The 72,089-nt window shown below is 36.6% G+C and overlaps 1 protein-coding gene and 3 long non-coding RNA genes across 6 annotated transcripts in view; 2 read left to right on the forward strand and 2 right to left on the reverse strand.

Moving 5' to 3' along the window:
• Positions 1-12,371: 12,371 nt before the first annotated feature.
• Positions 12,372-12,959, reverse strand: LOC113317909. The gene is made up of 2 exons (XR_003344121.1): positions 12,911-12,959; positions 12,372-12,814 (listed from the first exon to the last, which is right to left on the reverse strand). It is a non-coding gene; the product is annotated as an uncharacterized LOC113317909 (long non-coding RNA).
• Positions 12,960-23,401: 10,442 nt separating this feature from the next.
• Positions 23,402-27,551, forward strand: LOC113317906. 2 transcript variants are annotated; one of them, XR_003344116.1, is made up of 3 exons: positions 23,402-23,758; positions 26,814-27,249; positions 27,369-27,551. It is a non-coding gene; the product is annotated as an uncharacterized LOC113317906 (long non-coding RNA). The 2 variants fall into 2 exon arrangements; XR_003344117.1 differs by having other exon boundaries at positions 27,374-27,551.
• Positions 27,552-41,686: 14,135 nt separating this feature from the next.
• On the forward strand, positions 41,687-46,052 carry LOC113317908. 2 transcript variants are annotated; one of them, XR_003344119.1, is made up of 3 exons: positions 41,687-42,043; positions 45,090-45,525; positions 45,645-46,052. It is a non-coding gene; the product is annotated as an uncharacterized LOC113317908 (long non-coding RNA). The 2 variants fall into 2 exon arrangements; XR_003344120.1 differs by having other exon boundaries at positions 45,650-46,052.
• Positions 46,053-69,362: 23,310 nt separating this feature from the next.
• LOC113317444 (myosin heavy chain, clone 203-like) overlaps positions 69,363-72,089 on the reverse strand; it is a 3,807-nt gene continuing 1,080 nt past the window's right edge. Inside the window, exons 2-3 of the mRNA XM_026565562.1 lie at positions 69,996-71,825; positions 69,363-69,894 (exon numbers count right to left, since the gene is read on the reverse strand). Coding sequence (XP_026421347.1) covers positions 69,877-69,894; positions 69,996-71,825 — 1,848 coding nt within the window. The 3' untranslated portion in view covers positions 69,363-69,876. The remainder of the gene's footprint in view (positions 69,895-69,995; positions 71,826-72,089) is intronic.

Consider the following 72,089-nt stretch of genomic DNA (forward strand, 5'->3'; position numbering starts at 1 on the left):
CTTATATCCCTTAAGATTTAAGTACTTCTTCTTCGTTTTTTCGATGTTTGATACGAGGTTCTAAGTGCTAACGATTCGTGAGTTTTCCGCTGCCAAGTTCTAGAAGGACAAGTTTGAATGTGCTATTCAAGCTTGTTAAGATTGTTGTATCTTGGAGGCAGATGTACCCGTAGGGCTATAGCATCATCTTTTTCAGAGTGTAGCCGGGCATTCTTGTCTTAAGGACAGTATGTTGAACATGCGCCTCAATCTACCATTACCGTTTTTCTTGTTTCCATGGTGTTTAGCAGGATATTCAAGACATTAACAGTTGACTAAGGAGAACACACGAAAATCAGATAAGTGCCTCTTTTATTGATTAGTTATTTGATTTTTTCAGTTTTAATTGTTATTACCCAACAATCTTAAGACAAGAAAAGAATCTTAGAGTAACAATTAAGAATATCAAAACTAAGAATGTTAACATTGTTTTTGTGGTCGTAATCTAAAGAGTAAACAATGTTGAACCCTGTAACAAAAGACTATCTAAATGGATGAGGGCAACGTAGAATTAAGAGATTGTTGAAGCTTTAATATCTATACGGAAGATTTAGTTTATGTGCGCTATAAATTGATTGTGAATTAGCCTATGGTTGAAGCTTAAATATTTGGTACACCATGTATATCAAACTTGTATGTAATCAGGTGGAACCTACAACCTTTTGTCACGTAACTGGTGCTCGATTCCTTGGTCAGTAAAAAGTTGTCTCTTGTAAGGTACTTTTACAAGGCATCAACAATTCAACTTGATCCTTGGAAGAAACAGACGACGACAGCAACACTCGTGCAATTCCAACCACTGCACCAACTCTCTTTTCTTAAAACCATGAGCTCATATGGGCGCGTTTTCTTCAGAAGATCTGAAAGAATTATGGGAACCCTTTCCACTGGTTTCTATTCTTCATGCGCCAGAATCCCGCATCACTAGATCCTTTCCATCTGCAACACCAGTCTAATAAACTGTCTATTCCCAGCTCCATCTTCGGTTCACAGCCATGCAACAGTGGAAGCAACATGTCTTATTTTCGTGAAGGACATGAAAAACCCGGATGCTAGAATCCAAAATATCAATGATAAACTGCATCTAAGTGACGAAGCTTCTGATTTTTTATCCAAAAGATGTAGAGGCAGAAGCTAATTGACACTTTCACAAGTTATTCTCTGGGAAATTGACCACCATTGAACTGGTTCATGTTCTTTTTCGTTTCAAGGAATCTCCTGAGGAAAAGGACCACTCTATCTATTCGTGTATGATAGACAATCTGTTTGAGGACTACAAGTTTCTTCCTAAATATCCTTACAAGCAGCTTTCAATTTTTGCTGTTCTCTCCGGATCACTAATAAAGCACCGGCTTTTAACCCCTCTTCTCCTTGGCGTGGCTCTTCGTGGTATTTTGGATGCATTGCGTAAGCCTGCAGATACAAAGATGTTTCAATTTGGGACAACAGCATTGGAGCAGTATGTGGATCGGTTGGTAGAATTGTCTAACTATAGCCGTCATATCATGCAAATTCCTCATCTACGTGCAACCAATCCAGAGCTTGTTGCTGCAGTGGATGACATCTTCTCCTTGCTCTCCTTGCTGATCTCGCACCATGATTCATGGCCCAAGTTATGCTTATTAATTTGTTGGTTGATTCCAGCTTAATTACTAAGTCATCTCCAAGATTGAATCCCTGACTTGTGCTTGTATAGTTGTGATAGCTGCGACTCTGGGAGCATTAATGGACAAATGTACCTGAAGGGAAGGAAACTGATTGCATCAAACATGATATATCTGAATCTATACGGTGGATGATGACCTGCAGTTCGAAGGATAAGAGGTGTTGCGAACAAAATGAAGTGGGTGGTCTTGGTGTTCACTACAAGGTAATTTTTAGTAGGATAAGTATGTAAGAACACATAGATGCTAACTGCACTAAATTATACCAGTGGTAAGATAACTTCAGAATTCAGGGAAGATTGATGTGACGATATGGCTGCTGCCATGGTTGCCGTACGTGGGTTGAGTTCAATAGAGTTAGTTATGCATTACAGGTTCTGGTTTGTATAGATACAAGGGAAGATAATGAGTGAAATATTTCTCTCAGCTTGGCAAGATTGTTAGGAGGGGAAACAATATTTCTTATCCAAGTCAAGGATGTGCATCGAAGAGCTGTGCTAGGAGGCACCATGAATGGAATGTACATGAGAACCGTGTAAGAGCTGAGACTAAGACATGAGAACCGTGTAAAAGCTGAGACTAAGACATGAGAACCGTGTAAAGGCTGAGACTAAGACGATATTACTTGGACGCTGGGAGCATCTACTACAGAATGTGATGTGAATTATTCTACTGACGTACTGAGGGAGTTTGTGTCCACACTGAGACTGTACTACGACAAGCTCTTGGAGAAAAGATCAGGCCTGTTCATACCATCGCCAAAGATGGACAGATGTTTCCTTGACATCCATATTGACGGAGAGGAGGCTTACCAGAATTTCTCAAGGGTCATCGAGAATGCCAGCGTAATTTCCTTGACATCCATATGAAGATCCAGTCCTCGGGGACGTCCAAGTTTACTCTGAGAAAGGGACGGTTGTTTTTTCAGCTGGTCTGCACGGTTGGGGTTTCACTTCAGCAAATTTCACAAAGGTGTATGTTTTTAAGTTCGGTATTGATGTCATTAAGATGGTGAAGAGGCTTTGGGGTGATAACTTCTTTGACCCGATAATTAAGAGACAGATTACCAAGAGAACTTCTTCACCTACGTGCAAGTGTGGGTTTGTCCAGTTCATTTATGAACCCATCAAACAGATTATTGCCACTTGTATGAATGATTAAAAGGACAAATAGTGGCCTGCTTTCTGAACTTGTTTGTTTTACCGGAACACTAGAAGCATCAGATGACGAATGTGCTACGGTGTATGGGAATGAATACACTAGTATGCGTAAACGGTCGAAATTGTACCAAATTCTTGAATAACTAATTTTTATCACTAACCTTGGTTGTGATTGTATATAAGTTAATCAGGTGAATGACTAGTTGCAAAGATGAGGCGATGGATGTGGAATTGTAACACTAGATTTTGCGAATCAAAGTGTGTTCTCCATCAATAAAATCATGGGAAGGTACAACGGTACTCGTCGGTATGAGAAATTTAATTTGCCAATTCTTTTGAATAAGCATGCAAAGGTATAGTGGAGCTCGTTTCATGGGAAGAGCATCACCTATTCATGCTTAATTCTTGTACTTGATGTCGGTTTGCAGTTGCTCAAACCAAGAGCTAAGTTTTAAATAATTCTTAAGAGAAGTATTTAAATGTGGGGGATAAGAAATGTGATCTTGCAATCCATCAAGGATGAGAGGTATATGATGAATGCATTAAACAACCTTGAAGAATATAAGAAAGACACGTGATTATGGACCACTTCAGATTTGACAGGAAACTAATATGCGGTTGACATGGTCTAAAGGATCAGTAGGTAACCATATATTTTTTTATTTTTTTTTATTTTCTGTCTAACGTGTTTAGTACGTGTTTCAAAATAGATGTGCATATCCGCGTAATCTGGGAAAACACAGGGATGCTCTGATTAGAAGACCAGAGATTGGAATGCATGAGGTACATAATTAATTTCAATTATGTGATATATGCTTTACAACCACCTATGAAATATGTGATATGTTTATGATTTGACTGAAAGACCAAGATGGCTGATATGATCTAAATGATCGAAAGGATCCAGAAGAAATTCTGAAGGAAATGGTTTTTGTCAAACTCGATGCGTTTAATGTGTGTTGTAAATGTGCAGTATATCAGATGTATACAAATACCCATGTATCTCAAGAGAATTACTGGATGATCTGATTAGATATTTGCGATACTTGAGGTACATCTTAAATTGTGTATGTAATACATATTGTACTGACCTTAAGAGATGTTGTTGTTTCAGGCTATGGATAAATCTTAGCCTATGTGTGTATCCTCTTAAGGAGTGTCTGTCTAAGGAAGTCCTTAAAACAGACAAGATGAACTTGTATATTGAAGAAATCAAAGTTCGTGTGCTTTAATTCAAGCATAAGAGGAAGACGAATGATTACTAAGATGCTTCTTAGAAGATATTCCTCTGTGACCGAAGCCTGTGGCCATCATTGCAGAAACTCAATTGACTATGTGAGTCTAAAGTAAATGAGAAATGACAAAGTCTAGACATACTCGAAGAAGGCTAATTCGGTAAGACAACTATACTCTTTAATGAAGTAATTTTAGTTGATTCGTGAAGTCAAAAAGAGGTCTCAGTAGACATGTAAAGTCAAAAGAGAACCTCACAGACTTAGGGAAGTCAACAGAAAAATTAGTGGTCCTTTGACGAAAGGATTTTCTAAAGAGATAGTTCGTAATTATACATCGAGGGGGAATGGGACTTAAGCTCATATAAAATAAACTTGCCATGAAGGATACTCAACCTTGCTGACTGGAGATCCCAAGATCAAGGTTTCGAATGAGACAACTAATTTATGGTAGGTAAAGGTAAACACTATCAGAGGATTATATTCTCTCTGTCCCTTCCCTATGGTGTAGATGTGATAGTGTGACTGCATGTGAAGGGTGACTTTAATAAGTCTTAATGAGTTCCATAGTTTCAATTTAAGATTGAAGTGGGGTGTAGCAGTGAACACTCTTAATGGAACTCACCTATCCGAATGAGGAAGTGGGTCGCTTTCTATGAGAATATGAGCTGATTCTCTAGAGCATTCTGAGAAACAAGACGTCGAGGGACAAAATGGACACAACGGCGGAGCTTGGCAGCAACCGTGGAGATATCATGTGTGGTTGTTATCGCGAGTTACACCAAATGTTAGACAGTTCAAGACCTAATGGACACTGGCTAATAAGTAGTTCAGGTAACCTCTCACTAAGCAAAGGTTCAAGACCTTATGGACACCTATGCCTATTCATGATATTTCTTGTTTTCCGTGTTTTATCGTATTTTTATTCATGTCGGGGATTGTTGGAAAAAATACAGTTTTATGTGAATAAAAATTACTAATAAAAAGGTTTTTCCAAAAATAAAAACACCTTCCAAATTTTATCGGGTTAGGGTTTTATATATATGAAGAATTTTTTTTATTGTATAGATATATAGAAAAACCTCTCTTATATCCCTTAAGATTTAAGTACTTCTTCTTCGTTTTTTCGATGTTTGATACGAGGTTCTAAGTGCTAACGATTCGTGAGTTTTCCGCTGCCAAGTTCTAGAAGGACAAGTTTGAATGTGCTATTCAAGCTTGTTAAGATTGTTGTATCTTGGAGGCAGATGTACCCGTAGGGCTGTAGCATCATCTTTTTCAGAGTGTAGCCGGGCATTCTTGTCTTAAGGACAGTATGTTGAACATGCACCTCAATCTACCATTACCGTTTTTCTTGTTTCCATGGTGTTTAGCAGGATATTCAAGACATTAACAGTTGACTAAGGAGAACAGACGAAAATCAGATAAGTGCCTCTTTTATTGATTAGTTATTTGATTTTTTCAGTTTTAATTGTTATTACCCAACACATCTACCAAACTCTATTTCGAGCATCGTTGTTCTGAATCCGTTTTTGGTTCTAAAGTTAAACGTTGTAACTGAAGTGATCAACATAAGGCTGTCCGAGTGATAATAGTATTACTGCCCCATTGAAGAATCACTGCTTGTGTCGATTAATTAATGGCTGACTGGCACGCATAAGTAAGTCTCACGCGAAAGCTATGTACAATTTATGCCAAACTCATTTTCTTCATTGAAGACACTGTAATTACATATTTCTTTCACGTTGATCTTATGCTTCTTTGATCTTGTCGACGCAGTACAGAACCAATCAATTTGTAATGGAAGGAATATTTGGTGACCCAATGACACTCGTGCGTGCCTTGGTGCGTCAGATGACGGAAACTTAAATTTGAGATCGTCAGCTTAAATTTTATGTGCAAGGTCCATGCATAGAAGCGCTAAGTACAAGTGAAGTCATTTTGGAGCAGTTACGATCAATCTTTGTTGTCTCCTCTTATCTTCTATATAGTGCCGAGTATATATGTAGTCCAATGTTTTTCCATAAGTCATTTTACATAAGTTTCTCGATGAACACAAAATATTTGGTGGTCTCATATTAACATTTGCTATGCGCATAGATTTACTCTTCTTTTCTAAGATTGCCCGTTGTCAGAGATTACTCGCACCTTCCTCTTTTCTAATTCTAAGTATTACTCTGTGTCCAAGCAGTTATTGCTTTTTTGTACCTCTGTGTATCCATGATCTAGAATGCTCCACTATGTTAAGGGTAGAAGTTGCTTGGAACTTGCCTTTACGTCGTTACTCAAGATGCAGGTATATGTGCTTTTTAGGCCAAAGAAAAGCTAAAACAGCTTAGATATACAAGGAGTTGAGAGATAGTTGAAATGTAACCCTTATGCTGCAAATCTTGAATCATACAGTATTGATTTGTACAGGTACTTACTTACGCAGCTCCATTTGGTTAGATCCCGAGCTGATAATCTGATAACAATATTCTCCAAAATTAGTTCCCCGGGAAGATATGGATGACAATAATCATCAATTTTAATCTTCTTCTTTTTGATACGCTCTTCATCGCAGATTATGAAACCTCTCAGATTCATCTTTTTGGCGTCAGTCTGCAGAGGAAAATAAAAATACAAAGATCAATTCAAAATACTATGCGTTTCACGAACATATTGGATCAAGTTCTCATTCTGGTTGACAACAATTTAAGTTGGATACAATTGAGTGAGAATAACAATTGAGTTTTGTTTCATAGAGTCGTATTTAATGTAGATACATAGTTACAGGTGTTTGTTTACAAAGAAAGCGAAATACAAAAGAGGAAGACGGGAGCTAAATACAACAATTTAATAGCTCATCATCGTCGTATATCTGGTTATTCATTGTAGGAATTACCTATAGGTACTATTATAGTGGTACTAGTTAGTGACAGGTCCACCGATTAAAGCTCAGTAACCGGAGGTCCATAGTTTTAGAGAAGAAAAAAATTGGACCCAAAATTTTATTCCCAGATCCTAGACACGTGTGAGACTATTGGTGTACATATTTATAATACCCAAATTAACCTGTAGTGCAATAATTATATAAACAAAGGATTTTATTTTTTCCAGATTTGTTTTTTCTTTTCTCTTTCCTCTCACTGCTGCTACTGGATTTTGATGAAATCCAATTCATTTTTTTCATCCTCTCTCGTTTGTGTATCATGAAAAGTTCTGGTGATGAATATTTTTATAAGGTCTTGATCGATTCACGAATCCAAGATCGATTCTGTTTATATGGAGCTTCTGGTAAGTTGATTTAATCATTAATTAGTTGATGTTTGATTATGTTTTCCGCTCTTCATGCTTAATTAGATATGATATTTTTTTTCATTTTGTTGGTATTTGATTTGTTTTTAGTTTGATTTTGTATATTAATCATCAGTACGTATATGATGTACTGGTGGTTTTTGATGAAAATAGTTCAGATCTAGTTATAAAATCATGTTTTATGTTCATTTCGTTACTAAATCTGATGTTTTTAGTTTTGTTTTTGTTGGCTTTTGGTTTAGTTTCAGTTTGCTTTTGTGTATTAACCATCAGTATGTGTATGACGTACTATTTTTCTGTGTTTACTATGCATCTATAGGTTTGGTTTCAGTTTTGGTTGTGTATTAACCATCAGTTCGTATATGACGTACTGTTTTTATGCATCTTGATCGTAATTATTCGATCTTTTTGGGTTAGATTATGATTATTTTTAGCTTATTTGAACTTTCAATTTGATTATCTTGTTATTTTCGTTTCTTTATTTTCTCAAAATCATGTTTGTTTGTTGTTTCACGGGTATTATACGGCAGTACATATGTTGCATACTAATTTGAACTTCTTTTGATTTTGTTTTATTCTTAGTTTTATCACTTGTTGTGGTTTGATCCATAAGTACATATCTTTCATACTAAAATAAGACTCTCGATTTTTTTTTTTATATATTTATTACATGCGGTTTGTTTTTTAGTTCATGAAATCAGCAGTACATATGTGTCATACTGATACGAACTGCTTTTGATTATGTTTTATTCTTAGTTATACCATTTGTTGTTGTTTCATCCATAGTACATATATGTGATACTGAAATAAGACTCTCTCGATTCTGTTATTTTTCTCCATGGAGCTGTTTTAGATAGTGAATTAGCAGTATATATATATTGAATACTGACAAACTTCTTTTTGAATCAGTTTTATACATATATTTTAGTCAGTTAATTCTTATGATTTTGGCCAGTCTTATGCGCAACAACAATAAAGTTAGGTCCTAATACACTCGACCAGTTCCCCTCATTTTATCTCAGTCTACAACCAAAATACGATGAGTTGCTGCCAAGAGTTCACCGTTGTCCAACAAAGTCGACCAACAACTAGTCACAGTTCTTGTGGTCGTGTTTGAGGAGGAAAGGCGTGATCCAGAAGCTCAGAACAACACGATAAAGTGAGAGATTAATACCGAGAAACCAGTTGGGAAAGAGTTGTTGTCTGTCATTGATTGGAATGAAGATCAAGGGAGATCAGGACTGGGATCTCGAAGCTGAGAAGGAAATAAAGATTGGGTATTCAATTTTGGAGAGTTTGGTTTGATTTTGAAGTCGTTTTGCTGCCAAGTGAAGGAAGTGAAGAGAAGACAAGCTGCTGCCGTTATGATGATAAGTGATGATGAATGTTTCTGAGTTTTGAATGAATTAGAAATGTGGATGCTTGTGTAATTTAATTATTGTCGCAGGGAAGGAGATTGAAAGAGCTTAGGATTCAACATCAAGCTCATAATTGTATATAAGCAAACTGCACACAGGCTGTTTTTAGAAAGGTCGGAAAGAGCATTTCTTCACAGTTTCAAGATCAGCTGCGACCAGCTTAGTATATCAGATGTAGGAGATGTTAAAATTGCAGACAAGGGATTGTGCAACCAGTATTCACAAATCAAAGTAAGTCTTTTGCAGTTATCATCCATGGTTACATTGGTTGTACAAGGGTTCGACCAGACTTTCGACAAGAGTTTGAGGCGAGTAATCAGTGAAGAGGGCAACAGTTCTGCCCAAGTATTGTGTAGCTGCTAGTCTTGGCTCGAGGCTGTGCACAAGGGATGTCTGGCAAAGGCAAAAGCTTGATTTAGAACTTGAGATAAACATGGAAACATTGGTCGAATATTCAAAGATTGGATTTGTAAAACTTGGACGAAGATATGTACTCGAATTTATAAGTATATAAGATATGTACTCAAATTTGTAAGCAGTGCAGCGGATATGTACTCAATATAATAAGGGTGTAGACACGCACACGTTTGGTAGTAGAGGGTATTATGGTCATTTCAATGTTTTCAATTAATTTTGGACCTCCAGATAAAAGAAAATTCCGGTTGGACCCTACTATAATTAACTATATGGGCCTAGGACCAACCAACAAATTTTCCTTATTCATTTCCGTGAATAATTGATATTCCTATCTTTTATTTTTCTTGTTTGATTTTGATGAAAAGTGAGTGTTGATTTTATCGCAGTGTTGCATCAAGCACGAACGCAACGTCGTCGTAGAATATAAATCAAATGCCCTAGGCGAGGCGGGTTATTTTGGTTCTAATTATGATAACTGGGCCTGTAAAATAAAGAGAGGCCCATGTACATGGCCCGCACAAAGATCTAGCCCGAACACTTTATGAAGTTAGTCACCATATTTATGATACAGTAAAATAATTAATCCCACATTGGTAAGGGCAATAAAGAGCAATAGGTTTATAAGCAATTGGTGCTAGAATCGATACTTGCCAATGGCGAAGAGTTGGTTGGAGGGTCTAAGGGAGAAGCTCAGTCCATCGACGAGTTTGGATTAGCCCGTAATCTCTGGAGAGAGACCATGGTATTCGCCATTGGTGTTTTTTTTTTTTGCTCGAATTCGATATTTTATTTTCCATGCGAAAACTTATTCAACTTTGTTCCAAAGAAATTTTCCCCAGGCTAGGTTTTCCTTACTGTTTGATTACTGTTATAATGATAAAGTCAGAACTAAATTCAACTTTGGAATGCCTTTCCCTACGGATATGCTAAAACTCTTACCATGTTAGTTTGCATGCATCGATGATAGTTACGAGCCACAAGTGTTAATTAATGGTTTTATTAGGGTTCACTTTGGATTTAATTTGCGAAAACTACACTCCTTACGCATTTTCTTACGCCAATTTTGGGTATGCCAGTCCCAGTAGAATTGTTGATTTCAATCCACGGGAAGATCTCGCAGTGATTGAAGAATATAGTCAGGTTTAATATTGCTTGTACCTTTAGACATCTTGATATATGGGTGAGCAAAAAAGCGGAGTGAAAGAATCTTGGAGATACCCATTAACCAATTATTCGGACTTCCAAACCATTAGCTAATCCACACTATGTTTGAATCTAGTAGTTTTAGCATATCCATGACGACATGACCTTGAAATCAAAGAATGTTTACTTTTCTCATAGAGATTTCAGCAATTGGTGAAAAAAAAAAAATCAATCGTGCACATGACTTGTTTTTCAGACTTCTTGCCGGAACAATTTGGGCTAGCTTCTATTTAGGACATCCTGGAAATAATAGTCCCACAACCGAGAACGCAACTTTGTAAACCGTTTATATAGTAAGTTAAAATTGGATCACAAATCGCCAATCAGCTATGAATTGTATGCCCATCCTAATAGCTCGACATGAGCTATCAGCCAACCCCCAAAAGTTTGGAAAATAAATTTCTTCTTCAGGTAGTTTGTGTGCGTGCGAAGAATAGTCCTACATGGGCTATCAGCTAAACAATTGATTGATGAATTAAATCATAGTTCGAGATGCGCGTGCATGGTGCCGGCCGGGGCCTCTACATTCATAGCTGATTGGTTTTTTTGCATTAAAGATCATGATAACCCTTGCATCTTGGCTTTTTTTTTTGGTTATGGCAATTATGGATGGAATTTCGGTACTAAATTCCATTATTGCCAAATTTAAGTCTAGAGGAGGTACTAGACATAGAAACTCCTTCCTATCAGCAAGAAGTTTCCTTATTTTATCAAGCCTTCGGCCTATAAATAAAAGCCCTAAGTTTTGTTTCAACTCTGACAAACAATATACCGTTCGGTTGAAGAGAGGCTGTTCTGTTATTATTGAGAAACACACAAGAGAAGGAATAATAAGCAAGGAAGTTAATGGGTATTGCTGCTAAATCAGATATGGAATTGGTGAGAAACAGGTCTCATCATCAGAGTAATTGGTTTGTGAAGAGAGTTGAGAAACTAAAAGTATCCGAGCCAAAGTGGAAAAAAACATTCATTCGGAACATTGGAAGTTTCTGCAACAACGGAATATGGTCAAACAGTAAACGGATGTATACAACGTATGACGCACAAAGTTATGCACTTAACTTTGATGACGGTAATGACAGAGGAAGTTTCCAAGTTCATCATCACTAGCGGGCAAGTTTGGAAGTTATGCTCTTAACTTTACATATTTTGTTATTTATTTTTAATATTTTGGTCTAAGAAAGCACTGCACTTGTTTTCGCAAGATGCATGTTATGTTTGTAAGCCGCTTTGAGGTTCGTCCCCTCATGCTATAAGATGCTTCTGAGTAGGGCTGCACAACGGGTAGGGTGGGTAGGATATGGCCTATACCCGCCACCCTACCCGTTTACTAACGGTTAAGAAAATCTTTATCCGCCACCCTACCCGCCAAATAATGGGTAGGGTAGGATACGGTTAAAAAACTGGCGGGTACGGTAGGGTTGGCGGGTAGAAGTAGCGTATGTGCACTCCTAGGTAGGGTGGGTAGGATATGGCCTATATCCGCCACCCTACCCGTTTACTGGCGGTTAAGAAAATCTTCCCCCGCCGCTCTACCCGCCAAATAGTGGATTGGGTAGGATACGGTTAAAAATCTGGCGGGTAGGATAGGGTTGGCGGGTATGGGTAGGGTATGTGCACCCCTACTTCTGAGCCACCAAATGTTTTGCTACTTGAGTTTGATATTTTGATACAGGTCTGAATTAGTGTTAAGAAAAGTTCAAAACGGATAAATAGATTCCTGTGTGATGGGCTGATAACTAAACCTGCGAAAATTCACGTTGAATAGCAGTATAATTTTTCCCACCTACAAAGTAAATAAGCCTGACCAACAATTCCTGCCCGTTAACTGCAGCACACAAGGCTTATTAGGCTTTTAAAAGATTACTTAGTACAACCAATTCAGACAAAACCACGTTTAATTTTATTCAAACACCAGCGAGTTACTCAAATGAATTGATATCTGATCAAATATTAAAAATCCAATTCTCCCATGGCACCAAAAATCCACTTGATACAATAGAAGCTCAAAAGAGAGCTATGACGCTTAGACTCCCAAAATCCACTTGGAATACATGTCTGAACCTCACAAAATCCAATTGATTTATATCACTGTTGATGTTAAGGAAATGCTTAGACATTTCAATCTTTTTTCACGAATTCATTCTCTTCAAGTTTATACACAAAGGATTACAATTCACAAAGGATATTAATTCACAAAGGATTAAAAATAATATGTTTGAAGCCAAACTGATCTGGATAACGTGCCTTTTCACATCTTTACGATGCAAACACTCAGCTGTGAGAGAAAGAGCTTGGTACAAGCCTTGCTCTGGATAACGGCCTTCCAGCAGTGGATCAGCCACCGTAATGAATTCCTTACCTCCCACCAGTTCACGTTTCTCCTGCACACTCACCAAACAAGAAATACAATCAACTGTTACTTTCTCAATCTGCATCCGTTGAAAAATGTTTGTAAAATAAACAACTAGACAGTTTACGGATTCTATGTGAAGAGGCCGGAACACCTAAGTGGCGTACATCCATAGATTCTGGAGACCTTTCTTTAAACTATCTGGTCTCCATCAAGGCTGTAAACTATCTGGTCTCCATAATTATTTTTCATGTTGGTCCAACCAATCCAGACGAAGACATTGGGCCATGAGAAGATTAGTTCTTTATTTTTGATTACAGTATGGCTTCGACAGAAAAGTAGTTGGAGGAAGATAGTCCCAAATTTTGTTGCATAATTTTACCATTAATATTTTTCACTGCCCCATTGAAGAATCACTGCTTGTGTCGATGTGGTGTATTAGGTGATTGAGAAATTACCGTGTCCGTGGTCAGAGTATAAACGAAGATTGTGACATGAAATTGAAAAGGAACATGGCTACCAGGCGCATGTGAATGAACACAAGTCTTCCAAAGCTGACAAAGGCGGGAATATCAAATACAACTCTAACCGTAGGCTTCATAAGAAAGGTATGTTTCGTAAAACTGAATCCGGCATTACTTTAATTAAGGGTGATTGTTATGTTTGTAAAATTTCTGGCCATACGGCAGCAAAGTGTAGACAACATAAAACCTTAATAAGTAGAAAGTTAATGCTAATTTAGTTGAAACAAAATGAACCATGATGTCGGAAGTTATTTTAATAATCAATGTGAGAGACTGGTGGGTGGACTCTGGAGCCACTAAGTATGTTTGTTGAAACAGAAACCTGTTCACCTCTTATCAGAGGATAAGGGATGTCGAGAAACTCTATATGAGTAACTCATCTGCAACAGAGGTTGCATAAAAGGGAAAGGTTGAGCATAAGTTCATATCTGTAACATTCTCACACTGAATGAAGTTTTTCATGTTCCGACCGAATGAAATAATATTGTATCTTGTTCTCTTGAAGATGGTAAAAGATTGAAGATCTTAATTAAATGTGGAAAACTTGTTATAACTAAGGGTATTGATTTTTTAGGCAACAGTTATAGGACTTAGGGTCTATATAAGTTTGAAGGAAAATCTGATAAAGTGAACATAGTTGATTCTTGTGCTTTCTTTTGTGTGTCTTTGAATGTTTTGCATGGTAGACTTGGAACCGTAAAATTATAAGTCAATGTATAAACTGCCTACCATAGGCTTCGTACCCAAATTTAGTTTGGATCTTGAACACAAAAGTGAAATGAATATGCTATAAAATCTTTTAGCACAAATGTTCATAGTAATTCTAATCCCTTAGAATTAATTCAGTTAGGCCTAGTTGACATGAGTTCAACCCAAAACCACTATGGTAAAAGATGGTTTATAACTTCCGTAGATGATTGTACGAGGTACTATCTTGTATAATTGCTTAGGGATAATGATGATGCCTTAGAAGCCTTAAGATGTATAAACTTGAATTTGATAACCAATTAGAAGCCTTGAACATATTAATTGTATCCTTAAGGAGATCATAATTACCATGTTGATTAGTTTAGTATTACCTGGGGTCTTGTGGGAGGAGGAAGTCCTCTTAACTAGTATATCCTGAATATAGTGCCCTTAAGGATCATATGAAACTCCATATGATTTATGGAAAGGTCGATGACCTTCTTATGAATATGTCAAAGTGTGAGGGTGTTTGATTAAGATTGTCGTTCCTCTTTCTAGAAGAACTAGATAGAAACCAAAAATGGTGATTGTGTCTTCATATAAGGTATGCTGAGTATACTTCTAGATTTTTGGTTGTGTGTTCTGATTTTTCATACTTTTGGTGTGATTTTTCTGACTTTGTTGTGAATACTATTACATAATCTAGGGATGTTGAGTTCTTTGAACATGTTTATTCTTAAACCTGTACCTCATTAGAGATGTGTTGTTGATCCCCTAGATTTATTTTCAAATAGTCAGAACTTATCTTAAAGGAAGACGAAATTAAGGTTGAGCCTAAGAGAAGTAAAACAATTAGACTTGAGACTTCTTATGAAGACGACTTCATAACATGCCTAGCGTAGTCTAAGCCCTGGACTTGTAAAGAAGCCTTTATATCTACTAAAACCCCATTTTGGTAAGAAGCTTCATTTAGTGTAATGGACTCAGTCCGTCGGAACCTGACTTGGAGGGTTTATAGTTTACCTCCAGAGAGTAAGAGTCTTTAAGAGGAAATATTAAGTATATGGAACTGTAGAAAAATATTAGGCTAAGTTGGTATCTAAAGGCTATAAACTAAAACAAGGTGTATATTTCCTTGATTCTTATTCACATGTGACGAGCTTTACTTACGTTGAGATGTTAATTGTTATTGATGTCATAAACAAATTAGAGATACATCAGATGGATGTTAAGACGTCTTTTCTAAAATCGTGAATGAGATAAAGAAATTTACATAGACCAACCTGAGGACTTTGTAGTGAAAGGTTATGATGACAAATTTTGTAAGTTGAACAAAATTTTGTATGGTTTATAAAATAAGCACGTAAACAGTGACATGAAAAATTTGATCATGTGATAATGTGTAGTGGATTTAAGTTAATGAATCTGACAAGTATATTTACAAGTAACTTGTTAAGGATGCCTGTGTGATTGTATGCTTGTATGTTGATGATATGCTTATACTTGATACAAACATAGATGTGATTAATTCCACTAAAAACATGCGCTGAATGAGAACGTTGACTTGAAAGACTTAGGCCTGTTGATGTAATCTTAGGGATGAGGATTAGAAAATAATCTAACATATGTAGTCTTAGTCATTCTCATTATGTTGAATTTGTGCTTAAGAGATACAATCAGTGTGATTGTAAGCCTGCTTGTACTCCGTACGATTATTCTTGTAGACTCAAGAAAAAGGATGTGGAGTATATTAACTTGAATACTCAAGAGTTATAGGATGTCTGATGAATTTAATGAACTGTAAGAGTCCAGACATTGCCTATATTGTGAGTAAGTTAAGTAGATATAATTATAGTCCAGAGCAATAGCATTCAGATGCACTGAGTAGAGTATTATGGTACCTAAAATACTCTATTACCTTTTATTTGATTTATCAAAGGTATCTTGCTGTCCTTGAGGACTTTGTGATGTAAACTGGATAGTTGACTCAGAGGAGTCTAAGTCTACGAGTGGATATGTTTCACTCTAGCATCAGGGTTTGTTTTTGGAAGATTTACAAACAAACATATATTGCTCAATTCATTATGGAATCTGAGAGTATTGAGTTAGATAAAGCAAGAGGGGGGTGAGTGCCTAAGATATTTTTTAGAAGACATTCCTCTCTGGCATAGTCCTGTGCCAGCTATATCTATACATTGTGTTAGCCAAGATATAATAGCTAAAGCTGAAAATAACTAATCTCAATCGGCGTTATTTCCATTGATTGGATAAAGTCCAAGGAGAATATCGCGCAATCTTTGACGAAAGGTTTATCCCAGAGATAGTTAGAAATGCATCGAGGGGGAAGGGGCTTAAGCTCAAAAATTAAACTTGCCATGAAGGATACTCAACCTTGCTGACTGGAGATCCCAAGATCAAGGTTTCGAATGAGACAACTAATTTGTGGTGGGTAAAGGTAAACACTATCAGAGAATTTTATTCTCTGTCCCTTCCCTATGGTGTAGACGTGATAGTGTGACTGCATGTGAAGGATGACTTTTAAGAAGTCTTAATGAGTTCTATAGTTTCAATTAAGATTGAAGTGGGGTGTATCAGTAACACTCTTTATGGAAACTCACCTATCTGAATGAGGAAGCGGGCCGCTTCCTATGAGAATATGAGCTTTGATTCTCTAGAGCATTCTGAGAAACAGGATATGTCCAGGGCCAAATTGGACAAAACGGCACGAGCTTGGCAGCAATCTTGGAGATATCACCCGTGGTTGTTATCACGAATTATAAAATGCTAGCAGTTCAAGACATAGTTCACTGTCTCTAGCAAGTAATTCCGGTAATATCTCACTAAGCAAAGGTTCAAGACCTCATGGACACCTCTGCCTAAAATGGTATTTCCTGCGCTTTTTATGTGATTTTCGTTTTGATGGTTTTGGTATTACTGGATCTTAGGACCTAAAGGTCACTAAGGGTTCACTAGTTCATGCTTTTTCACTTTGGTGAAAGATACCTATAGTCTCACCATGTGAGAACTAAAGATGAAAGCTCTTAATACTATTATGATTTATGCAATCCATAGTATGACCCTGGGGTCAACACACTTTTGTGTGAGGGAGAGGACGTAGAAATGACTAGTATGATTTCAACACTTGCACGATCAGTCTGTTTGGATCGTGAGGTTTGGGTGTTGATTTACCAAGATTTATCTGTGTTTTCATGTTTTATTGAGTTTTCATTCATGTGGGGGATTGTTGGAAAACGATTAATAAAAAAATAATTTTTTAAAGTTTTAATAAAAATTATAATTTATTATTTTATTTTGTGAATGAAACTTTTTAGTCCCACATCGTGGAGTTTCCAATTTTTAGTAGTTTTAAGAAACTATATAAACCTTTTAGTCCCACATCGGGGAGTTTTTCTTCTTAAGTTGTATTTGTCAATTATATAAAGAATTCACTACTTTTGTAAAATCTACGGGAAAGGGGTTTCTCTATATTTTAGAGGGACCCCTAAGGGAAAATATATTATAGCGTTTCTTAAGAGTTCGCGATTTTCCTTAACGGTTTTTTTTTTTCGGAGTTGCCAAGCTCAAGTTGAGCATCTACTACATATGCTAGTAGTAGGTGTAGTAGGGTGTTTTATCCTGGAGATATCCGTACTGTGAGGGCTATATCATCACTCTTGAGTATAGCCCGGCGCTAATGTCTTAAGGGCAACGTGTTGAACACGTGACTCACTCTGTTTTTCCAAAGTTTTGCCTTGTTGCTGTTGTGGAATATGAGAAGCTCGTTCGTTTCGTCAATCGATCATTTCCATTATAAAGGAGATAAGTATCAATAACTTTTGCTTATTTGATTTTTTCTTTATTTTAATTATTGCACCCAACAATTTTCATATAAGATCAGCTCAACTTTTCCTAAGAAATTAAGCCGAGAAAAAATGGATGCCATTCAACCTAGGTTTTTATGGTGCTGCTGCTGATGAACGGGTTCAACTTATAGTTTATTATTAAATTAAAATATATCCTACATTACTAAATTAAACTACCTGCGAGGTTAACATTTGTACATTACTCACTACCCCAAGTACTTCGAGAATAGATGATGAGTCAATGCAAGACTATAATAATAGCTAATGTGATGATAATTCCAGATTATCAGAAAGTTCTTAAAACTTTTGTTCCGGCAAAAGGATACTAACTAACCTGTCCACTGTAATGGCAACTGCAAGATGAAACTTAGCTTATATAAAGACAACTCTCTTTATTGATGTTTAGAAAATCTCTCAAAACTAAACACAAGCTCTAATCTTGCTCCTATGATCAACCACAACTTTGGTATTCATATATATATAGAACTATGAATTCCTTTTCCTAGTCCTATTACCTTATTACATGTCTTTCCTTTTCTTAGAACTAGATGACTTCTAATTGCCTTAGGATTACATCAATTGCCTTTTCTTATCCTAACCAACTTGTTAGAGATTATCGTAGGCTTAATGTTGAAGTTTAACCAACATTCTCCCCGTTAAGCTTCAACCTTACCCGTGACATATCTTGTACTCCAATCAGTTGTCTCATTTCTTCAAACTTGATCCGAGCTAATGCCTTTGTCAATATATCTGCTTTCTGCTCAGTTCCTGGTATGTGTTCAACGTTGATGATCTCCTTCTCGATACATTCTCGTATGAAATGATACCTTTTGTGACTGTGTTTCGTCTTCCCATGAAACATTGGATTTTTAGTGAGTGCAATTACAGACTTATTATCAATCTTGATGAGAACTTTTCCAGGTTCTCTTCCTTTGATTTCACCCAACAGTTCCTGAATCCATATTGATTGTTTAGCTGCTTCTGTTGCAGCCATAAACTCAGCTCCACAGGATGAGAGGGCTACAATGTCTTGCTTCTGTGAACACCATGTAATAGGTGCTTCACTTAGATAAAATATATGACCATTTGTACCTTTTCCATCATCTTGGTCAATATTATGACTGCTGTCACTATACCCAACAATTCCTTTTGATCCTCCTCGACCATATTTCAATCCACAGCTGATTGTTCCTCTTAGATACCTCAATATCTGCTTTATTACATCACCATGAGACTTGCGTGGACTCTTCATATAACGGCTTGCTACTCCCACAGAGAAATCCAGATCTGGTCTTGTGTGTAATAAGTATCTTAGGCATCCAACATTTCTTTTATAACTCGTTGAATCAATCTCTGCTTATTCTTGTGCCTTTGAAACTTTAAGTCCAAACTCCAATGGTATCTTAGTTGGATTACAAGTTTCAAGTCCTGCTTCTTTCAGAATTCTCCTTGCATAAGCTTCTTGTTTAATCTGAATCCCATCTACTCCTTGATGGACTTCTATGCCAAGGTAATAAGTGAGTTTTCCGAGGTCTGACATCTCAAACTTTGATGACATTTCTCTCTTGAACTCATTGATCACCTTAAGGGAGTTGCCAGTCAAAAATAGATCATCTACATAGACTGCAATCACAAGAAGCGTTCCCTTTTCTTCTCTTCTGTATACTGATGTTTCTTTAGAGCACTTAACAAATCTGATTTCTCTTAAGATTTGATCTAACTTTGTATTCCAATCTCGAGGAGCTTGTTTAGACCATATAGAGATTTTGATAACTTATAAACCTTATGCTCTTGTCCTTTTACTTAAAAACCTTCTGGTTGTTCAACATACACATCTTCTCGCAATTCACCATGTAAGAATGCTGTCTTAACGTCTAAGTGGTGAATTTCCCATGAGTTTGATGCTGCCTCTGCAATTAATAAGCGTATTGTTTCAATTCTAGCAACTGGTGCAAAAACTTCATCAAAATCTATGCCTAATTCTTGTACATATCCTTTATCTACAAGCCTTTCTTTGTATTAATTGATAGTACCATCAGCATTCCGTCTTATTTTGAAGATCCACTTAAGACCAATCACTTTTACCCCACCTGGCTTATCAACTAGAAACCAAGTCTTGTTTCTGTTGATTGAAATAATTTCTTCTCTACATGCTTGTGTCCATTTAGTCGAGACCTTTACTTCCTGAAAATTCCTTGGTTCATCATTTATCTGTGGTAGCCCTCGAACCATCTTGTTCTGAGACATAGTTTTTAAGGTTCTGAAACTTATGTGTCCTAACCTTGCGTGCCACTTCCATGTCTGATCTTCCAGTCTCATATTCATACACAATGGCCTTCCAATCATGAGACTTATCTTGTAGAGTCTATTCTGTGAGCGTGAGACTCTAACTAAAAGTCTTCCACTTGGGTCATGAACTGTTAGATAATCTTGTCGCATTCTAACATCACATTCAACTTTTGTAGCTTGTCCTAAACTTAGAATGTTGCTTTTAAGTTTGTGAAGTGATTTTGTTCAACTTCTGTTCTCCGGTCTTGCTCTGAAATCCTTTCCCTTCAATTTCTAAGAAGATCCATCCCCAAACTTCACTTGTCTTTGATTTTCTCATTGAGTTCAGAAAAGTAGTGTCTCTTACCAGTCATGTGATTGCTGGCTCCATCTAAATACCAGATTCCTTCTTCTCCATCCTTTGATTCGTAGTTCTTTGGTATTAGTTTCCCTTCGTTTAAGAATACAACTTCATGCATGAAAAGAGTTGTATCTGCTTCTCTTGTTTCATTCTTGTTTGCTTCTTCCGCTTCTTCATCTTTTGTATTCTTTCAGGCATATAGAGGAGAAGTGTCCTGGTTTATCACATCTTAACAAATGTTTTCTCTATCCTTCTTTTCTTTCCCTTGGTTTTGATCATTCTGACTTGTTATTCTATCTTGTGAGTTAAAACCTTTCTCCCCTTCTCCCCTCGGTCCTTTGTTTTCTCTACCACCTCTTCCCGACCTTCTTTCCTCTTGTCCAGAGTTTTGTTGGTATTTTTGTGTTTTCAAGAGTTTACTTTTCTCCATTGTTTTCTTCATCATTCTCTCTTCATATGCTTTCAATTTCCAATTATATCTTCATAGCTAGTCTTCTTTAAATCTAAGACTTGTTCCAGAGAGACTATGATATGAATATACTTGGATCTTGGTAAACTATTGAGAAACTTCTTTACCAGTTTATCTTCATCAATGGATTGTCCAAGTGACGTAACTTTTGAGGCTATCTCTGATAGATTTCCTGTAAGCTATCAATAGTATCAGTGTCTTTCATCTTCACTCCTTCAAATTCAGACATTAAGGTTTGCAGACGGGCTTCTTTAACTCGATCAGCTCCGAGATTACGTGCCTTTATTGCATCCCAAATTTTCTTTGAAGTTTCCTGTTCACCAACTTGTAGAACAAGAAATTCTGTATTGCTTGAAAGAGTAATCCAATGGCAACATTGTTTTTGTCTGGGTCCAATGTACCAGGATCAATTGTTTCCCAAACTTTGTAGATTTTCATCAGTACCTTCATTCTCATGGCCCATACTGTGTAGTTTGTGGCGTTGAGGATTGGAACTTGTATTGATGGTGGCGTGAACTGTTTTACACCCACAATGGTGGTTTCGTTTTCCATGGCTCAGAAACAAGCTCTGATACCAATTAATGGCAACAAGATGAAACTTATCTTATATAAAGACAACTCTCTTTATTGATGTTTAGAAATCTCTCAAAACTAAACACAAGCTCTAATCTTGCTCCTATGATCAACCACAACATTGGTGTTCATATATATAGAACTATGAATTCCTTTTCATAGTCCTATTACCTTATTACATGTCTTTCCTTTTCTTAGAACTAGATGACTTCTAATTCCCTAAGGATTACATCAGTTGCCTTTTCTTATCCTAACCAACTTGTTAGAGATTATCTTAGGCTTAACGTTGAAATTTAACCAACACACTGCACTTTAAGCAACCTTCGTATGTGTGCCCAAATTCTCCTTCACCTAAAAGTAAATCTGGTGCAAAATTCTTTGTGGCAGCTGCAAATTCTCGAAATTCAAATATGGTATGATCTTCTCCTGGATTACTACTGGAGCTTCCGCCAAATCTCAAAAGTCAAGATAATCTACACAGAGATTAACAAGAGAGAATTCAAGTTATGTCAACAAGAGCAACAATATGAAACTAGTTTCTGCTTACCCTGAATTTTTTTTGCCATATTCTGCCTTGTGAGAACAAAGAGAGAGCTCCCTAGTCCCTACCAGGAAAGGAAAGACAACATGCAGCCTCACGAAGCTGCAAACCTGAGCGGAAACAATTCAAAAAAGAAACCCTCCACCTTATGGCAGTTCACTACAAGGCCCCAGATGTAATGCAAGTTTTGGTAGTACATGTAGACTGCCAATATAAATAACAAATGGGATTTGATTTTTCTGATGGTCTTTTGAGTAATGCTTAGCCCCTTGGAAACTGCATGAATTCAAACTCCCCAGACAAAGAAAAGAGAATCAAATTCCATTTTAACGTAAACTACTTTTCAAAAAGTAAATTGCTGTTGAAACCTTGTGGAATCGCTATTGCATGCATAAAAAAAGAACAAACTATCCACTCATTGCAGCTGTAACAGTAGACTCATATAACTCCATTGTCAGGAAACTTCTAGGAGGAAAAACAAAAAAACAATTGGTAAGATTGAGTGAGGCACCCTGAGCCATCTTGAGTTGAGGTAGCATCCAAGTGTGGAGGCCATTGGGGGTAAGCCCCAGGGAACAACATGGATGCTCATCCAAGCGTGGATGCCAGTGGGGGTACGCCCCATGGACGACATGGATGCTCAAAGAATGACTCAGACCTAGGGCTAAGTTGTTTCCAAGTCTTACCAATTGGCGATAATATGTCCGATAATATTTCCTTATAAACTAGATTAACGAACCTATAATTTGGGATGTGGGACTATTACTTTGCTAATCGTGTCTTAAAAAAGGAAACTAAACAGGGTTATCGGACGTGCTAAACTTGGTAATACCGCTGCTCGACGGGCCGTAGCTAAATCCGCATTAGGGCTAAACTAATATTAGGGCCAGGCCCTATTAACAATGTACCTAGATTTTGCTAATCTTAGATTGTCTTTCATCCTCAGGCCCTACTTAACCGATCTGAGTTGCAAAATACATTAATCAAAGATTCTGGTTAATCAAATCAAAGATTCGATGATGAATGGATACTGCCAATCAAACCGGAAGTGATTTTTTGTTGGAATACCATAATTTGTAATTGTGTAATTAAGTAAAAGTCAGCAAACTAGAGTTTGCCAAAGTCAATGTGAACAAGAGAAAACTAAAACTAGGTTAGTCATACTAGTGTGAACTAGTTCAGATAGTCTACCAAGTTATGTATACTTGCAAGTCAAGTATACTTGTAGTATACGCATGTATTCTTGGAAGCCAAGTAGTATACTTGGAGACCAAGTAGTTCTAGCCTATATAAAGGCATATATGGATATCCATTGTAAACGTGTGAGCAAGAAATATTAATAAGAATCTAAGGTTACAGTGAACCACTCTTGCTCCACCACTACTATTTTCTATCTATCTTTCTCTATTCACTAGGAGCTCTAGGAGCTCTGTATGAACAACTCTAATCTCTATGCTCATACATCTCCACAAACTATTTCTATCAATATTACCCAGAATCAAATTCATTTACAAATACCGACAGTTTTACTGCTGAGTCGCCCAAACTGGTTGAAGAGGAAGAAGAATATGATGATGATTAGGGTTTAACTGTTGCGATTTTCTCACGTGTGCAGATCCTCTGTCCCATATATCTCTCTGTGCCCCTGTCTCGACCACTCCTGATATAACACGTATCTTTTATTTTAACGTTAGTTCATCATCTTTAACACTGTGAAGCATAGAAAAAACAAATTAAAGATTGAAATCTAATTAAAAAATGGTTGCCGAGTAAATGCCAAATTGGTTAAAAACAGTATTGTACTTCATTTTTATTTTATTTTTTTGAAAACGAGAATCTGTTGATCGAAAGATCAAGAAGGATATACACAGAAATTCCATCAAGCTGCCTGATCATGGATATTTAGAAGTTAAAATATCAAATAAGAAAACTAAAAAGATTCAACTAAATCAAAGAATCCCAATGAGATAAAACTATCGGGATGAATTGGATCTTTCCAAAGAATGAAAGTAACTGATTTTATTATTTGATATAGTTTATTTTGTTTTGGTATCGGAGATGAATCCATAATCCCCTCTTGGGATTTTCCTCCCTCTAAATTTTGATTATGTATGTTTGGACTTTAAAATTCTTCCGAGATCATCAATTACAAATGTTTTGATTTTTTGTATTTTGAAAGAGAAGTCTTAAGGTTGGTTTATGTGATGTAAGTTAAAGTTGAGGTTATCAGATGATAAACAAACAAAAAAGAACACAGAAGCGTCAAATCGTAGTCGGACAATTAAAATTAAGAGACAGGTGTCGTACTAAGAGTGGCGGCAACAGAGGCACATAGAAAAATATGGGATAGAGGATTTGGAGCCTTTTCTCACCGATCATGTAAATAAATACCCAACGGGAACTAATATTTCATCCCCACAAACAAAAGGGTTGGTTAAAAATCGGAGTTTCCCGGTGACAAGTTCCACATCAGAGTTTGGCACTGACAAGGTCCACACTCTCTCTTCTCGTTACAGCAGAAAGCGCGATAAAAAAACAAGCATATACCTAGCTCGTAACATATTAAACTATCAAAGTTAATGCACTTTCACAGTTTACAAGACTCTAAAACAAAGTTTACGAGACTGTAAAACAGTAAAGTGCATAGTCCGTAGATGAGTTTAGAGTTTACTAGTTAGCGTGAATGAAGTCAGTAAATTTTTTTAGCAATATGAACTATTGTGAAAATGGTTATAGAAGATGGAAAAGGAATTCTTTGGAGATTGTAAAGAATACCAGTCAAAGTAGCTTGGAAAAATCTGTAAAATGTAAGAGTCAGAAATTGTATATCTAAGCTTAATGTTTCTCTACAGTATTCTAGGATATGTGTTGACCGGTTCGAACAAGCCTATAAATAGGCACTTGTATTATTAGAAGACACTCACCAATCTCAGAGGACTACTTCAGGTGTTTAAGGTTGTACCTAATCATTATTCTACTTGCATCCTAAAAGTTTGTGTCAAAGAGAGTTCATCACTGTAGGTTTTGGTTTGCCGTTTCTTGAAGTTTAGAGTGCTACTACATCAAGAAGAAAATCGTTATATCCTGGGAGACAGACATCAGTAATCCGTAAGCACCAGTGCGGGGTGAATCTGTCTCAAGGCTAGAGGATATAATCCTTGCCTCGACTTTGGTATGTCTAAATGAATTTGCATCCTTCCTCTCTTTTTTCTTCTTCATTGATTGGTTCATTACAGTTTGTACACAAATTTGTCAACACATACAAAAAACGAGTCCCAACTAATATTTGGTGACAAAACAAAAAAAAAAATCACCTCTTCTTCGTGTTCCTATCACTTACTTTCTCCCCAAATAAACATCGTTGTTTGAGTGAAACTAGGCTTTCGATGTAACTATATACATTTCTACTACCAATCTTTAGTCGTCTAGCACTTGAATTCTTCGTGGCAGTTTTTTGGTTAATTAGCCCTTGGATTTGAAATCCTGGGTCTAAAAGACATGTAAAATATTGACAATGTTCTAATATCCTTGAACCTAAAAATATTGTTCTAATAACCAAAATTCCCAGGTACCATACATGCAAGTAGAGGAAACAGTTTGCTTGCCGATAGTTACCATTGTGAGTTTCAACAATTATTTGGCAGTGAACCAAATAATATTTCCCATGTGTGCAACAGGACTCACAGACCTCACTCACCCTTTTCCGTTCTTCGAGGTGCCTGGTGTTTGGCCACTAGGAAAAAGGTGGGTCTTTATAAGGCCTGGACTTTTTGGTTGGGGTCTTTTTTATGGGCCACGGATTTATTATGGCCCGTGTTGCAAGTCTTACCAAATTTACCTGCCCGATAATTGACCTTCCTTTTTTGGGCACAAATTACAAATTAATAATCCCACACCGGTAGTTTAAAGATGGATAATTTGGTTTATAAGAAAAGATTTGCAAACATACTATTGCCAGTTGGTAAGACCTTGGAAAGCTTGATTTCTCTTGGAAAAAAATTACCCCTAGGTCTGATCTGGGCCATCCTCATCCACGCTACCGTAAGTATACGGTCCGTGGTGCACTCTTCATATGAGATGAACATGAGTTACGGGTAGCATCTGTCTGGGGTGCACTCGACTCCAATGCTACCTCAACATGGCTCAGGGTCAGGGTGCCTTACTAACCAGTAATCGAGCAACACCAATCTTACCAATTGGTTTTTGTTTTTCCTCTCTTCGATGTATCCCCACTTCGGCGCCGTCACTGTATATTAGAGACTCACCATTCCCAGAAGACCACTTCAGGTGCTTATGCTTAAATTTATTCCGACTCTTGTTTTGATGTTTAGTCCAAGATACCCAAACTTCATATTCTCGCATCATCCATGCTTTATCAAACAGTTCAAGAATTACACAAAGGCACCATCCCATCTCTTTCAAGATTATATGCGGATGGAGGTGCATTGTTTTCTCCATTATTTCTCCTCGAAGTTGTATTTCTTTGAAGCTCTCATCACTAATATTAAAAGAAACAATAACTTTGGGAGTTTTAGCTATCCAATGAACAGCTCCCTTGGAAAGCACCAAATCTGAACTACCAAGATAATAAGGTTTAGTCAGAAGGGTTTTCCATGAATTCGATCAGTAGATGTACACTGAAAAACTAGGAGTATCCCGACAGGTTTTACCAGAAACTAACTTGTAATCGTCATTCTTGTAATCATAACAAAAATATACTGGCCAGTGGATTTTTCTTGCGTAGGGTGACTCAGGTATCCTTTTATACTCATTGTGGTTGGATTCCAAAGACTATAGAATTCTGTAACACCCTCACAATGCAGTAAACAGACCAAGCCGTCGCAAGAACCCATGCATGATACCAAATATCTTTGCAGATTTAAACGGGTGATGCTTCACAATAACAACAGAGTGAATCAGGTCTAGTGTATTAATGAATTCAGGTCTAGTGTATAAAACGAGAAAAATAACTCGATCTAACACCAAAGTGACCACTGACCAGACTGACAGCTACCAAACTCTATTTCGAGCATCGTTGTTCTGAATCCGTTTTTGGTTCTAAAGTTAAACGTTGTAACTGAAGTGATCAACATAAGGCTGTCCGAGTGATAATAGTATTACTGCCCCATTGAAGAATCACTGCTTGTGTCGATTAATTAATGGCTGACTGGAACCCATAAGTAAGTCTCACGCGAAAGCTATGTACAATTTATGCCAAACTCATTTTCATCATTGAAGACACTGTAATTACATATTTCTTTCACGTTGATCTTATGCTTCTTTGATCTTGTCGACGCAGTACAGAACCAATCAATTTGTGATGGAAGGAATATTTGGCGACCCAATGACACTCGTGCGTGCCTTGGTGCGTCAGATGACGGAAACTTAAATTTGAGATCGTCAGCTTAAATTTTCTGTACAAGGTCCATGCATAGAAGCGCTAAGTACAAGTGAAGTCATTTTGGAGCAGTTACGATCAATCTTTGTTGTCTCCTCTTATCTTCATATAATGCCGAGTATATGTAGTCCAATGTTTATCGTCGTAGAATATAAATCAAATGCCCTAGGCGAGGCGGGTTATTTTGGTTCTAATTATGATAACTGGGCCTGTAAAATAAAGAGAGTCCCATGTACATGGCCCGCACAAAGATCTAGCCCGAACACTTTATGAAGTTAGTCACCATATTTATGATACAGTAAAATAATTAATCCCACATTGGTAAGGGAAATAAAGAGCAATAGGTTTATAAGCAATTGGTGCTAGAATCGATACTTGCCAATGGCGAAGAGTTGGTTGGAGGGGTCTAAGGGAGAAGCTCAGTCCATCGACGAGTTTGGATTATCCCGTAATCTCTGGAGAGACCATGGTATTCGCCATTGGTGTTTTTTTTGCTCGAATCCGATATTATATTTTCCATGCGAAAACTTATTCAACTTTGTTCCAAAGAAATTTTCCGCAGGCTAGGTTTCCCTTACTGTTTGATTACTGTTATAATGATAAAGTCAGAACTAAATTCAACTTTGGAATGCCTTTCCCTACGGACATGCTAAAACTCTTACCATGTAAGTTTGCATGCATCGATGATAGTTACGAGCCACAAGTGTTAATTAATGGTTTTATTAGGGTTCACTTTGGATTTAATTTGCGAAAACTACACTCCCTACGCATTTTCTTCCGCCAATTTTGGGTATGCCAGTCCCAGTATAATTGTTGAATTCAATCCACAGGAAGATCTCGCAGTGATTGAAGAATATAGTCAGGTTTAATATTGCTTGTACCTTTAGACATCTTGATATATGGGTGAGTTAAAATTGGATTACAAATCGCCAATCAGCTATGAATTGTATGCCCATCCTAATAGCTCGACATGAGCTATCAGCCAACCCCCAAAAGTTTGGAAAATAAATTTCTTCTTCAGGTAGTTTGTGTGCGTGCGAAGAATAGTCCTACACGGGCTATCAGCTAAACAATTGATTTATGAATTAAATCATAGTTCGAGATGCGCGTGCATGGTGCCGGCCGGGGCCTCTACATTCATAGCTGATTGGTTTTTTTGCATTAAAGATCATGTTTTAGTTTAGGCCATGCCTTTTCTCTTGCGTACCAAATTTTATGTTCTTTTGCCTGTCCAAATCCAAGAATCCGATAACCCTTGCATCTTGGCTTTTTTTTTTGGTTATGGCAATTATGGATGGAATTTCGGTACTAAATTCCATTATTGCCAAATTTAAGTCTAGAGGAGGTACTTTTTTGTTTTCATAATTATCCTTAACCGTAAATAGGATAATTGAATTATGAAAAATCTAACTAGTGGGACACGAGGGCACATGGAGGAAGGGGACATGAGATCTGCACCCACTAGACATAGAAACTCCTTCCTATCAGCAAGAAGTTTCCTTATTTTATCAAGCCTTCGGCCTATAAATAAAAGCCCTAAGTTTTGTTTCAACTCTGACAAACCAATATACCGTTCGGTTGAAGAGAGGCTGTTCTGTTATTATTGAGAAACACACAAGAGAAGGAATAATAAGCAAGGAAGTTAATGGGTATTGCTGCTAAATCAGATATGGAATTGGTGAGGAACAGGTCTCATCATCAGAGTAATTGGTTTGTGAAGAGAGTTGAGAAACTAAAAGTATCCGAGCCAAAAAGTGGAAAAAACATTCATTCGGAACATTGGAAGTTTCTGCAACAACGGAATATGGACAAACAGTAAACGGATGTATACAACGTATGACGCACAAAGTTATGCACTTAACTTTGATGACGGTAATGACAGAGGAAGTTTCCAAGTTCATCATCACTAGCGGGCAAGTTTGGAAGTTATGCTCTTAACTTTACATATTTTGTTATTTATTTTTAATATTTTGGTCTAAGAAGGCACTGCACTTGTTTTCGCAAGATGCATGTTATATTTGTAAGCCGCTTTGAGGTTCGTCCCCTCATGCTATAAGATGCTTCCGAGCCACCAAATGTTTTGCTACTTGAGTTTGATATTTTGATAGAGGTCTGAATTAGTGTTAAGAAAAGTTCAAAACGGATAAATAGATTCCTGTGTGATGGGCTGATAAATAAACCTGCGAAAATTCACGTTGAATAGCAGTATAATTTTTCCCACCTACAAAGTAAATAAGCCTGACCAACAATTCCTGCCCGTTAACTGCAGCACACAAGGCTTATTAGGCTTTTAAAAGATTACTTAGTACAACCAATTCAGACAAAACCACGTTTAATTTTATTCAAACACCAGCGAGTTACTCAAATGAATTGATATCTGATCAATATTAAAAATCCAATTCTCCCATGGCACCAAAAATCCACTTGATACAATAGAAGCTCAAAAGAGAGCTATGACGCTTAGACACCCAAAATCCACTTGGAATACATGTCTGAACCTCACAAAATCCAATTGATTTATATCACTGTTGATGTTAAGGAAATGCTTAGACATTTAATTCTTTTTTCACGAATTCATTCTCTTCAAGTTTATACACAAAGGATTATAATTCACAAAGGATATTAATTCACAAAGGATTAAAAATAATATGTTTGAAGCCAAACTGATCTGGATAAACGTGCCTTTTCACATCTTCAAAGGATTATAATTCTCTTCAAGTGTTTGCATCTTCAAGTTTATACACAAAGGATTATAATTCACAAAGGATTAAAAATAATATGTTTGAAGCCAAACTGATCTGGATAACGTGCCTTTTCACATCTTTACGATGCAAACACTCAGCTGTGAGAGAAAGAGCTTGGTACAAGCCTTGCTCTGGATAACGGCCTTCCAGCAGTGGATCAGCCACCGTAATGAATTCCTTACCTCCCACCAGTTCACGTTTCTCCTGCACACTCACCAAACAAGAAATACAATCAACTGTTACTTTCTCAATCTGCATCCGTTGAAAAATGTTTGTAAAATAAACAACTAGACAGTTTACGGATTCTATGTGAAGAGGCCGGAACACCTAAGTGGCGTACATCCATAGATTCTGGAGACCTTTCTTTAAACTATCTGGTCTCCATCAAGGCTGTAAACTATCTGGTCTCCATAATTATTTTTCATGTTGGTCCAACCAATCCAGACGAAGACATTGGGCCATGAGAAGATTAGTTCTTTATTTTTGATTACAGTATGGCTTCCACAGAAAAGCAGTTGGAGGAAGATAGTCCCAAATTTTGTTGCTTAATTTTACCATTAATATTTTTCACTGCCCCATTGAAGAATCACTGCTTGTGTCGATTGATTAACGGATTTATTATTTTATTTTGTGAATGAACTTTTTTAGTCTCACATCGTGGAGTTTCCAATTTTTATTAGTTTTAAGAAATTATATAAACCTTTTAGTCCCACATCGGGGAGTTTTTCTTCTTAAGTTGTATTTGTCAATTATAAAAAGAAATTCACTACTTTTGTAAAAACAATGGGAAAGGGGTTGCTCTATATTTTAGAGGGACCCCTAAGGGAAAATATTTTATAGCGTTTCTTAAGAGTTCGGTTTTTGTTTTTTTTTCGGAGTTGTCAAGCTCAAGTTGAGCATCTACTACATATGCTAGTAGTAGGTGTAGTAGGGTGTTTTATCTTGGAGATATCCGTCCTGTGAGGGTTAAAGCATCACTCTTGAGTGTGACCGGGCGCTAATGTCCTGTGAGGGTTAAAGCATCACTCTTGAGTGTGACCGGGCGCTAATGTCTTAAGGGCAACGTGTTGAACACGTGACTCACTCTGTTTTTCCAAAGTTTTGCCTTGTTGCTGTTGTGGAGATATGAGAAGCTCGTTCGTTTCGTCAATCTATCATTTCCATTATAAAGGAGATAAGTATCAATAACTTTTGCTTATTTGATTTTTTCTTTATTTTAATTATTGCACCCACCAATCTTAAGACATAACTATGTGTAATAATAGAAAAAATGGTTGGTTGGTTTGTGAATCATGGATGTTAATTGTGGAGTGAAAAACAAAAACGAATTTTTTGGTCAGCTGTAGAGTTTCGATATTATCTCTTAACCTCGAAGGAATTTCGATGAACCCTTTTGACACAACGTAGTAGACATCCTGGTAGTTACCCACGTAAAATTTCAGAATTTGTGGAGTTGTAAAAGTATTTTTTGATATTTTACAAAACAGACAAATGTTCCTGAAAAATTCTGACGGACAAACTTTTGTTGTTAACTAAAGTATTTTTTATGGGGTAATCATGAGTTTTTTGATATGATGGTTCAAACGAAGTTTGTAAATCTAGATATTATCTTCAAAACTCATATTTTATCTTCCGTTTCGGAACTAAGGTTTGTGAGATGTGGTGTATTAGGTGATTGAGAAATTACCGTGTCCGTGGTCAGAGTATAAACGAAGATTGTGACATGAAATTGAAAAGGAACATGGCTACCAGGCGCATGTGAATGAACACAAGTCTTCCAAAGCTGACAAAGGCGGGAATATCAAATACAACTCTAACCGTAGGCTTCATAAGAAAGGTATGTTTCGTAAAACTGAATCCGGCATTACTTTAATTAAGGGTGATTGTTATGTTTGTAAAATTTCTGGCCATACGGCAGTAAAGTGTAGACAACATAAAACCTTAATAAGTAGAAAGTTAATGCTAATTTAGTTGAAACAAAATGAACCATGATGTCGGAAGTTATTTTAATAATCAATGTGAGAGACTGATGGGTGGACTCTGGAGCCACTAAGTATGTTTGTTGAAACAGAGACCTGTTCACCTCTTATCAGAGGATAAGGGATGTCGAGAAACTCTATATGAGTAACTCATCTGCGACAGAGGTTGCATAAAAGGGAAAGGTTGAGCATAAGTTCATATCTGTAACATTCTCACACTGAATGAAGTTTTTCATGTTCCGAGCGAATGAAATAATATTGTATCTTGTTCTCTTGAAGATGGTAAAAGATTGAAGATCTTAATTAAATGTGGAAAACTTGTTATAACTAAGGGTATTGATTTTTTAGGCAACAGTTATAGGACTTAGGGTCTATATAAGTTTGAAGGAAAATCTGATGAAGTGAACATAGTTGATTCTTGTGCTTTCTTTTGTGTGTCTTTGAATGTTTTGCATGGTAGACTTGGAACCGTAAAATTATAAGTCAATGTATAAACTGCCTAGCATAGGCTTCGTACCCAAATTTAGTTTGGATCTTGAACACAAAAGTGAAATGAATATGCTATAAAATCTTTTAGCACAAATGTTCATAGTAATTCTAATCCCTTAGAATTAATTCAGTTAGGCCTAGTTGACATGAGTTCAACCCAAAACCACTATGGTAAAAGATGGTTTATAACTTCCGTAGATGATTGTACGAGGTACTATCTTGTATAATTGCTTAGGGATAAGGATGATGCCTTAGAAGCCTTAAGATGTATAAACTTGAATTTGATAACCAATTAGAAGCCTTGAACATATTAATTGTATCCTTAAGGAGATCATAATTACCATGTTGATTAGTTCAGTATTACTTGCGTCTTGTGGGAGGAGGAAGTCCTCTTAACTAGTATATCCTGAATATAGTGCCCTTAAGGATCATATGAAACTCCATATGATTTATGGAAAGGTCGATGACCTTCTTTTGAATATGTCAAAGTGTGGGGGGTGTTTGATTAAGATGGTCATTCCCTCTTTCTAAAAGAACTAGATAGAAACCAAAAATGGTGATTGTGTCTTCATATAAGGTATGTTGAGTATACTTCTAGATTTTTGGTTGTGTGTTCTGATTTTTCATACTTTTGGTGTGATTTTTCTGACTTTGTTGTGAATACTATTACATAATCTAGGATGTTGAGTTCTTTGAACATGTTTATTCTTAAACCTGTACCTCATTAGAGTGTTGTTGATCCCTAGATTTATTTTCAAATAGTCAGAACTTATCTTAAAGGAATGAAATTAAGGTTGAGCCTAAGAGAAGTAAAACAATTAGACTTGAGACTTCTTATGAAGACGACTTCATAACATGCCTAGCGTAGTCTAAGCCCTGGACTTGTAAAGAAGCCTTGATATCTACTGAAACCCCATTTTTTGGTAAGAAGCTTCATTTAGTGAAATGGACTCAGTCCGTCGGAACCTGACTTGGAGGGTTTATAGTTTACCTCCAGAGAGTAAGACATGAGATGTAAATGAGTCTTTAAGAGGAAATATTAAGTATATGGAACTGTAGAAAAATATTAGGCTAAGTTGGTATCTAAAGTCTATAAACTAAAACAAGGTGTATATTTCCTTGATTCTTATTCACATGTGACGAGATTTACTTACGTTGAGATGTTAATTGTTATTGATGTCATAAAAAATTAGAGATACATCAGATGGATGTTAAGACGTCTTTTCTAAAATCGTGAATGAGATAAAGAAATTTACATAGACCAACCTGAGGACTTTGTAGTGAAAGGTTATGATGACAAATTTTGTAAGTTGAACAAAATTTTGTATGGTTTATAAATAAGCACGTAAACAGTGACATGAAAAATTTGATCATGTGATAATGTGTAGTGGATTTAAGTTAATGAATCTGACAAGTATATTTACAAGTAACTTGTTAAGGATGCCTGTGTGATTGTATGCTTGTATGCTTGTATGTTGATGATATGCTTATCTTGATACAAACATAGATGTGATTAATTCCACTAAAAACATGCGCTGAATGAGAACGTTGACTTGAACGACTTAGGCCTTGTTGATGTAATCTTAGGGATGAGGATTAGAAAATAATCTAACATATTAGTCTTAGTCATTCTCATTATGTTGAATTTTGTGCTTAAGAGATACAATCAGTGTGATTGTAATCCTGCTTGTACTCCGTATGATTATTCTTGTAGACTCAGGAAAAATAAGGATAGTGGAGTATATTAACTTGAATCTCAAGAGTTATAGGATGTCTGATGAATTTAATGAACTGTAAGAGTCCATACATTGCCTATATTGTGAGTAAGTTAAGTAGATATAATTATAAGTCCAAGGAGAATATCGCGCAATCTTTGACGAAAGGTTTATCCCTAGAGATAGTTAGAAATGCATCGAGGGGGAAGGGGCTTAAGCTCAAAAATTAAACTTGCCATGAAGGATACTCAACCTTGCTGACTGGAGATCCCAAGATCAAGGTTTCGAATGAGACAACTAATTTGTGGTGGGTAAAGGTAAACACTATCAGAGAATTTTATTCTCTGTCCCTTCCCTATGGTGTAGACGTGATAGTGTGACTGCATGTGAAGGATGACTTTTAAGAAGTCTTAATGAGTTCTATAGTTTCAATTTAAGATTGAAGTGGGGTGTATCAGTAACACTCTTTATGGAAACTCACCTATCTGAATGAGGAAGCGGGCCGCTTCCTATGAGAATATGAGCTTTGATTCTCTAGAGCATTCTGAGAAACAGGATATGTCCAGGGCCAAATTGGACAAAACGGCACGAGCTTGGCAGCAATCTTGGAGATATCACCCGTGGTTGTTATCACGAATTATATCAAATGCTAGCAGTTCAAGACATAGTTCACTGTCTCTAGCAAGTAATTCCGGTAATATCTCACTAAGCAAAGGTTCAAGACCTCATGGACACCTCTGCCTAAAATGGTATTTCCTGCGCTTTTTATGTGATTTTCGTTTTGATGGTTTTGGTATTACTGGATCTTAGGACCTAAAGGTCACTAAGGGTTCACTAGTTCATGCTTTTTCACTTGGGTGAAAGATACCTATAGTCTCACCATGTGAGAACTAAAGATGAAAGCTCTTAATACTATTATGATTTATGCAATCCATAGTATGACCCTGGGGTCAACACACTTTTGTGTGAGGGAGAGGACGTAGAAATGACTAGTATGATTTCAACACTTGCACGATCAGTCTGTTTGGATCGTGAGGTTTGGGTGTTGATTTACCAAGATTTATCTGTGTTTTCATGTTTTATTGAGTTTTCATTCATGTGGGGGATTGTTGGAAAACGATTAATAAAAAATAATTTTTTAAAGTTTTAATAAAAATTATAATTTTATTTTATTTTGTGAATGAAACTTTTTAGTCCCACATCGTGGAGTTTCCAATTTTTAGTAGTTTTAAGAAACTATATAAACCTTTTAGTCCCACATCGGGGAGTTTTTCTTCTTAAGTTGTATTTGTCAATTATATAAAGAAATTCACTACTTTTGTAAAATCTACGGGAAAGGGGTTTCTCTATTTTAGAGGGACCCCTAAGGGAAAATATATTATAGCGTTTCTTAAGAGTTCGCGATTTTCCTTAACGGTTTTTTTTTTTCGGAGTTGCCAAGCTCAAGTTGAGCATCTACTACATATGCTAGTAGTAGGTGTAGTAGGGTGTTTTATCCTGGAGATATCCGTACTGTGAGGGCTTATCATCACTCTTGAGTATAGCCCGGCGCTAATGTCTTAAGGGCAACGTGTTGAACACGTGACTCACTCTGTTTTTCCAAAGTTTTGCCTTGTTGCTGTTGTGGAGATATGAGAAGCTCGTTCGTTTCGTCAATCGATCATTTCCATTATAAAGGAGATAAGTATCAATAACTTTTGCTTATTTGATTTTTTCTTTATTTTAATTATTGCACCCAACAATTTTCATATAAGATCAGCTCAACTTTTCCTAGAAATTAAGCCGAGAAAAAATGGATGCCATTCAACCTAGGTTTTTATGGTGCTGCTGCTGATGAACGGGTTCAACTTATAGTTTATTATTAAATTAAAATATATCCTACATTACTAAATTAAACTACCTGCGAGGTTAACATTTGTACATTACTCACTACCCCAAGTACTTCGAGAATAGATGATGAGTCAATGCAAGACTATAATAATAGCTAATGTGATGATAATTCCAGATTATCAGAAAGTTCTTAAAACTTTTGTTCCGGCAAAAGGATACTAACTAACCTGTCCACTGTAATGGCAACTGCAAGATGAAACTTAGCTTATATAAAGACAACTCTCTTTATTGATGTTTAGAAAATCTCTCAAAACTAAACACAAGCTCTAATCTTGCTCCTATGATCAACCACAACTTTGGTATTCATATATATATAGAACTATGAATTCCTTTTCCTAGTCCTATTACCTTATTACATGTCTTTCCTTTTCTTAGAACTAGATGACTTCTAATTCCTTAGGATTACATCAATTGCCTTTTCTTATCCTAACCAACTTGTTAGAGATTATCGTAGGCTTAATGTTGAAGTTTAACCAACATTCTCCCCGTTAAGCTTCAACCTTACCCGTGACATATCTTGTACTCCAATCAGTTGTCTCATTTCTTCAAACTTGATCCGAGCTAATGCCTTTGTCAATATATCTGCTTTCTGCTCAGTTCCTGGTATGTGTTCAACGTTGATGATCTCCTTCTCGATACATTCTCGTATGAAATGATACCTTTTGTGACTGTGTTTCGTCTTCCCATGAAACATTGGATTTTTAGTGAGTGCAATTACAGACTTATTATCAATCTTGATGAGAACTTTTCCAGGTTCTCTTCCTTTGATTTCACCCAACAGTTCCTGAATCCATATTGATTGTTTAGCTGCTTCTGTTGCAGCCATAAACTCAGCTCCACAGGATGAGAGGGCTACAATGTCTTGCTTCTGTGAACACCATGTAATAGGTGCTTCACTTAGATAAAATATATGACCATTTGTACCTTTTCCATCATCTTGGTCAATATTATGACTGCTGTCACTATACCCAACAATTCCTTTTGATCCTCCTCGACCATATTTCAATCCACAGCTGATTGTTCCTCTTAGATACCTCAATATCTGCTTTATTACATCACCATGAGACTTGCGTGGACTCTTCATATAATGGCTTGCTACTCCCACAGAGAAATCCAGATCTGGTCTTGTGTGTAATAAGTATCTTAGGCATCCAACATTTCTTTTATAACTCGTTTGAATCAATCTCTGCTTATTCTTGTGCCTTTGAAACTTTAAGTCCAAACTCCAATGGTATCTTAGTTGGATTACAAGTTTCAAGTCCTGCTTCTTTCAGAATTCTCCTTGCATAAGCTTCTTGTTTAATCTGAATCCCATCTACTCCTTGATGGACTTCTATGCCAAGGTAATAAGTGAGTTTTCCGAGGTCTGACATCTCAAACTTTGATGACATTTCTCTCTTGAACTCATTGATCACCTTAAGGGAGTTGCCAGTCAAAAATAGATCATCTACATAGACTGCAATCACAAGAAGCGTTCCCTTTTCTTCTCTTCTGTATACTGATGTTTCTTTAGAGCACTTAACAAATCTGATTTCTCTTAAGATTTGATCTAACTTTGTATTCCATCTCGAGGAGCTTGTTTTAGACCATATAGAGATTTTGATAACTTATAAACCTTATGCTCTTGTCCTTTTACTTAAAAACCTTCTGGTTGTTCAACATACACATCTTCTCGCAATTCACCATGTAAGAATGCTGTCTTAACGTCTAAGTGGTGAATTTCCCATGAGTTTGATGCTGCCTCTGCAATTAATAAGCGTATTGTTTCAATTCTAGCAACTGGTGCAAAAACTTCATCAAAATCTATGCCTAATTCTTGTACATATCCTTTATCTACAAGCCTTCTTTGTATTATTGATAGTACCATCAGCATTCCGTCTTATTTTGAAGATCCACTTAAGACCAATCACTTTTACCCCACCTGGCTTATCAACTAGAAACCAAGTCTTGTTTCTGTTGATTGAAATAATTTCTTCTCTACATGCTTGTGTCCATTTAGTCGAGACCTTTACTTCCTGAAAATTCCTTGGTTCATCATTTATCTGTGGTAGCCCTCGAACCAATCCATCTTGTTTGAGACATAGTTTTTAAGGTTCTGAAACTTATGTGTCCTAACCTTGCGTGCCACTTCCTCATGATCTTCCAGTCTCATATTCATACACAATGGCCTTCCAATCATGAGACTTATCTTGTAGAGTCTATTCTGTGAGCCGTGAGACTCTAACTAAAAGTCTTCCACTTGGGTCATGAACTGTTAGATAATCTTGTCGCATTCTAACATCACATTCAACTTTTGTAGCTTGTCCTAAACTTAGAATGTTGCTTTGTAAGTTTGGGATGAGTAGATGTTTGTGACAAGATTCTGTTCTCCGGTTTTGCTCTGAAATAAAATTGATCCTTTCCCTTCAATTTCTACAGAAGATCCATCCCCAAACTTCACTTGTCCTTTGATTTTCTCATTGAGTTCAGAAAAGTAGTGTCTCTTACCAGTCATGTGATTGCTGGATCCATTATCTAAATACCAGATTCCTTCTTCTCCATCCTTTGATTCGTAGTTCTTTGGTATTAGTTTCCCTTCGTTTAAGAATACAACTTCATGCATGAAAAGAGTTGTATCTGCTTCTCTTGTTTCATTCTTGTTTGATTCTTCCATCTTTTGTATTCTTTCATGGCATATAGAGGAGAAGTGTCCTGGTTTATCACATCTGTAACAAATAATGTTTGATTTATCCTTCTTTTCTTTCCCTTGGTTTTGATCATTCTGACTTGTTGTTCTATCTTGTGAGTTAAACCTTTCTCCCCTTCCTCGGCCTTTGTTTACTCTACCACCTCTTCCACGACCTCTTCCTCTTGTCGCAGAGTTTTGTTGGTAAGAGTTTGTGTACAAGAGTTTACCTTGAGTTTCTCCATTCTTTTCTTCATCAAGGATTCTCTCTTCATATGCTTTCAATCTTCCAATTATATCTTCATAGCTAGTCTTCTTTAAATCTAAGACTTGTTCCAGAGAGACTATGATATGAATATACTTGGATCTTGGTAAACTATTGAGAAACTTCTTTACCAGTTTATCTTCATCAATGGATTGTCCAAGTGACGTAACTTTTGAGGCTATCTCTGATAGATTTCCTGCTAAGCTATCAATAATATCAGTGTCTTTCATCTTCACTCCTTCAAATTCAGACATTAAGGTTTGCAGACGGGCTTCTTTAACTCGATCAGCTCCGAGATTACGTGCCTTTATTGCATCCCAAATTTTCATTGAAGTTTCCTGTTCACCAACTTGTAGAACAAGAAATTCTGGTATTGCTTGAAAGAGTAATCCAATGGCAACATTGTTTTTGTCTGGGTCCAATGTACCAGGATCAATTGTTTCCCAAACTTTGTAGATTTTCATCAGTACCTTCATTCTCATGGCCCATACTGTGTAGTTTGTGGCGTTGAGGATTGGAACTTGTATTGATGGTGGCGTGAACTGTTTTACACCCACAATGGTGGTTTCGTTTTCCATGGCTCAGAAACAAGCTCTGATACCAATTAATGGCAACAGCAAGATGAAACTTATCTTATATAAAGACAACTCTCTTTATTGATGTTTAGAAATCTCTCAAAACTAAACACAAGCTCTAATCTTGCTCCTATGATCAACCACAACATTGGTGTTCATATATATAGAACTATGAATTCCTTTTCATAGTCCTATTACCTTATTACATGTCTTTCCTTTTCTTAGAACTAGATGACTTCTAATTCCCTAAGGATTACATCAGTTGCCTTTTCTTATCCTAACCAACTTGTTAGAGATTATCTTAGGCTTAACGTTGAAATTTAACCAACACACTGTACTTTAAGCAACCTTCGTATGTGTGCCCAAATTCTCCTTCACCTAAAAGTAAATCTGGTGCAAAATTCTTTGTGGCAGCTGCAAATTCTCGAAATTCAAATATGGTATGATCTTCTCCTGGATTACTACTGGAGCTTCCGCCAAATCTCAAAAGTCAAGATAATCTACACAGAGATTAACAAGAGAGAATTCAAGTTATGTCAACAAGAGCAACAATATGAAACTAGTTTCTGCTTACCCTGAATTTTTTTTGCCATATTCTGCCTTGTGAGAACAAAGAGAGAGCTCCCTAGTCCCTACCAGGAAAGGAAAGACAACATGCAGCCTCAAGAAGCTGCAAACCTGAGCGGAAACAATTCAAAAAAGAAACCCTCCACCTTATGGCAGTTCACTACAAGGCCCCAGATGTAATGCAAGTTTTGGTAGTACATGTAGACTGCCAATATAAATAACAAATGGGATTTGATTTTTCTGATGGTCTTTTGAGTAATGCTTAGCCCCTTGGAAACTGCATGCATTCAAACTCCCCAGACAAAGAAAAGAGAATCAAATTCCATTTTAACGTAAACTACTTTTCAAAAAAGTAAATTGCTGTTGAAACCTTGTGGAATCGCTCCATTGCATGCATAAAAAAAGAACAAACTATCCACTCATTGCAGCTGTAACAGTAGACTCATATAACTCCATTGTCAGGAAACTTCTAGGAGGAAAAACAAAAAAACAATTGGTAAGATTGAGTGAGGCACCCTGAGCCATCTTGAGTTGAGGTAGCATCCAAGTGTGGAGGCCATTGAGGGTAAGCCCCAGGGAACAACATGGATGCTCATCCACGTGGATGCCAGTGGGGGTACGCCCCATGGACGACATGGATGCTCAAAGAATGACTCAGACCTAGGGCTAAGTTGTTTCCAAGTCTTACCAATTGGCGATAATATGTCCGATAATATTTCCTTATAAACTAGATTAACGAACCTATAATTTGGGATGTGGGACTATTACTTTGCTAATCGTGTCTTAAAAAAGGAAACTAAACAGGGTTATCGGACGTGCTAAACTTGGTAATACCGCTGCTCGACGGGCCGTAGCTAAATCCGCATTAGGGCTAAACTAATATTAGGGCCAGGCCCTATTAACAATGTACCTAGATTTTGCTAATCTTAGATTGTCTTTCATCCTCAGGCCCTACTTAACCGATCTGAGTTGCAAAATACATTAATCAAAGATTCTGGTTAATCAAATCAAAGATTCGATGATGAATGGATACTGCCAATCAAACCGGAAGTGATTTTTTGTTGGAATACCATAATTTGTAATTGTGTAAGTAATAAAAGTCAGCAAACTAGAGTTGCCAAAGTCAATGTGAACAAGAGAAAACTAAAACTAGGTTAGTCATACTAGTGTGAACTAGTTCAGATAGTCTACCAAGTTATGTATACTTGCAAGTCAAGTATACTTGTAGTATACGCATGTATTCTTGGAAGCCAAGTAGTATACTTGGAGACCAAGTAGTTCTAGCCTATATAAAGGCATATGGATATCCATTGTAAACGTGTGAGCAAGAAATATTAATAAGAATCTAAGGTTACAGTGAACCACTCTTGCTCCACCACTACTATTTTCTATCTATCTTTCTCTATTCACTAGGAGCTCTAGGAGCTCTGTATGAACAACTCTAATCTCTATGCTCATACATCTCCACAAACTATTTCTATCAATATTACCCAGAATCAAATTCATTTACAAATACCGACAGTTTTACTGCTGAGTCGCCCAAACTGGTTGAAGAGGAAGAAGAATATGATGATGATTAGGGTTTAACTGTTGCGATTTTCTCACGTGTGCAGATCCTCTGTCCCATATATCTCTCTGTGCCCCTGTCTCGACCACTCCTGATATAACACGTATCTTTTATTTTAACGTTAGTTCATCATCTTTAACACTGTGAAGCAAGAAAAACAAATTAAAGATTGAAATCTAATTAAAAAAATGGTTGCCGAGTAAATGCCAAATTGGTTAAAAACATATTGTACTTCATTTTTATTTTATTTTTTGAAAACGAGAATCTGTTGATCGAAAGATCAAGAAGGATATACACAGAAATTCCATCAAGCTGCCTGATCATGGATATTTAGAAGTTAAAATATCAAATAAGAAAACTAAAAAGATTCAACTAAATCAAAGAATCCCAATGAGATAAAACTATCGGGATGAATTGGATCTTTCCAAAGAATGAAAGTAACTGATTTTATTATTTGATATAGTTTATTTTGTTTTGGTATCGGAGATGAATCCATAATCCCCTCTTGGGATTTTCCTCCCTCTAAATTTTGATTATGTATGTTTGGACTTTAAAATTCTTCCGAGATCATCAATTACAAATGTTTTGATTTTTTGTATTTTGAAAGAGAAGTCTTAAGGTTGGTTTATGTGATGTAAGTTAAAGTTGAGGTTATCAGATGATAAACAAACAAAAAAAGAACACAGAAGCGTCAAATCGTAGTCGGACAATTAAAATTAAGAGACAGGTGTCGTACTAAGAGTGGCGGCAACAGAGGCACATAGAAAAATATGGGATAGAGGATTTGGAGCCTTTTCTCACCGATCATGTAAATAAATACCCAACGGGAACTAATATTTCATCCCCACAAACAAAAGGGTTGGTTAAAAATCGGAGTTTCCCGGTGACAAGTTCCACATCAGAGTTTGGCACTGACAAGGTCCACACTCTCTCTTCTCGTTACAGCAGAAAGCGCGATAAAAAACAAGCATATACCTAGCTCGTAACATATTAAACTATCAAAGTTAATGCACTTTCACAGTTTACAAGACTCTAAAACAAAGTTTACGAGACTGTAAAACAGTAAAGTGCGTAGTCCGTAGATGAGTTTAGAGTTTACTAGTTAGCGTGAATGAAGTCAGTAAATTTTTTTAGCAATATGAACTATTGTGAAAATGGTTATAGAAGATGGAAAAGGAATTCTTTGGAGATTGTAAAGAATACCAGTCAAAGTAGCTTGGAAAAATCTGAAAATGTAAGAGTCAGAAATTGTATATCTAAGCTTAATTTTTCTCTACAGTATTCTAGGATATGTGTTGACCGGTTCGAACAAGCCTATAAATAGGCACTTGTATTATTAGAAGACACTCACCAATCTCAGAGGACTACTTCAGGTGTTTAAGGTTGTACCTAATCATTATTCTACTTGCATCCTAAAAGTTTGTGTCAAAGAGAGTTCATCACTGTAGGTTTTGGTTTGCCGTTTCTTGAAGTTTAGAGTGCTACTACATCAAGAAGAAAATCGTTATATCCTGGGAGACAGACATCGATAATCCGTAAGCACCAGTGCGGGGTGAATCTGTCTCAAGGCTAGAGGATATAATCCTTGCCTCGACTTTGGTATGTCTAAATGAATTTGCATCCTTCCTCTCTTTTTTCTTCTTCTTGATTGGTTCATTACAGTTTGTACACAAATTTGTCAACACATACAAAAAACGAGTCCCAACTAATATTTGGTGACAAAAAAAAAAAAAAATCACCTCTTCTTCGTGTTCCTATCACTTACTTTCTCCCCAAATAAACATCGTTGTTTGAGTGAAACTAGGCTTTCGATGTAACTATATACATTTCTACTACCAATCTTTAGTCGTCTAGCACTTGAATTCTTCGTGGCAGTTTTTTGGTTAATTAGCCCTTGGATTTGAAATCCTGGGTCTAAAAGACATGTAAAATATTGACAATGTTCTAATATCCTTGAACCTAAAAATATTGTTCTAATAACCAAAATTCCCAGGTACCATACATGCAAGTAGAGGAAACAGTTTGCTTGCCGATAGTTACCATTGTGAGTTTCAACAATTATTTGGCAGTGAACCAAATAATATTTCCCATGTGTGCAACAGGACTCACAGACCTCACTCACATACCTTTTCCGTTCTTCGAGGTGCCTGGTGTTTGGCCACTAGGAAAAAGGTGGGTCTTTATAAGGCCTGGACTTTTTGGTTGGGTCTTTTTTATGGGCCACGGATTTATTATGGCCCGTGTTGCAAGTCTTACCAAATTTAGCCTGCCCGATAATTGACCTTCCTTTTTTGGGCACAAATTACAAATTAATAATCCCACACCGGTAGTTTAAAGATGGATAATTTGGTTTATAAGAAAAGATTTGCAAACATACTATTGCCAGTTGGTAAGACCTTGGAAAGCTTGATTTCTCTTGGAAAAAATTACCCCTAGGTCTGATCTGGGCCATCCTCATCCACGCTACCGTACGTATACGGTCCGTGGTGCACTCGCATATGAGATGAACATGAGTTATGGGTAGCATCTGTCTGGGGTGCACTCGACTCCAATGCTACCTCAACATGGCTCAGGGTCAGGGTGCCTTACTAACCAGTAATCGGGCAACACCAATCTTACCAATTGGTTTTTGTTTTTCCTCTCTCGGATGTATCCCCACTTCGGCGCCGTCACTGTATATTAGAGACTCACCATTCACAGAAGACCACTTCAGGTGCTTATGCTTAAATTTATTCCGACTCTTGTTTTGATGTTTAGTCCAAGATACCCAAACTCCATTTTCTCGCATCATCCATGCTTTATCAAACAGTTCAAGAATTACACAAAGGCACCTCCCATCTCTTTCAAGATTATGCGGATGGAGGTGCATTGTTTTCTCCATTATTTCTCCTCGAAGTTGTATTTCTTTGAAGCTCTCATCACTATATTAAAAGAAACAATAACTTTGGGGGTTTTAGCTATCCAATGAACAGCTCCCTTGGAAAGCACCACATCTGAACTACCAAGATAATAAGGTTTAGTCAGAAGGGTTTTCCATGAATTCGATCAGTAGATGTACACTGAAAAACTAGGAGTATCCCGACAGGTTTTACCAGAAACTAACTTGTAATCGTCATTCTTGTAATCATAACAAAAATATACTGGCCAGTGGATTTTTCTTGCGTAGGGTGACTCAGGTATCCTTTTATACTCATTGTGGTTGGATTCCAAAGACTATAGAATTCTGTAACACCCTCACAATGCAGTAAACAGACCAAGCCGTCGCAAGAACCCATGCATGATACCAAATATCTTTGCAGATTTAAACGGGTGATGCTTCACAATAACAACAGAGTGAATCAGGTCTAGTGTATTAATGAATTCAGGTCTAGTGTATAAAACGAGAAAAATAACTCGATCTAACACCAAAGTGACCACTGACCAGACTGACAGCTACCAAACTCTATTTCGAGCATCGTTGTTCTGAATCCGTTTTTGGTTCTAAAGTTAAACGTTGTAACTGAAGTGATCAACATAAGGCTGTCCGAGTGATAATAGTATTACTGCCCCATTGAAGAATCACTGCTTGTGTCGATTAATTAATGGCTGACTGGAACCCATAAGTAAGTCTCACGCGAAAGCTATGTACAATTTATGCCAAACTCATTTTCATCATTGAAGACACTGTAATTACATATTTCTTTCACGTTGATCTTATGCTTCTTTGATCTTGTCGACGCAGTACAGAACCAATCAATTTGTGATGGAAGGAATATTTGGTGACCCAATGACACTCGTGCGTGCCTTGGTGCGTCAGATGACGGAAACTTAAATTTGAGATCGTCAGCTTAAATTTTATGTGCAAGGTCCATGCATAGAAGCGCTAAGTACAAGTGAAGTCATTTTGGAGCAGTTACGATCAATCTTTGTTGTATCCTCTTATCTTCTATATAGTGCCGAGTATATATGTAGTCCAATGTTTTTCCATAAGTCATTTTACATAAGTTTCTCGATGAACACAAAATATTTGGTGGTCTCATATTAACATTTGCTATGCGCATAGATTTACTCTTCTTTTCTAAGATTGCCCGTTGTCAGAGATTACTCGCACCTTCCTCTTTTCTAATTCTAAGTATTACTCTGTGTCCAAGCAGTTATTGCTTTTTTGTACCTCTGTGTATCCATTATCTAGAATGCTCCACTATGTTAAGGGTAGAAGTTGCTTGGAACTTGCCTTTACGTCGTTACTCAAGATGCAGGTATATGTGCTTTTTAGGCCAAAGAAAAGCTAAAACAGCTTAGATATACAAGGACTTGAGAGATAGTTGAAATGTAACCCTTATGCTGCAAATCTTGAATCATACAGTATTGATTTGTACAGGTACTTACTTACGCAGCTCCATTTGGTTAGATCCCGAGCTGATAATCTGATAACAATATTCTCCAAAATTAGTTCCCCCGGAAGATATGGATGACAATAATCATCAATTTTAATCTTCTTCTTTTTGATACGCTCTTCATCGCAGATTATTAAACCTCTCAGATTCATCTTTTTGGCGTCAGTCTGCAGAGGAAAATAAAAATACAAAGATCAATTCAAAATACTATGCGTTTCACGAACATATTGGATCAAGTTCTCATTCTGGTTGACAACAATTTAAGTTGGATACAATTGAGTGAGAATAACAATTGAGTTTTGTTTCATAGAGTCGTATTTAATGTAGATACATAGTTACAGGTGTTTGTTTACAAAGAAAGCGAAATACAAAAGAGGAAGATGGGAGCTAAATACAACAATTTAATAGCTCATCATCTTCGTATATCTGGTTATTCATTGTAGGAATTACCTATAGGTACTATTATAGTGGTACTAGTCAGTGACAGGTCCACCGATTAAAGCTCAGTAACCGGAGGTCCATAGTTTTAGAGAAGAAAAAAATTGGACCCAAAATTTTATTCCCAGATCCTAGACACGTGTGAGACTATTGGTGTACATATTTATAATACCCAAATTAACCTTTAGTGCAATAAATATATAAACAAGGGATTTTATTTTTTCCAGATTTGTTTTTTCTTTTCTCTTTCCTCTCACTGCTGCTACTGGATTTTGATGAAATCCAATTCATTTTTTTCATCCTCTCTCGTTTGTGTATCATGAAAAGTTCTGGTGATGAATATTTATATAAGGTCTTGATCGATTCACGAATCCAAGATCGATTCTGTTTATGTGGAGCTTCTGGTAAGTTGATTTAATCATTAATTAGTTGATGTTTGATTATGTTTTCCGGTCTTCGTGCTTAATTAGATCTGATATTTTTTTTTTTCATTTTGTTGGTCTTTGATTTGTTTTTAGTTTTATTTTGTATATTAATCATCAGTAGGTATATGATGTACTGGTGGTTTTTGATGAAAATAGTTCAGATCTAGTTATAAAATCATGTTTTATGTTCATTTCGTTACTAAATCTGATATTTTTAGTTTTGTTTTTGTTGGCTTTTTGTTTAGTTTCAGTTTGCTTTTGTGTATTAACCATCAGTACGTGTATGACGTACTGTTTTTCCGTGTTTACTATGCATCTATAGGTTTGGTTTTAGTTTTGGTTGTGTATTAACCATCAGTTCGTATATGACGTACTGTTTTTATGCATCTTGATCGTAATTATTCGATATTTTTGGGTTAGATTATGATTTTTTTAGCTTATTTGAACTTTCAATTTGATTATCTTGTTATTTTCGTTTCTTTATTTTCTCAAAATCATGTTTGTTTGTTGTTTCACGGGTATTATCCGGCAGTACATATGTTGCATACTAATTTGAACTTCTTTTGATTTTGTTTTATTCTTAGTTTTATCACTTGTTGTGGTTTGATCCATAAGTACATATCTTTAATACTAAAATAAGACTCATTATGCTTTTTTGATAGATTCATTACATGCGGTTTGCTTTTTAGTTCATGAATCAGCAGTACATACGTGTCATACTGATACGAACTGCTTTTGATTATGTTTTATTCTTAGTTATATCATTTGTTGTTGTTTCATCCATAGTACATATATGTGACACTGAAATAAGACTCTCTCGATTCTGTTATTTTTCTCCATGGAGCTGTTTTAGATAGTGAATTAGCAGTATATATATTGAATACTGAAAAACGGCTTTTTGAATCAGTTTTATACATATATTTTAGTCAGTTAATTCTTATGATTTTAGCCAGTCTTATACGCAGCAACAACAAAGTTAGGTCCTAATACACTCGACCAGTTCCGCTCATTTCATCTCAGTCTACAACCAAAATACGAAGAGCTGCTGCCAAGAGTTCAGCGTCGTCCAACAAAGTCGACCAACGTCTAGTCACAGTTCTTGTGGCCGTGTTTAAGGAGGAAAGGCGTGATCCAGAAGCTCAGAACAACACGACAGAGTGAGAGATTAATACCGAGAAACCAGTTGGGAAAGAGTTTTTGTCTGTCATTGATTGGAATGAAGATCAAGGGAGATCAGGACTGGGATCTCGAAGCTGAAGTTAGTTACATTATTTATGATACAGTAAAATAATTAATCCCACATTGGTAAGGGAAATAAAGAGCAATAGGTTGATAAGCAATTGGTGCTAGAATCGATACTTGCCAATGGCGAAGAGTTGGTTGGAGCGTCTAAGGGAGAAGCTCAGTCCATCGACGAGTTGGGATTAGCCCGTAATCTCCGGAGAGACCATGGTATTCACCATTGGTGTTTTTTTTTGCTCGAATCCGATATTATATTTTCCATGCGAAAACTTATTCAACTTTGTTCCAAAAAAATTTTCCGCAGGCTAGGTTTCCCTTACTGTTTGATTACTGTTATAATGATAAAGTCAGAACTAAATTCAACTTTGGAATGCCTTTCCCTACGGACATGCTAAAACTCTTACCATGTAAGTTTGCATGCATCGATGATAGTTACGAGCCACAAGTGTTAATTAATGGTTTTATTAGGGTTCACTTTGGATTTAATTTGCGAAAACTACACTCCCTACGCATTTTCTTCCGCCAATTTTGGGTATGCCAGTCCCAGTATAATTGTTGAATTCAATCCACAGGAAGATCTCGCAGTGATTGAAGAATATAGTCAGGTTTAATATTGCTTGTACCTTTAGACATCTTGATATATGGGTGAGTTAAAATTGGATTACAAATTGGATTACAAATCGCCAATCAGCTATGAATTGTATGCCCATCCTAATAGCTCGACATGAGCTATCAGCCAACCCCCAAAAGTTTGGAAAATAAATTTCTTCTTCAGGTAGTTTGTGTGCGTGCGAAGAATAGTCCTACACGGGCTATCAGCTAAACAATTGATTTATGAATTAAATCATAGTTCGAGATGCGCGTGCATGGTGCCGGCCGGGGCCTCTACATTCATAGCTGATTGGTTTTTTTGCATTAAAGATCATGTTTTAGTTTAGGCCATGCCTTTTCTCTTGCGTACCAAATTTTATGTTCTTTTGCCTGTCCAAATCCAAGAATCCGATAACCCTTGCATCTTGGCTTTTTTTTTTGGTTATGGCAATTATGGATGGAATTTCGGTACTAAATTCCATTATTGCCAAATTTAAGTCTAGAGGAGGTACTTTTTTGTTTTCATAATTATCCTTAACCGTAAATAGGATAATTGAATTATGAAAAAAAATGAAGCCACATGTCAAAATCTAACTAGTGGGACACGAGGGCACATGGAGGAAGGGGACATGAGATCTGCACCCACTAGACATAGAAACTCCTTCCTATCAGCAAGAAGTTTCCTTATTTTATCAAGCCTTCGGCCTATAAATAAAAGCCCTAAGTTTTGTTTCAACTCTGACAAACCAATATACCGTTCGGTTGAAGAGAGGCTGTTCTGTTATTATTGAGAAACACACAAGAGAAGGAATAATAAGCAAGGAAGTTAATGGGTATTGCTGCTAAATCAGATATGGAATTGGTGAGGAACAGGTCTCATCATCAGAGTAATTGGTTTGTGAAGAGAGTTGAGAAACTAAAAGTATCCGAGCCAAAAAGTGGAAAAAACATTCATTCGGAACATTGGAAGTTTCTGCAACAACGGAATATGGACAAACAGTAAACGGATGTATACAACGTATGACGCACAAAGTTATGCACTTAACTTTGATGACGGTAATGACAGAGGAAGTTTCCAAGTTCATCATCACTAGCGGGCAAGTTTGGAAGTTATGCTCTTAACTTTACATATTTTGTTATTTATTTTTAATATTTTGGTCTAAGAAGGCACTGCACTTGTTTTCGCAAGATGCATGTTATATTTGTAAGCCGCTTTGAGGTTCGTCCCCTCATGCTATAAGATGCTTCCGAGCCACCAAATGTTTTGCTACTTGAGTTTGATATTTTGATAGAGGTCTGAATTAGTGTTAAGAAAAGTTCAAAACGGATAAATAGATTCCTGTGTGATGGGCTGATAAATAAACCTGCGAAAATTCACGTTGAATAGCAGTATAATTTTTCCCACCTACAAAGTAAATAAGCCTGACCAACAATTCCTGCCCGTTAACTGCAGCACACAAGGCTTATTAGGCTTTTAAAAGATTACTTAGTACAACCAATTCAGACAAAACCACGTTTAATTTTATTCAAACACCAGCGAGTTACTCAAATGAATTGATATCTGATCAATATTAAAAATCCAATTCTCCCATGGCACCAAAAATCCACTTGATACAATAGAAGCTCAAAAGAGAGCTATGACGCTTAGACACCCAAAATCCACTTGGAATACATGTCTGAACCTCACAAAATCCAATTGATTTATATCACTGTTGATGTTAAGGAAATGCTTAGACATTTAATTCTTTTTTCACGAATTCATTCTCTTCAAGTTTATACACAAAGGATTATAATTCACAAAGGATATTAATTCACAAAGGATTAAAAATAATATGTTTGAAGCCAAACTGATCTGGATAAACGTGCCTTTTCACATCTTCAAAGGATTATAATTCTCTTCAAGTGTTTGCATCTTCAAGTTTATACACAAAGGATTATAATTCACAAAGGATTAAAAATAATATGTTTGAAGCCAAACTGATCTGGATAACGTGCCTTTTCACGTCTTTACGATGCAAACACTCAGCTGTGAGAGAAAGAGCTTGGTACAAGCCTTGCTCTGGATAACGGCCTTCCAGCAGTGGATCAGCCACCGTAATGAATTCCTTACCTCCCACCAGTTCACGTTTCTCGTGCACACTCACCAAACAAGAAATACAATGGGCTTTTTACAAAAATAAGCCTGTTTTTTTTGTGCTTTTCAATTCTAGGCCTGTTTTTTTATTTATTGCAAAACTAGGCAAGTTTTGACCAAAAATGATGGATGGAAAGTTAGACCAATATCACATGTAGCTTCATGCCTGCACAATCCACTCACAGACCTAAATCAACAGCAACCTTACTGCAGCTTCAACAACAACCAACCATCAACAGTCCCCAATGAAACAAAGAAATGCGCTCAAACACTGACGAGCATTAGCAAGCCCAAGACACCAACGAAATCTTATTAATCTACCAGCCTGATCTCCAGACATTCCAATTAAGCAAGCACAAGAAAAAGGTGTCCTTTCTAGTCAGTTTGGCATCAAATGTCTAATGTGAATTTACAACAATTCACACTTAGTGTCTGAAATGTTATATCTCATTTACTTAGAAATCTCCTCTAAAACAGTATTGCTATTCTTGCACAAGCCATACAGTCTAAACAACAAAATTTCAACTACAACAAAATATAATCGTTGTTTTTCACTAGTTGACTGGTCATGAAGACAGACTTTGAAAAAAAAAGTATCAACACAGTTTTAGTATTTCTTTACCTTGGACACTTCAGTAGGATACATATCATCCTTGTATTACGCCCGAACAAAGCTCAAGAGAAGCAACTCCTAGAATGCAAAACACATACAATCTTCAATCTCTACCAGCTGCAACACCTCAACCAACTATCACCACATCAAATTCACTATCTTCAACAGCCTTCACTACCTTCTACAGCCTTGTAATCTCATTATTTCCGCAGCTTCAACTTCAGTTACAACCCTACAATTACAGCTTGCCCTCATCTCTTGTTAGTTCATCTCACCACGGCATCACTCCGCTACAAACCACCTACCAACTCAAGAACCCATCTGCTCATTCAACACCAATTGCATATTTTGCTCTGTTACTCACCTCATGCCTCACTGTCATGAGCTACAACCACCTGTAATTCTAAGTACCAGCACCATCTGAGACTGCAACCATTCTTGCAGTGCAAGCCCTGCATATCTCGACAACAGCAACTCATACCCTGTGTTGTTCTTGCTCAAATGCAACTACCAGCACCAATTACCATCAGAACTCAGTCACACACAAACCAAAGTCAAATCTAGGAGCAACCCAATCTTCTTAATTCCTGCAATTTTCAGTTTCAATCTTCTGTGAAATTATACACAGCACCCATCTCTCCATCCAGGCCATCACGAACTGTGAATTAGTAGCACCGCCATCTTCTTCTTCTGATGCTGTAATTAATCCAACAAGAACCCCACCTGAATTCCCATCGAGCTCAAAACCATTCACCATATGAGTCATACCCATCTCTATTCATCAACACAACTGTTGATTGCTTCATTACAAAGCTTTGATTTCTCACCCAACAACAGCAAAACCAACGGAAACCCTAACTCTGAATCACCACAGCTTAATCATTTCTTCTATTTCTGTTCGCATCTCTTGTTCACAGTTCAACATTGCTCAATTCACCACCATTACCATCTCATAACCTCTACCAGTACCCATCTTCAAAACCTCTTATTCTTGATAATTCGAGCACAACAGAAAATCACATCTCCGACCAATGGCATCTCCATCAGTTCATGTTGGTTTTTCTCTTCAATCGCATCGATCTAATACTCAATTATAGAAGAAACCCATCTCTGATTCTCCTCAGATTAGATCCAAACACCATCAATACTTTCTTCACAAACTGAACCTTAATCTACTTTGCTTCTCAATTTCTATCAAACCCTTTTTCTCGAATTCCCATGTTCAATCAATTTCAGAACCATCATCAATTTCTTCCTACAAATCTTTTCAGTGAAACCCTAATTTAATTCCAAATCCTCTCTTCACTAATTTGAGCATCAAAACATTAGCCAAACTCTTCAGATTAATCATACCCCCAAGTTATCTCTCAATTTTAGCAGAAAAAATTTGATTTAGATGAACCAGAGAGAACTAGAGAGAAGAACTAGAGAGAAGAAGGAAGAAGAAACAATGTAAATCGACCTCTCTCTCTGATGGGTTTTCACGTGAAGGACATTTTAGTAATCTAACCACCTCCACGAGATATCTCTACACTAGATTTTGACGATAATTTGACTAGTCAACGCGATAAATTGACCGAGATAGTTAAAGTGGATGAAATCCGTTTAACTTGCCTAGTCTAGCAATAAATAAAAAACAGGCCTAGAAACTAAAGTGAGATCCAGACCAGGCCTATTTCTGCATATAATCCAAATACAATCAACTGTTACTTTCTCAATCTGCATCCGTTGAAAAATGTTTGTAAAATAAACAACTAGACAGTTTACGGATTCTATGTGAAGAGGCCCGAACACCTAAGTGGCGTGTATCCATAGATTCTGGAGACCTTTCTTTAAACTATCTGGTCTCCATCAAGGCTGTAACCAATCAAATTCACTAAGTTGGGATGGTTTAAGCTTCTACGAAGACAAATTGTCGAAAGCATTGACTGGTCACTGTAGCTTTAAATGCTGGATATTCTTTCCCTATTTACTTGTCTAACTGCAACTACCTGCGAGGTTAACATTTGTACATTATCTTAACTGTAGGATATGAGATTTGCATTCTTCAACGTTTATGTTATAAAGCCTACTGCAGCTTGTTATGAATTTTCATATAAGATCAGCTCAACTTTTGCCTAAGAAACTAAGTCGAGAAAAAATGGATGCCATTCAACTTAGGTTTTTATGGTGCTGCTGCTGATGAACGGGTTCAATTTATAGTTTATTATTAAATTAAACTATACCCTACATTACTAAATTAAACTACCTGCGAGGTTAACATTTGTACATTACTCACTACCTCAAGTAATTCGAGAATAGATGATGACTCAATGCAAGACTATAATAATAGCTACTGTGATGATAATTCCAGATTATCAGAAAGTTCTTAAAACTTATGTTCCGGCAAAAGGATACTAACTAACCTGTCCACTGCTCTTTAAGCAACCGTCGTATGTGTGCCAAAATTCTCCTTCACCCAAAAGTAAATCTGGTGCAAAATTCTTTGTGGCAGCTGCAAATTCTCGAAATTTAAATATGGTATGATCTTCTCCTGGATTACTACTGGAGCTTCCGCAAAATCTCAAAAGTCAAGATAATCTACACAGACATTAACAAGAGAGAATTCAAGTTATGTCTGTTGGAAAACGATTAATAAAAAAATAATTTTATAAAGTTTTAATAAGCCCAGCTTGTTGCTAGGTTACCAACCAAAAACTTTGTATAATGATTATAAAAATTTTAATTTATTATTTTATTTTGTGAATGAAACTTTTTAGTCCCGCATCGTGGAGTTTCCAATTTTTAGTAGTTTTAAGAAACTATATAAACCTTTTAGTCCCACATCGGGGAGTTTTTCTTCTTAAGTTGTATTTGTCAATTATATAAAGAAATTCACTACTTTTGTAAAATCAATGGGAAAGGGGTTGCTCTATATTTTAGAGGGACCCCTAATGGAAAATATTTTATAGCGTTTCTTAAGAGTTCGCGATTTTCCTTAACGGTTTTTTCGGAGTTGAAGCTCCAGTTGAGCATCTACTACATATGCTAGTAGTAGGTGTATTAGGGTGTTTTATCCTGGAGATATCCGTCCTGCGAGGCTATAATATCACTCTTGAGTTTAGACGGGCGCTAATATCTTAAGGACAACGTGTTGAACACGTGACTCACTCTGTTTTTCCAAAGTTTTGCCTTGTTGTTGTTGCGGAGATATAGGGAGCTCATTCGTTTCATCAAATCAATCACTTCCATTATAAAGGAGCTAAGTATCAATAACTTTTGCTTATTTGATTTTTCCTTATTTTTGATTATTGCACCCAACAATCTTAAGACATTATAATTTGTAATAATCGAAAATGGTTGGTTGGTTTGTGAATCATGGATGTTAATTGTGGAGTGAAAAACAAAAACAATGTTTTGATCACCTGTAGAGTTTTGATATTATCTCTTAGCCTAGAATAAATTTCGATGAAACCTTTTTACACAACGTAGTAGACATCCTGATTGTTACCCACGTAAAATTTCAGAATTTTTGGAGTTGTAAAAGTATTTTTTTGATATTTTACAAAACAGACAAATGTTCCTGAAAAATTCTGACGGGCAAACTTTTGTTGTTAACTAAAGTATTTTTTATGGGGTAATCATGAGTTTTTGATATGGTGGTTCAAACGAAGTTTGTAAATCTAGATATTATCTTCAAAATTCATATTTTATCTTCCGTTTCGGAACTAAGGTTTGTGAGATGTGGTGTATTAGGTGATTGGGAAATTACCGTGTCCGTGGTCAGAGTATAAACGAAGATTGTGACATGAAATTGAAAAGGAACATGGCTACCAGGCGCATGTGGATGAACACAAGTCTTCCAAAGCTGACAAAGGCGGGAATATCAAACACAACTCTAACCATAGTCTTCATAAGAAAGGTATGTTTCGTAAAACTGAATCCGGCGTTACTTTAATTAAGGGTGATTGTTATGTTTGTAAAATTCCGGGCCATACGGTAGTAAAGTGTAGACAACATAAAACCTTAATAAGTAGAAAGTTAATGCTAATTTAGTTGAAACAAATTAGAACGAGTTCATTGACATGATGTAGGAAGTTATTTTAACAACCAATGTGAGAGACCAGAAGGTGGACTCTGGAGCCACCAAGAATGTTTGTTGAAATAGAGACTTGTTCACCTCCTATCATAGGATAGGGGATGTCGAAAAACTCTTTTTGAGTAACTCATCTGCAATAGAGGTTGCATAAAAGGAAAAGGTCGAGCAGAAGCTCATATCTGTAATACTCTCACATTGAATGAAGTTTTCATGTTCCAAGCATATGCAAGAATCTTGTATCTTGTTCTATTGTAGATGGAAAAAGATTTAAGATCTTAATTTTTTTTGGAAAACTTGTTATAACAAGGCAATTATTTTTTAAGCAAGAGTTATAGGACTTTGGGTCTATATAAGCTTAACGGAAAAACTGATGATGTGAACATAGTTGATTTTTGTGCTTTCTTTATGTGATTGATTGTTTTATGTGGTAAGCTTGTAACAGGAAACTTATAAGTCAATGCTTAACTGGATAGCATAGGTTGCGTACCCAAATTTAGTTTGGACTTTGAACACAAAAGTGAAATCTGTGAAGAATCAAATTTTCTTTAAAACCTTTTAGCACAAATGTTCAGAGTAATTCTAAGACTTTAGAATTAATTCAGTTAGGCCTAGATGACATGGGTTCAACCTAAAATCACTGTGGTAAAAGATGGTTTATAACTTCCGTAGATGATTGTACGGGGTACTGTCTTGTATACTTGCTTAGGGATAAGGATGATGCCTTAGAAGCCTTAAGATGTATAAACTTGAAGTTCAAAACCAATTAGAAGCCTTGAACATAACAACTGTATCCTTAAGAAGATGATAATTGTCATGTTGATTAGTTCAGGATTACCTGCGGCCTTGTGGGGGGAGGCAGTCATGTTAACTAGTATATTCTGAATAGAGTACCCTTAAGGATCAGATAAAACTCCATATGATTTATGGATAGGTACTTGACCTTCTTATGAATGCGTCAAAGTGTGGGGGTGTTTGACTAAGTTTGCCATTCTTCTTCCTAAAAGAAGTAGATAGAAACCAAAAATGTTGATTGTGTCTTCATAGAAGGTATGCTGAGTATACTTCTACATATAGATTTTTGGTTGTGTGTTCTGATTTTTCAGACTTTGGTGTGATTTTTTCTGACTTTGGTGTGATTACTATTACATAATCTAGGGATGCTGAGTTCTTTGAAGATGTTTATTCTTAAACCTGTACCTCAGTAGAGATGTATTGTTGATCCCTAGATTTATTTTCAAATACTCAGAACTTATCTTAAAGGAAGATGAAGTTACGGTTGAGCCTAAGAGAAGTAAAAAAAAATAGACTTGAGACTTCTTATGAAGCCGACTTCATAACATGCCTAGCTTATGAACACGTGACTCACTCTGTTTTTCCAAAGTTTTGCCTTGTTGTTGTTGCGGAGATATAGGGAGCTCATTCGTTTCATCAAATCGATCACTTCCATTATAAAGGAGCTAAGTATCAATAACTTTTGCTTATTTAATTTTTCCTTGTTTTTTATTATTGCACCCAATATGAAACTAGTTTCTGCTTACCCTGAATTTTGTTTGCCATATTCTGCCTTGTGAGAACAAAGAGAGCGCTCCCTAGTCCCTACCAGGAAAGGAAAGACAACATGCAGCCTCACGAAGCTGCAAACCTGAGCGGAAACAATTCAAAAAAGAAACCCTCCACCTTATGGCAGTTCACTACAAGGCCCCAGATGTAATTCAAGTTTTGGTAGTACATGTAGACTGCCGATATAAATAACAAATGGGATTTGATTTTTCTGATGGTCTTTTGAGTAATGCTCAGCCCCTTGGAAACTGCATGAATTCAAACTCCCCAGACAAAGAAAAGAGACTCAAATTCCATTTTAAGGTAAACTACTTTTCAAAAAAGTAAATTGCTGTTGAAACATTGTGGAATCGCTCAATTGCATGCATAAAAAAAGAACAAACTATCCACTGTTCATTCATTGCAGCTGTAACAGTAGACTCATATAACTCCATTGTCAGGAAAATTTTAGAAGGAAAAACAAAAAACCAATTGGTAAGATTGAGTAAGGCACCCTGAGCCATCTTGAGTTGAGGTAGCATCCAAGTGTGGAGGCCATTGGGGGTAAGCCCCAGGGAACAACATGGATGCTCATCCAAGCGTGGATGCCAGTGGGGGTACGCCCCATGGACGACATGGATGCTCCGAGAATGACTCAGACCTAGGGCTAAGTTGTTTCCAAGTCTTACCAATTGGCGATAGTATGTCCGATAATTTTTCCTTATAAACTAGATTAGCGAACCTATAATTTTGGATGTGAAACTATTATTTTGCTAATCGTATCTTAAAAAAGGAAACTAAACAGGGTTATCGGACGTGCTAAACTTGGTAATACCGCTGCTCGACGGGCCGTAGTTAAATCCAGAAAAGAAGAAGAAACTGCTCATACTAAGTGACAACTGAAGACCAAGCTCGGCATGAAAAAATCGTCAGAGTTAGAAGAAGCTACAGTGTGATACAAATTAGAAAAGAAGATGCAATAACATTTCATCCAATATAAGTGTTAATAGAAAAACAGCAAAAAAAAGAAAAAGAAAAACGGAACGGAAGAAAAGGTTGCTGCTGAAAACCTAAGTCAAGTTAAAGTGGATTTAAAGATACAAAAGGTCTCCATGAAATGAAACCAGAGAAGTTGTGTTGGAGGTGCACATGGGATTGCATTTCCGATATGGATATTGAGGGAAGAGAGCGACAAATGTTTGCCTCCTCAATAATCAAACAACAAAGATTAAGTTGAGGAAAGAGAGCAACATGATTGCGTCCTCAGCTGTCTCAACTGTCAGACAACTTTTTGAAGACAAGTTCGAGGGAAGAGAGCAAAAATTTGCCTCCTCAACTGTTAACAAAGTTCGCGACAATATTAAGGGAAGAGAGCACCAAAGATTGTCTCCTCAACCGTTTACAAGGTTTAGAAGCCAATATCGAGAAAACGTCAACAACGATTGCCTCCATATATTAAGGGAAGAGAGCATCAAGATGATCGCCTCCTCATGTTGTGGGAAGAGAGCGTCAATGAAGACAACCTACTCGATTTCGAAAAAGAGAAGAAAAAAAAATGGCAAGAAAGCCGGGAAACAGAAATAGAAGAAAAACTGTTTGGACGGGAGTATCCGCGTCGACAATACTCCGCAAAGGCCAAAAGCGAAATGAGTCCATACATGAGGTTGACGGACACGTATCCACAGGGAGAAGCTACTATTTGTTGGAAAAAACGATTAAAATTCAATAAATCAAACAACTAATTAATATAAGAGGCACTTATCTCATTTTTGTGTCGTGTCCTGCAATTGTTGATGTAATGAACATCCCTGTTAAACAACATAGAGAGAAGAAACTTGTAATGGTAGACTGAGGCGCATGTAAAACATACTGTTCTTAAGACAAGAATGCCCGGTTTCACTCTGAAAAGATGATGCTATAGCCCTACGGGTACATCTGCCTCCAAGATACAACAATCTTAACAAGTTTGAATAGCGCATTCAAACTTGTCCTTTTAGAACTTGGCAGCGGAAAACTCATGGAAATGTTAGCACTTAAACCCTAGTATCACTCATAGAAAAACGAAGAAGAAAAAGTTATCAAAACGCACGGATACAAGAGGGGTTTTTCTGCATACAAAACCCTAACACAAATACAAAATATATAAGGTAAATTTATCCCGTAAAAATCTAAGTGATAAATTTGGAACGTATTTTCATTATTTTGAAAAACCGTTTTATACTAAATTTTAATTCACATAAAACCGGTGGTTTTTCCAACAATCCCCCACATGAATGAAAATACGATAAAACACGGAAAACAGGAAATATCACGAATATGCATAGGTGTCCATGAGGTCTTGAACCTTTGCTTAGTGAGAGGTTACCTGAACTACTTATTAGCCGGTGTCCATAAGGTGTTGAACTTTCTAACATTTGGTGTAATCCGCAATAACAACCACGCATGATATCTCCAAGGTTGCTGCCAAGCTCCGCCGTTGTGTCCATTTTGGCCCTGGACGTCTTGTTTCTCAGAATGCTCTAGAGAATCAGCTCATATTCTCATAGGAAGCGACCCACTTCCTCATTCACATAGGTGAGTTCCATCAAGAGTGTTCATTGCTACGCCCCACTTCAATCTAAAATTGAAACTATAGAACTCATTAAGACTTATTAAAAGTCACCCTTCACATGCAGTCACACTATCACATCTACACCATAGGGAAGGGACAAAGAGAATATAATTCTCTGATAGTGTTTACCTTTACCTACCATAAATTAGTTGTCTCATTCGAAACCTTTATCTTGGGATCTCCAGTCAGCAAGGTTGAGTATCCTTCATGGCAAATTTGTTTTATATGAGCTTAAGTCACATTCCCCCTCGATGTATAATTACGAACTATCTCTTTAGAAAATCCTTTCGTCAAAGGACCACTAATTTTTCTGTTGACTTCCCTAAGTCTGTGAGGTTCTCTTTTGACTTTACATGTCTATTGAGACCTCTTTTTGACTTCACGAATCAACTAAAATTACTTCATTAAAGTGTATAGTTGTCTCACCGAATTAGCCTTCTCCGAGTATGTCTAGACTTTGTCATTGCTCACTTACTTTAGACTCACATAGTCAATTGAGTTTCTGCAATGATGGCCACAGGCTTCGGTCACAGAGGAATATCTTCTAAGAAGCATCTTAGTAATCATTCGTCTTCTTCTTATGCTTGAATTAAAGCACACGAACTTTGATTTCTTTAATATACAAGTTCATCTTGTCTGTTTTAAGGACTTCCTTAGACAAACACTCCTTAAGAGGATATACACATAGGCTAAGATTTTGCATAGCCTGAAACAACAACATCTCTTAAGGTCAGTACAATATATATTACATACACAATTTAAGATGTACCTCAAGTATGACAAGTCATATCACAAGTCTCTGATCAGATTATCCCACTCTTTTGAGATACTAGTGTATTTGTATACACTTTATATACTGCACATTTACAACACACATTAAACACATCGAGTTTGACAAAGACCATCTCCTTCAGAATTTGTTCTGGTTCCCTTCGATCCTTTAGATCATATCAACTAAATTGGTCTTTCAGTCAAATCGTAAATATCACATATTTCATAGGTGGTTGTAAAGCAAAAATACATGTACTATTCAGTAGTATATTCTTTACAGCTTCCTCAAGATTAACGTTAGTGCAATATATATTACATATTTGAAATTAAATATGTACCTCGTGCATTTCAATCTTTGATCTTTTAGACAGAGCATCCTTGTGATTTCCCAGGGTAAACACGGACATGCAAATCTGTTTTACAACACATACTAAACACATTAGACAGAAACTAGATCCTCAAAATTTCTTTTGGTTACCTATTGATCCTTTAGACCACGTCAACCGTATAAAAGTTTCCTGTCAAATCTTAAACAACACCGATTTATTGGTAGATGTAAAACATGTTTATTGTATCACAAGATATTCATAATAGAGACAATCCATAGGATTAGTATCTTATCTAATACAAATATATATGTAAAATCAAATTGCATCATGTACACTAAGTTTTCTCAAAACCTTGTAGTTGTCCCACGTATGATTAACCTTTCAAGAATATTATCTCAAAATTCACTCGTGTATTATTACACAATGATACATCAGTGCCTAATCATGTGATTTTGACATGTGAGAATATATATATAAATAATCTTTGAATTACTTCTCTAAACCACATGTTTCAGCTTATTTCTAGAACTCCTGCGAGAGATTCTACAAGAAGACTCAAAAATTAGTCTAAGTCAAATGTTCCTTTATGGAACACTGAGGTGGAGTACCTTACGAGAATCAGACCCCTAACTCATGAGTGGTGTTTGTAAACAACACTTTAAGGCTTTGACAAAATTCTCAACGATTTAAGCATATGTGTCGATGTTCATCAAAACCTGCCGATACTATGGCTTAAGGTCCTCCACATTTTAGTGATTGCCTTAAAAATTTAAGCTTAGTTCTTAGTACTTACCTTCAGTAAGTTCAATTGGCAACTAGCACAGTAAATCAACATGATAAACTGACCCTCGTCTCACTCAATTGAAATTCTCAGCTTAATTTGAAGTATCATTATATAGGTGACGACCTAAATAGCTTTTCAATCATCAATTCTTACTCCAAGAAGAGATTCACATAACTCAAAATAAACATGCAATCAAAAGTATCTTTGTAGATGGGGTGCATCCACTGTACCTTTGCATGATATTGAAAGAGATAAAATACTGCACAATACTTACTAGTACCGTCACAGATGCTTTTGCCAATGGAGAATGCACTTAGGTTGGCGCAACCTAGTGCTCATGTTCCCCATTCGTCGCCTCATTTTCCAGGGAAGTTGCTTACCTGACTTAATCTCGTCGAATATCTCATTTGTATAGGACTTGTTTGGTCCGCTTACTCCTATCTGCAGTCACATTATCAAAAAGAACCAATCGGTTTTTGCACAAATGGGTCGATTCTTTAAGGTTTCTAGGGCCTTGCGATCCACAAACTCAATGCCTTGTTGTCATCTCTTTTGAAGAGATCACCATGAGTAAACACAACAATCATGAAATAAAGAATTGTTTTTCTCCGAAATGAGTCTGGAGATTTCTAACAGCTTCTTCTTCTTCTTTCGAGAAACGATTTTTAATCGACAAAACAAAAAGAATAGCGTGGATTCCATTCTTAGCAAAATTAATACATCTACTGATCTCTTCAATCGTCTCTGTTGGCCCTGGTGAAAATCCAAATAACCCTGGTGTATCAATCACATTAAGAACGTGTCCATCTGGAGATGTGGTCGACTGCAACTCGCACTTAGTTGTAACACCATCAAGACTACACTCAGAATTGAAATCTTCTTTGTAAAAGATGTTGTTCCCTGTTGTACTTTTTCCGTTGCCGGTTTTGCCAAGCAAAACTAGGGTTCGGGAATGGTTAAGGTGAACTACAGCTTTTTAACTCCATTGGAGTTCCTCAACCTGGAAGGAACCTGCTTCCTTGTCTGGTGGTCGTTGTTTCCTGATAAGTGTTTTGGACTAGCTTCACTCATCAAATTCGGCATCTAACTTGAAAGAAGCAACCACATCTAAACAAGCAAATTCAATCTGTTGATTACCACAATCCATGCTCCTAGTCACTTGTCTAGACGAATATGCTCTTTGATAAATCTTGTTCGAGAACATCATGTACCAATTTTCCCAAAACATTTCTTTCTTTCTTTTCTTTCTTTTTTTTCTTTAAAGTTGGCTGTTGGTGAGATTAAAAGCAGCCAAACTGACGAGATCTTCAGTTCTAGCCACCTTCAAACTATAACAAACCATTAGCTTGTCGGCATTAGTTTCGCTTCCAGATCCAACAAAGATAAGATCGGTATCACCAAGAAAACACTTGAGTGATTCAGGATCTCTTTGATCACATCACTCACGATAACTGGTATATGAGACAACGATTATCCCTACACAATTGCAGCACAACAACTTTTCTTCGTCTACTCTCCTCATTTCTTACCAATCGTCTCCATTTGATATCAAGACCCACAAGGAGATTATCCAACCAGTCATCTCTTTAAGATGCGTATATATCAAGTTGGAACGTCGATATCTTGCTGCTATCATCTCTTTCTCCAAAGTATCAAGTTGAAATGTTGATACACTTGTTAAGGTAGCAGGCATGTGGTGGTAGCTTTCTGCCGACCAAAATTCAAACACCTGATTTTTTGTATCATGGCACCCATTAGAAATTTCACTAGAGACAAACCAAACAACCAATGCATAACAATTTTGTGTGGTTTCAATAGAGTACGAGGACTATATCTCACCGGAAAAGTACCAAACAGCTACGTGACAACATAAACTAGGTTCCACCTTATCACTTACATGTTTGATATTCATGAGTGTACCAAAGATTTAAGTTTTAACCATAGCCTAATTCACAGTTAATTTATAGCGCATACAAAAATTAAATCTTTTATATAGATAATAAAGCTCAACTATAGCTTAATTCTATATTTCCCTAATCAGATAATATTTTTGTCGTAGGGTTTAACGGTCGTTTCTCTTTAGATTACGACCAGGGAAACAAAGTTAACATTCCTTGTTTGATTTTCTTAATTGTTACTGTGAAATAGTCCTGTCTTAAGATTTTTGGAAAAAAAAATCAATAAATCAAACAACTAATTAATATAAGAGGAACTTATCTGATTTTTGTGTCGTCTCTTGCAATTATTGATGTAATGAACATCCCTGTTAAACAACATAGAGAGAAGAAACTTGTAATGGTAGATTGAGGCGCATGTTCAACATATTGTCCTTAAGACAAGAATGCCCGGCTACACTCTGAAAAGATGATGTTATAGCCCTACGGGTACATCTGCCTCCAAGATACAACAATCTTAACAAATTTGAATAGCACATTCAAACTTGTCCTTTTAGAACTTGGCAGCGGAAACTCATGGAATTGTTAGCACTTAAACCCTAGTACCACTCATAGAAAAACGAAGAAGAAAAAGTTCTCAAAACGCACGGATACAAGAGGGGTTTTTCTGCATACAAGACCCTAACACAAATCCAAAATATATAAGGTAAATTTATCCCGTAAAAATCTAATTGATAAATTTGGAACATATTTTAATTATTTTGAAAAACCGTTTTATACTAAATTTTAATTCACATAAAACCGGTGGTTTTTCCAAACCTAGAATTCTATTAAGCTAGCAACAACCAAAGAAGATTAACACTAAGCCGCGGAGAAGCTATGAGAAGACAAGAAGACGACGACACAAAAGATGTTGCACATGAAAAACTACACGAAGAAAATAAAAAGATCAAAATCATATATAACCCCGATTACAAATTAAGAGGTGGGGTTGGAATATCATAATTTGTAACTGTGTAATTAAGTAAAAGTCAACAAACTAGAGTTTTCCAAAGTCAAAGTGAACAAGAGAAAACTAGAACTAGGTTAGTCATACTAGTGTGAACTAGTTCAGATAGTCCACCAAGTTATGTATACTTGCAAGTCAAGTATACTTGTAGTATACGCATGTATTCTTGGAAGCCAAATAGTATACTTGGAGACCAAGTAGTTCTAGCCTATGTAAAGGCACATGAATATCCATTGTAAATGTGTGAGCAAGAAATACTAATAAGAATTTAAGGTTACATAGAACCACTCTTGCTCCACCACTACTATTTTCTATCTATCTCTCTCTATTCACTAGGAGCTCTGTATGAACAACTCTATTCTCTATGCTCATACATCTCCACAAACTATTTCTATCAATATTATCCAGAATCAAATTCATTTACAAATACAGACAGTTTTACTGCTGAGTCTCCCAAACTGGTTGAAGAGGAATAAGACTATGATGATGATTAGGGTTTAACAGTTGGGATTTTCCCATGGGTGCAGATCCTCTGTCCCATATATCTCTATGTGCCCCTGTCTCGACCACTCCTGATATAACACGTATCTTTTATTTTAACGTTAGTTCATCATCTTTAACACCGTGAAGCAAAGAAAAAACAAATTAAAGATTGAAACCTAATTAAAAAAAATGGTTGCCGAGTAAAAACAGTATTGTACTTCATTTTTATTTTATTTTTTTGAAAACGAGAATCTGTTGATCGAAAGATCAAGAAGGATATACACAGAAATTCCATCAAGCTGCCTGATCATGGATATTTAGAAGTTAAAATATCAAATAAGAAAACTAAAAAGATTCAACTAAATCAAAGAATCCCAATGAGATAAAACTATCGGGATGAATTGGATCTTTCCAAAGAATGAAAGTAAACTGATTTTATTATTTGATATAGTTTATTTTGTTTTGGTATCGGAGATGAATCCATAATCCCCTCTTGGGATTTTCCTCCCTCTAAATTTTGATTCTGTATGTTTGGACTTTAAAATTCTTCCGAGATCATCAATTACAAATGTTTTGATTTTTTGTATTTTGAAAGAGAAGTCTTAAGGTTGGTTTATGTGATGTTATCAGATGATAAACAAACAAAAAAAGAACACAGAAGCGTCAAATCGTAGTCGGACAATTAAAATTAAGAGACAGGTGTCGTACTAAGAGTGGCGGCAACAGAGGCACATAGAGAAATATGGGATAAAGGATTTGGAGCCTTTTCTTACCGACCATGTAATAAATACCCAACGGGAACTAATATTTCAGCCCCACAAACAAAAGGGTTGGGTAAAAACCGGAGTTTGGCGGTGACAATGTCCACATCAGAGTTTGGCACTGACAAGGTCAACACTCTCTCTTCTCGTTACAGCAGAAAGCGCGATAAAAAAACAAGCATATACCTAACTCACAGGGACGGAGCTATGTGTATCCCAGGAGTGTCCCCCGCGCCCCCCTGTTTTTTGTTAATTCATTAGACATCCCTTGATGTTTTTGTTATTTGGAGAAAAAATCCTTCAATAAGCCCCCCAAAAAATATATGTTTTATACTTTAGCCTCCCCTGTGAAAGATTTCTGACTCCGTCCTTGCTAGCTCATAACATATTAAACTATCAAAGTTAATGCATTTTCAAAGTTTACGAGACTGTAAAACAAAGTTTACAAGACCGTAAAACAGTAAAGTGCGTAGTTCGTAGATGAGTCTAGAGTTTACTAGTTAGCGTGAATGAAGTCAGTAAAAGAGTTTAGCAATATGAACTAATGTGAAAATGGTTATAGATGATGGAAAAGGAATTCTCTGGAGATTGTAAAGAATACCAGTCAAAGTAGCTTGGAAAAATCTGGAAAATTTAAGAGTCAGAAATTGTATATCTAAGCTTAATTTTTCTCTACAGTATTCTAGGATATGTGTTGACCGGTTTGAACAAGCCTATAAATAGGCACTTGTATTATTAGAAGACACTCACCAATCTCAGAGGACTACTTCAGGTGTTTAAGGTTATACCTAATCATCATTCTACTTGCATCCTAAAAGTTTGTGTCAAAGAGAGTTCATCACTGTAGGTTTTGGTTCGCCGTTTCTTGAAGTTTAGAGTGCTACTACATCAAGAAGAAAATCGTTATATCCTGGGAGACAAACATCGATAATCCGTAAGCACTAGCACGGGGTAAATCTGTGTCAAGGCTAGAGGATATAATCCTTGCCTCGACTTTGGTATGTCTAAATGAGTTTGCATCCTTCCTCTCTTTTTTGTTCTTCTCTATTTGGTTCATTACAGTTTATACACAAATTTGTCAACACATACAAAAACGAGTCCCAACCAATATTTGGTGACCATGACCCAGTGACAAAACAAAAAAAATCACCTCTTCTTCATGTTCCTATCACTTCCTTTCTCCCTAAATAAACATCGTTGTTTGAGTGAAACTAGGCTTTCGATGTAACTATATACATCTCTACTACCAAACTTTAGTCGTCTAGCACTTGAATTCTTCGAGGCAGTTTTTTGGTTAATTAGCCCTTGGATTTGAAATCCTGGGTCTAAAAGACATGTAAAATATTGACAATGTTCTAATATCCTTGAACCTAAAAATATTGTTCTAATAATCAAAATTCCCAGGTACCATACATGCAAGTAGAGAAAACAGTTTACTTATCGGTAATTACCATTATGAGTTTCAGTAATTATTTGGCAGTGAACCAAATAATATTTCCCATGTGTGCAACAGGACTCACAGACCTCACTCACATACCTTTTCCGTTCTTCGAGGTGCCTGGTGTTTGGCCACTAGGAAAAAGGTGGGTCTTTATAAGGCCTGGACTTTTTGGTGGGGGTCTTTTTTATGGGCCACAGATTTATTATGGCCCGTGTTGCAAGTCTTACCAAATTTAGCCCGCCCGATAATTGACCTTCCTTTTTTTGGGCACAAATTACAAATTAATAATCCCACACCGGTAGTTTAAAGATGGATAATCTGGTTTATAAGAAAAGATTTGCAAACATACTATTGCCAGTTGGTAAGACCTTGGTAAGCTTGATTTCTCCTCGAAAAAATTACCCCTAGGTCTGATCTGGGCCATCCTCATCCACGCTACCGTACGTAATCGGGCAACACCAATCTTACCAATTGGTTTTTGTTTTTCCTCTCTCCGATGTATCCCACTTCGGCGCCGTCAGTCTATATTAGAGACTCACCGCTGTCAGTCTATATTAGAGACTCACCATTCCCAGAAGACCACTTCAGGTGCTTATGCTTAAATTTATTCCGACTCTTGTTTTGATGTTTAGTCCAAGATACCTAAACTCCATATTCTCGCATCATCCGTGCTTTATCAAACAGTTCAAGAATTACACAAAGGCACCCTCCCATCTCTTTCAAGATTACATGCGGATGGAGGTGCATTGTTTTCTCCATTATTTCTCCTGGAAGTTGTATTTCTTTGAAGCTCTCATCACTAATATTAAAAGAAACAATAACTTTGGGGGTTTTAGCTATCCAATGAACAGCTCCCTTGGAAAGCACCACATCTGAACTACCAATATAATAAGGTTTAGTCAGAAGGGTTTTCCATGAATTCGATCAGTAGATGTACACTGAAAAACTAGGAGTATCCCGACAGGTTTTACCAGAAACTAACTTGTAATCGTCATTCTTGTAATCATAACAAAAATATACTGGCCAGTGGATTTTTCTTGCGTAGGGTGACTCAGGTATCCTTTTATACTCTGTGGTTGGATTCCAAAGACTATAGAATTCTGTAACACCCTCACAGACCTAGCCGTCGCAAGAACCCATGCATGATACCAAATATCTTTGCAGATTTAAACGGGTGATGCTTCACAATAACAACAGAGTGAATCAGGTCTAGTGTATTAATGAATTCAGGTCTAGTGTATTAAACGAGAAAAATATTCAACTCCGCTCTCGATCTAACACCAAAGTGACCACTGACCAGACTGACATCTACCAAACTCTATTTCGAGCATCGTTGTTCTGAATCCGTTTTTGGTTCTAAGTTAAACGTTGTAACTGAAGTGATCAACATAAGGCTGTCGGAGTGATAATAGTATTACTGCCCCGAAACTGGCCGAGTCAAAATAGCAGCCAAGGCCTAAGCAATCATCAACTTCCTTCCATAGTGACATTAAGTCGAGAATAAATGCTCCATTAATCTTCCATTCATCTTAGGTTTTTATGTTGCTGCTGCTGATGAACGGGTTCAACTTATTGTTTATCAAATTAAAAGCAAAGACTTCGTCTGAACTTATTGCATGTGGAAGGGAGAAACTCTCCTCTATTTCTGGTCAATGCAACAGAAGTTAATAATGTGTTAAGGCCCATAGAAATAAGAAGTTGTCACACTATACGTTTCTAGTGGTGCGGCTCCTCTAAGCATTGTTATTTTGTTTTCAGACATTTTCCATTCAAATGACCGAAAGTTGAGCACGATGAACATCCTAATTGGAGGATCCATGTGTATTCCGCATGAACTTTAAACTCTCTTCCATAAAAAGATACAGTGATAAATTCACGATAATCGAAATCTGTATCTATTTCAACACAAACTAGAAAAATAAAGAAGTTGAAATCATTCATAATAACAAGCATTCAGCATCCATCAGAAAAAGAAGCCAGCTGATCGATCAGTCTAACTATATTTACAGACATAATACTTCGTCCACAAACTAACATGCAATGCTAAGAGTCTATAACATTCGGACGGTAGGTTTTTACAAGCCAAAAGGATGTCGAGACATCTCCAACAAACTGAAGTACTGACACAATTTAAGTAAATCCCCACCACCAAGCAGTTGTGGAAGGAAACAGCATTTAACAATACAAATCATTTACCAAGAAAATGGCTTTATATAGAGCTAAAAGCCTCAGATACTAGGCATCATAGGCAAATCCAGTAACTAACTATTCAAAAGAGTCGACAGGAAGAAAATTTTATAAGCTTACTCATCATTTTTTAGTTAGATGACTAATTACTACTTTCATTGTGGCTGTCTTATTCTCTCTATAATTCCAAAATTCTTGGTTTCCTGCTCTTGTTATCTTTACTCCAAACTCCGTCATTCTGCTTCCTTATTCTGACCCCAACACCTACAGAACATGCATACACAAATAAATGACAAACTTGAATTCTTAGCAGATCGAAGTAGAGTGAAAACAAAAATAAGCAAAAACACTGTTGGTACTTATACCTTGATCAATTCTTGCTGAATTTCTTGAAGTTGGATTCTGTACCAGCGCTCCCTGACAGCCTGAGTTTCGTATAGCGCTCTAAGCTCCTCCGGTGCTTTTTCACTATCGGCCAGTGCTTTCTTTCTTTCATCTGTTTCTTCTTGCATAGACTGACCAACATCAGATATCACAGACCTAACAAACTCATTTTTCTCTTCATTAAGAAATTCAATATCGCCTTGCAGTTTTTCCTTCTCTCTGGTGAGTATTTCCGCATCATTTGACAAGATAACCTTCTCCTTCCTGAGTACTTCAACATCAGTTGACAAGATGGAATTTTCTTTTTTGAGAACTTCGGCATTGCTTACCAAGATAGACTCGTCCTTGTTGAGGATTTCAATATCACTTGCCAAGATACCTTTCTCTTTCTTGTGTAACTTGATATCTCTTGCTAAGATGGCCTTCTCTTTCTTAAGCAATTCAGCAGCACCTGCTAAGACGATCTTCTCTTCTTTGAGCAATCTAACATCACTTACCAAGAGACCCTTCTCTTTCTTTAGTAATTCAGCTGCATTTTCTAAGACGATCTCCTCTTGTTTGAGCACTTCGACATCACTAGCCAAGAGACCCTTCTCTTTGTTGAGACATCCAACTTCGCTCGCCAAGATACCTTTTTCTTTCTTGTGTAATTCGGTATGGCTTGATAAGATAGAGTTCTCTTTCTTAAGCGACTCAGAAGCAGTAGCTAAGATGTCCTTCTCTTTCTTGAGACATGCGACATTACTTTCCAAATCACCTTTATCTTTCTTGTGTAATTCTATATCACTTGCCAAGGAACCTTTCTCTTTCTTGTGCAGCTGGATATCGCTTGTTAAGTTGGCATTCTCTCTCTTGAGCGATTCAACAGCAGTTGCTATGACAATTCTCTCTTCTTTGAGCATTCCGATATCACTTACCAAGATAGCCATTTCCCCATGGAGCAATTCAACATCTGTTGCCAAGATACCCTTCTCTTTGTTGTGAAATTCGATATCTCTTGCTAACATAGCCTTTTCTTTGTTGAGTTTTTCAACATCACTTACCAGTATAACCTTCTCGTTATTGAGTGAATCAACTTCCCCAGCTAAGGTAGCCTTCTCTTTGCTAAGCGACTCCAAATCAGTTTCTAGTTTCTTCAGCTTATGTTCCTTCTCTTCATCTGCTTTAGATAGTTTTTCCACATGTTCCTGCGCAAGATCCTTAGCTTTTGTGCTAAGAAATTGACATAAACTTTCAAGCTTCATAACTTCAGCTTTCTTTTCATTGAAAAACTTAAATATTTCTTCATTTTCTGTATTTGCAAACTCCATGAATTTCTCTCTTTCTTCTTCAAGCCTCTTAATTTCATCTTTCTTCTCCTTGAAAAATTTAAACAATTCTTCGTTTTCTTTTTCCGCTGACTCCCTGAATTTCTTTCTCTCTTTGGAAAGAATTTCAATATCACTTACCAAGCAATCATAATCAAGTTGCTTCTGTACCAATTTTACACTCAGCTCATTTATTTCATCACTCACAAATTCCTTATAACCATTACAAGCATCACTAATTACTGTTTCACTTACTCGTACTGCAAGTAATTCAACACAATAGTCCAATTTTGCTTTAGGAGAAACATTTTCTAGCAGCACAAGTTCATGTTGCTTTGCTTTCAGTGTTGTCCTTATTTCATCTAATGTTTCCTTCCAAAAATGCCTCATTTTCATTGCGAACACTTCTAAACCTTTAATATAATCATCCGTTAAGGGTTTTGTTGCAACTAAAAGCTTTGTTTTTAATTCACTCACTTTTTCCTGCAGATTCTTTATTTCTTCCTGATCATATGACAAACATACAATAGAGTTATTCATAATCTCAAATTAAAAGTCCCAACACCTAACGAAAGACAATTTACAGTTTTCAAAGAAATCACAATACATTTTCGTGTATGTTTAATGATAACAAGTCAGATAAGTCCCATACATTTCTATGTGCAAGTGCAACCTATGAACATTCCAAAATCAAAAGCAGGAAAAAAAAACGTTTCTTACAAAAATCTGGCTCAGACCCGCATGCATCAGGCTTACAGAAACTATGTT

This window comes from Papaver somniferum, chromosome 10 (assembly GCF_003573695.1).
Source record: "Papaver somniferum cultivar HN1 chromosome 10, ASM357369v1, whole genome shotgun sequence".
Classification (NCBI taxonomy): domain Eukaryota; kingdom Viridiplantae; phylum Streptophyta; class Magnoliopsida; order Ranunculales; family Papaveraceae; genus Papaver; species Papaver somniferum.